We start from the raw sequence: 72,089 nt of genomic DNA, 5'->3' as shown, positions 1-72,089 counted from the left end.
TCTAAGTTGTAGATTAACAGTCTAGCTTATTGGGCTGATTACTGTAGATAATGGCTTTGTTTCCTGGGCTGGTTATGGTAATTTGAGTCAGAATTCTATTTTTATAAATGATCTGGTCATTATTTTTATGTGTAGTCTTTCACTGTCACAATCAGTGATTCTGGTGGATGTAGGGGGAAAGCTTAATGAATTCATTAAAAAATTTGTATTGAAGAATTAAGGACCATAGAAAGCTTATTTAACTTTGAAAATGGAGTAAAGAAAGATTTATGGTGAAATATATACTCAAATTCATATTAATAAAAAGTCACAATAGGACTTAAGTAAGCAAGTAAGCCTGGTTGTGCTGCAGTCCGTGGGGTCACAAAGTGTAGGACATGGCTTAGCCCCTGAATGACACTGAACAACAACAAAGCTGATAAACTGATGGCTGGACAAGCAAAGGGGTTCCAGGCTGTTGGCATGTTCCCTCTGAGAGCCTTTCATGTTGCACATCATTGTGGTTAAGCTGGTGACTCACTCACAACATCATCAAAACAGTCCTTAGATCTCTGCAGAAAGAGATGGATTTTATGAGGAGCTTTTTTCTTAAAAAAAAAAAAAAAAGAAAAGAAAAAGCTGGTGCACTGGGATGACCCTGAGGGATGGGATGGGGAGGGAGGTAGAAGGAGGGATTCAGGATGGGGAACACATGTACACCCATGGCTGACTCATGTCAATGTATGGCAAAAATCACTACACTATTGTAAAGTTATTAGCCTCCAATTAAAATAAATTAATTAATTTCAAAGGCAAAAAAAACCCTTCCTTTCTAGAAATTTAGGGAAAAAGATGTATTCACTACTGAGTTATTTAGAAATGAAATGCAGATTTTCAGCAACTGGGCCTGCTTCATTTTAACATTGTCTGCCAACATGAATGACTCATTTCATCCCTAATCCCATCACTATCTATTAATTGTTTGCACTGGACATTGTGCTGGGTGCTAAGAATATGAGTATGAATTTTTTTTTCTTTAGGAACATACAGATGTAAATATTTTTCATACACAATTAGAGCCAAAATTGTAAACAGAGAAAAAAAGAGAAATCTCAGTACCAGGTGAAGTAAAGGGACTAAGTACACTGAATAAGATGTGCAAAAACACAGGTTTGAAAGAGTTTGGTTTGTTTGGAATGTTGAGAATTAGAGGGTTAGTTAGGATGGAGTCAGAGGTGTTGTTAATGTAGGTGTAACTGTGTTATAAATGGTTGGATGTCATCCTCATGGATCTAGCCATTCCTTGGAAGAACAGCTACAACAGACCTAGAGAGCATATTAAAAGGCAGAGACGTGACTTTGCCAACAAAGGTCCATATAGTCAAAGCTATGGTTTTCCCAGTAGTCATGTATGGATGTGAGAGTTGGACAATAAAGAAGGCTGACTGCCAAAGAATTGATGCTTTTGACCTGTAGTGTTGGAGGAGACTCTTGAGAGTTCCTTGGACTGCAAGGAGATCCAACCAGTCCATCCTAAAGGAAATCAGTCCTGAATATTCGTTGAAAGGACTAATGCTGAAGCTCTAATACTTGACGACTTGATGTGAAGAACTGACTCATTTGAAAAGACCCTGATGCCAGGAAAGATTGAAGGGAGGAGGAGAAGGGGACGACAGAGGATGAGATGGTTGGATGGCATCACCAACTCGACGGATATGAGTTTGGGCAAGCTCTGGGAGTTGGTGATGGACAGGGAAGCTTAGCGTGCTGCAGTCCCTGGGGTCACAGAGTCAGATAAGACTGGGCAACTGAACAACAACCATCACCAGAAGAAAATAAAGGAAATATCTCAGGTTCTATACAGACTGTCAAGATCTATTCTGAATTTGGAACAATAACTCTGGCAATGAACATATAGGCTGAGAATTAGGGTAGAGAGCGACTGAACTGAACTGAACTGATGAGTGAGTGAGTGAGTGAGTGAAGTCACTCAGTCGTGTCCAACTCTTTGCGACCACATGAACTGTAGCCTACCAGGCTCCTCCATCCATGGGATTTTCCAGGCAAGAATACTGGAGTGGATTGCCATTTCCTTCTCCAAGAGATCTTCCTGACCCAGGGACTGAACCCAGGTCTCCTGCATTATAGGCAGACGCTTTACAGTCTGAGCCACCAGGGAGGTCCTGGTAGTGTACGGAAGGGCAGAGTGTAAGTATGGGCAAATGGCCAAATAATAAGTATATTTCTAGACAGAAAGAACAGACTCCTATCATTCCTTTGCTTATTCCACATACTCATGAACACATTCCTTTTAATACTGTGCATTCTGAAATCTATTCATCTCTCATAGCCACATTCCAAATTCTAAATATTTACCAAACCACCATATTGAATATGAACATTGAATATTTTTTCTCTATTCATCTATTATATATATTATAGGGATGGTTCTTCTGACATATATAGATGTATATATATATATTTGGTTTTGAAAAGTTCAATTAAGAATTAGGATCTTGTGTTCATTGTACCAAACCATTTTACCCTGGGGGGTGGCAAGGAGAAAATTAAAGGCCTGTGGCTCTATGGCAAATGGTTTTATTCCTCTTTGTCTAATTTCTGTCTTTTGCCTTAAAAAATAAACTGAGGGAGAAATAGGAAGAGGGAAAACACAGATCAATGGCTCAACATTGTGGAAGAATATCTTGAACCCTTGAAATCTGACAAAGTACGCTGAAGTAGAAAAACTGAGATATTGTTTTTTATGCATGTTAATTTTGTGGTATGACTAAAAGTCCTGGGAATCTTTTTTTTTAACATTCAAATTCAGCAAGTTTTTTCATTTCTCTTTTTAGAAAGAATGCATATCATTTTTACTTCTGTGTCCACCCCCACACTCAGCTCTTGCTAACTTGTTATTCAGATTTAGACTGATTTCTTGCTATACAATTTTTTAAAAACTAGTTTTGAATAATTATGGCATAAATAAGAATAAGTATATGTATACTTTATAGGCACTGTTCCAGGAACTTCTGGGTGCTGTTTATTCGACTGTTCAATATAGCAGTATTACTAAATGATAAAGATACCATATGGTAGACAGATTATGGTATAAAATACCAATCATTTACTGCCACAATTATTATGGGTTTTTATTAAAGTAAATTTATTTTAGAAGTGTTGGGAAATCCACAAGATATAAAATTATTATGAATAATCTATACCTTCCTTTCTGGCAATACCCTTTGTATAAATCATCCCTGTCATGGTTTTACATATTCATATATCTTTCATAGTAAAATTTTATTTCACTTACCAATATCATGGACATTTTCTCATTTTCTTGAAAAACCTCTTAAAATTATACTTCCATAGATACAAATTATTCTTTAATAATGGATGCTTTCATTTAAAAAACTTTATAGCATAGAGAGATTATGAAACTGAGCCTCAGGGCCAGATTGCCTGAGCTTTAATCACTGCTTTACCATTATTGACTTTTGAACTTGAGCAAATTCATTAATTTCTCACTTTCTCAGTTCCCATAAATGAAAATAAGGAGTAAAAACAATCCTACTTCATAGGCTTGTTCTTCTAATCAGATGGTTTTATATATATGTTGATTGATTTAATCAATGCCTCGAACATGATACATATTATTTAAAACACTAGATTGTATTATTGGCATTATTTTTAAAACTCCATATTGTGAGACATTTATATTGTTTCCAACTTTATGGACTTTTGAATAATGATATGCTCAATAAATAAATCTGAATATAAATCTTTCTAAGAATATCATGGCCAAATGATCCTTGATTTTGATATACAATGCAAAATTGCCTTCTAGAAAAGTTATAAAATTTATCTACCATCTGTCAGCTTGAAAGATAATGCTTGATGAGCATTAAGAGGCCCCATAATTAAGTGGAATGCATTTTATTGGTGGAAAAATTAAATCATTGTTTTACTGATTTATATATTTCACTTTTAAAATTGCCTATTTGTTTTAAAATTTTCTTTTTAAAGATGTATTTTTAGTTTCAGTATTCTATAGATGATGATGGCTTGTCTTATTATAAAATATCATTCATTATTTGGTTTATATTTGAATATCTTGAGTGGAAATGATCTTTTATGCTCTGTGCTTAAGCATACTTCTTAACATTAACTTTGTTTTTTTCTCGTTCACATGCTTTCCTGGCATATTGCGATCATCATCTCATTTAGTTTCCCAGTGTTTTCTGTTTTAAATAACTTCCTGAAAGCACCATACATTTAGACTTTGTTTCTTGTCCAATCTATCTTCTAACAGTGAAATTTAATCCATTCACATTTATTGCTTTAATTAATATATTTGCTCTTTAATTGACCATCTTTATTGTCTTAATATTGGATACCTTATTGTTCTTCCCATCCTCTTAATTTTGATAAAAATAACTAATGGCTTCCTTTCTCTTTCAGAAATTACATCTGTTAGTATAATCAGTTCAGTTCAGTTGCTCAGTCATGTCCAACTCTTTGCTACTCCATGGACTGCAGCAAGCCAGGTCTCCCTGTCCATCACCAACTCCAAGAGTTTACTCAAATCCATGACCATTGAGTCGGTGATGCCATCCAACCATCTCACCCTCTGTGGTCCCCTTCTCCTCCTGCCCTCAATCTTTCCCAGCATCAGGGTCTTTTCAAATGAGTCAGCTCTTCGCATCAGGTGGGCGAAGTATTGGAGTTTCAGCTTCAACATCAGCCCTTCCAATGTATATTCAGGACTGATTTTCTTTAGGATGGACTAGTTGGATCTCCTTTCCATCCAAGGGACTCTCAAGAGTCTTCTCCAACACCACAGTTCAAAAGCATCAATTCTTCAGTGCTCAGCTTTCTTTATAGTCCAACTCTCACATCTGTAAATGACCACTGGAAAAACCATAGCTTTGACTAGATGGACCTTTGTTGGCAAAGTCATGTCTCTGCTTTTTAATATGCTGTCTAGGCTGATCATATCTTTAATTCCGAGGAGCAAGCATCTTAATTTCATGGCTGCAGTCACCATCTGCAGTGATTTTGGAGCCCCTCCAAAATAAAGTCTCTCACTATTCCCATTGTTTCTGTATCTATTTGCCACGAAGGGATGGGACTGGATGCTATGATAGTATATATAGTTAGTAAAATGTTAGGTAGTATAATATATAGTTAGTTGGTATACATAGTTGGATAGTTAGTATAATGGTTATTATTAAATTTATTTTTATCTAATTTCAAAGCCAGTGCTGAAACTATCAGTTTTCTGGTTCTCAGTAGTGTGTGGCTAATTGGCTCAGTGGTAAAGAATCTGCCTGCAATGCAGTAGACATGGATTTGATGCCTGGGTCAGGAAGGTTCCCTGGAGGAGGAAACGGCAACCCACTCCAGTATTCTTGTCTGCACATTTCCATGGACAGAGAAGCTTGATGAGCTACAGTCCAAAGGGTTGTAAAAAGTTGGACCAGTCTGAGGGCAATCCCTAAAAAAGCCTTTACTAGAATTTCTTCAGTATGTCAATTAAAAACGTATTCAAAATTGAAAACAATCTTTGCTAGGTAAATGGAGTCTAGAATATTTGAGGAATGTCCACTACCTGTAAGTATAATCTTTCTGGCACAGATGTAACTCCAGAGAAAGACTGCTAGAGAAAAGGGAAGCTGGAAACATTATGTATCTCTTTTCATGTCTGACTGATACAAAAATTAGACCCTGAGTTACTGGAAAAGTAGACAACATCTCATTGAAAATTGAAGAAAATATGATAGACATAAGCAGAGAGAGTGGTGTTTTTCTAAAAGAGAAAGAGCAGATAAAAAGATTAAAAAAGAAGTTATCTTTTATTTAAAAAAGAGAAAGAAAAAAGGAAAGAAAACATAACTAACAGCCCAGAACACAGAATGGAGGCAGTACAGCTGTCATTTGCCCAGGACCTGGGGTTTGATTGCTAGACAGTAAAGAAGAGAATGTCAGATAGAGCACGGATTTGCAGTTTTATGTTACTCTTGACAAATTTTTACTCTGGAGGCAAAGTATAATATTAATAGTAGTCAATACTGACAATTACTAAAAGCTATCCATTCTCATGAACAAAACTAGCTTGAAAAAGCCACATTCCCAATTTATCAAGACAGAAACAGTAACATTTTTATTATAACACATTTTAAGCTGTTTGGCCTCTCAGCTAAGGGGTAAATATTTGAAAAAATATTTATTATATTCTGGATCCAAAGTGATGGAACCGAATATACTAAAAGTGAACATGTTAGCAAGGATCAGATCTCTGAACTTGAGGCAGTTATAAATTTTCATAGATACAAAAATACCTAGTTGGAGTGCTTTATTGAGCTGGCATTCCAATCAATACAATATGTACAATATCAATGTGCCATTAAGGTCAATCAGTTATGTAAGATCATCAAATGCTCCGTAGTTGATATTTGCAGGAAAAGGGGAAAGAAACGTTTCCTGAAATGTGTGAATTTCCATGACTTCATAAAGTATGCATTTCACATTGTTAATCCTTAGGGTCTTTCACTAAAGATATTAATAGTTAACCTCAAATCATTGCATATTGATTTGCTAAACATGAATCTTATAAGGAAAAATGGATGATGGTGATTATGATGAAGATGGTAATGAACCCATCATTTAATGAGACATCTAATGTGCCTAATTTCGTGACAAGTTGTGTGCATGTGTGTGTGTGAGTGTGTGCTCACTCATGTCTGACTCTTTATGACTGTAGCCCACCAGGTTCTTCTGTCCATGGGATTTTCTAGGCAAGAATATTAGAGTGAGTTGCCATTTCCTCCTCTAGGGGGATTTTTTCCTGACCCAGGGAACAAACCCAAGTCTCCTGCACTGACAGGCAGATTCTTTACCACTGAGTAGGTCTTTCACAAAAAATGTAAGATTCCTTCCGTTGTCTTTTCCTACAAAAAGTATAATTGTATTTCACTTCTTTTTCACTACATCAGTCTTTTTTAATCCCTTAAGGAAAACAGAACTATTTCTAATGATAAACTGTCAGGAAAAAAAAATCAGTTTTCTTTCAATGAAATTTCATTTATATTTAAGGGCGACAAAACAGCTCATTTACTAGAGCATAGAAATTTGTCAATGCTTTTGTATTTTCCTGGCTTCTGGTCTCCATATTATCAACTGAATCGCCCTGAATTTTTGTCCTTATAAAACATGATGATTGGAACACATGAGTTAAAATAACACTATTTAGAGAATAGATTATTTATATTTTAATAGGAGATGCTGAAAAAGTGCTCTCCAGTTCAAGACCCTAGGACGACTATTTGGGTCTTTAGAGGGACTGGAAAAAGCCAATTTGGAACAAAAGAAAAATCCTATCACAGAAGCAACCATCTACTTTTAAAAAATTAATTTATTTTTTATTGAAGGATAATTGCTTCACAGAATTTTGTTGTTTTCTGTCAAACCTCAACATGAATCAGCCATAGCTATACATATATCCCCTCTCTCCAGAACCTGCCTCCCATCTCACTCCCCATCCCACCCCTCCAGCTTGACACAGAGCCCCTGTTTGAGTTTCCTGAGCCATACAGCAAATTCCTATCAGCCATATATTTTACACATAGTAATATAAGTTTCCATGTTACTCTCTCCATACATCTCACCCTCTCCTCCCCTCTCCCCATGTCCGTAAGTCTATTCTCTACGTCTGTTTCTCCATTGCTGCCCTGTAAATAAATTCTTCAGTACCATTTTTCTAGATTTTGTATCTATGTGTTAGACTACGATATTTATCTTTCTCTTTCTGACTTACTTCACTCTGTATAATAGGCCCTAGTTTCATCCACCTCATTAGAACTGACTCAAGGGTGTTCCTTTATTATGGCTGAGTAATATTCCATTGTGTATATGTACCACAGCTTCTTTATCCATCCATCTGTCGATGGACATCTAGGTTGCTCCCATGTTCTGCTGCTGCTGCTGCTGCTGCTGCTAAGTCGCTTCAGTTGTGTCTGACTCTGCGACCCCATAGATGGCAGCCCACCAGGCTCCCTTGTCCCTGGGATTCTCCAGGCAAGAACACTGGAGTGAGTTGCCATTTCCTTCTCCAATGCATGCAAGTGAAAAGTGAAAGTGAAGTCGCTCAGTCGTGTCCAACTCTTAGCGACCCCGTGGACTGCAGCCTACTAGGCTCCTCCATCCATGGGAGTTTCCAGGCAAGAGTACTGAAATGGGGTGCCATTGCCTTCTCTGGCTTCCATGTTCTAGCTATTGTAAATAGTGTTGCAATGAACAACGGGATACATGTTCTTTTTCAATTTTGGTTCCTCAGAGTACATGCCTAGGAGTGGAATTGCTGGGTCACATGGTGGTTTTATTTCTAGTTTTTTTTTTTTTTTTTAAGGAATCTCCATACCATCTTCCATAGGGGCTGTATCAATTTACACTCCCACCAAGAGTACAAGAGTGTTCCCTCTTCTCTACATCCTCTCCAGTATTTATTGTTTGTAGACTTTTTGATGATGGCCAGTCTGATGGGTATGAGGTGATATCTCATTGTAGTTTTGATTTGCATTTCTGTAATAATGAGCAATGTTGAGCATCTTTTCATGTGTTTGCTAGCCATCTGTATGTCTTCTTTGGAAAAATGTCTGTTTAGGTCTTTTTCCCACTTTTTGATTGGGTTGTTTGTTTTTCTGCTATTGAGTTGTATGAGCTGCTTGTATATTTTGGAAATTAATCCTTTGTCAGTTTTTTCATTTGCTATTGTTTTCTCCCATTCTGGGGGTTATCTTTTCACTGTGCTCATAGTTTCTTTGCTGTGCAAAAGCTTTTCAGTCTAATCAGGTCCCACTTGTTTACTTTTGTTTTTATTTCCATTACTCAAGAATTGATGCTTTGAACTGTGGTGTTGGAGAAGATTCTTGAGAGTCCCTTGGACTGCAAGGAGATCCAACCAGTCCATCCTAAAGGAGATCAGTCCTGCGTGTTCATTGGAACCACTGATACTGAAGCTAAAACTCCAATACTTTGGCCAGCTCATGAGAAGAGTTGATTCATTGGAAAAAACCCTGATGCTGAGAGGGATTGGGGGCAGGAGGAGAAGGGGATGACAGAGGATGAGATGGCTGGATGGCATCACCGACTCGATGCACAAGAGTTTGAGTGAACTCCGGGAGTTGGTGATGGACAGGGAGGCCTGGCGTGCTGCGATTCATGGGATCGCAAAGAGTCAAGCACGAATGAGTGACTGAACTGAACTGAATTGAATTTAAAGATTAGTAGAAAGAAGCCAGGAATATATGCACAAACTTTCCTATGTCAAGCTTTGGCCACCAAAAGTAATATTATTATGGTGCCTTTTGGTCCTCCTAAGAAAATCTCTGGCAAAGACATACAGGATCTTGCCCCTCTCACCATAATCACACTAAGGAGTAGGATTTTAACTATGCTTTAGAACCTTAATTTCATCAGTATCTTTGTACTGAGTCAATTTATGCAAAGTTATAAGAGATTGCTAGGTAAACCAGAATTCCATTATGTTAACAAATACCTCAAAAGTAATATTTTACTAGCTGACCAATGCACTTTCTTTCCTCTGTAAATATTACTTAACTAGTACATAATGAAATGATTGTTTATTGCACATCATTTTAAATGAAAGTTGCAGCGAAATCAAGCATATATAAATAAATACACATAAATAAGAATGCCATAATGTTGTTCTTTTATAGAAATTATATAATAATAAACAGCATGGGATAAACAGAGTAGAAAGAAAAGGATTAAAAAGAAAATGAATAAAAGATTACTTCTAAGAAATACATTGAAATAATAGGATTGGTTCTAGGTACTTTTATTATGTCTAACTCTCCAATCCTGTATATATTATTATCCCCTTATTTAGGGGTAAACAAATTGAAGCTTAAAGTGGGGAGAAAACAATCAGTTTGGTAATCCACGAATTAAAAGTAGATGGTTTATCCAAGAGGAAGACATAACAATTTTAATATATATGCACCCAACTTAGGAGCACCTCAATAAAAAGACAGACAGTAACAGAAAAGGAGAAATTGACAGTAACAATATAGTAGGAGACTTTAACACCCCACTCACACAAATGGATAGATCATCAGAACAGAAACTTAATAAGGAAACATGTCTTAAATGATACAATAGATGAGATGTATCTCATTGACATCTTCAGAACATTCCATCCAAATGCAGAAGAATACACCTTCTTCTCAAGTACACATGGAACATTCTCCAGGATAGACCATATCTTGGGTCACAAATCAAACCTTGGTAAATTTAAGAAAATTGAAATCATATCAAAACACTGATATATCCATCTCTACCATTAGACACTGTGTTTTTTCTTAAAACTCCAATAAGAAAATTACCACAAACTAATATTTTTGTAGACTTAAAACACAAATAATTTATTTTCTAACAGGTCTGGAGAACAGAGGTCTGAAATAAAAATGCTGGCAAGGCCACACTCCCCTGGAAGCTCTATGGAGAAACCTTCCTTGTCTCTCTCAGCTTCTGATGGCTCTCAGTGTTCCACGGATTCCTCAGCTTGTGGCCACATCCCTCCCATCTTTGCCTCTGTATTCCATCACTTTTACCTACACTTTTCCTCTGCTCTCTAAGGACACTTATTACTGAACTTAGAAATGACCTACCTGAGTAATTCAGGATACTCTGATCTTAAGATTCTTAATTACATATACAAAAGCCATTTTCTCCCCCAAACTAAGTCACGTTCACAGATTTCAGGGACAAAACAAACAAACAAACAAAAAAACATTATTTTTTGAAGTCACCATACAGCCTACTACAGGTACCATCTGCTTGAGAACTGACATGTCAATAGCACTCTGCCTCTGCACTGAACAGTACTTCCAATATATAAATCATAAGCATGTATCTTTTTAACTTCCTGCTTTCTTGATTTTAAATAAAGTGTCCTCTTTCATGAACTCATTTAATGTATTTTAGAGATTGACAGAAGATACAGTATAAAAGGTGAGTGACATCAGATGAGTTTCTAGAGGTAAATAGAGGCTGATTAATGAGCATCTTGGAGGCCATAAAAAAGTGTGAATTTTATTCAAAGTATAATGTAGCATGTGTGTGTGTGTGTGCACCCATGTGCACAGACAGACACTAGCTAGCTGTGTCCGATTCTTTGGGACTCCATGGACTGCAGCCCACCAGGCTCCCCTGTCCCTGGGATTTTCCAGGCAAGAATACTGGAGTGGGCTGCCATTTCCTCCTCCAGGAGATCTTTCCAAACCAGGGATCAAACATGGGTCTCTTGTGTCTCCTGCACTGCAGGCAGATTATCACTACACACCTGGGAAGCTCTTACAACTGGTGAAAGCTATCTCCTTTTTTACCTATATTTAATTATGGGTATCTACATACATGTCTCTATTTGCATCAGTGTCCAAGTTCAAGAACATCATATTCTGTATACATGCAACACTAGAACTTTCAATACTGAACAAGTATTGAGATGGTTGGATGGTATCACTGATGCAATGGACGTGAACTTGGGCAAATTCCAGGAGATGGTGAAGGATGGAGAAGCCTGGTGTGCTGCAGTCCATGGGATCATGAAGAGGTCAGACATGACTTGGCAAGTGTTCAGTACAAGCAATTGTTTAGTATTAATAAAATATCCATCCTCCCATGGATGCCAATGAAACATGAAGAGAAGAAACATTTACATTTTGCTTCCATGTCCTACAATTCACTTTTTCCATTCATCTTGCTAAGGTGATAACTGATGGTGATTAAAGGATGAATAAATGGTCCTTGTTAAAAAAGCAGAGTGAAGGAATTTTATGAGCATTTCCAATTTTGCTACTGTTCTTTTTACTTCAGAACTTTAGACATTCTATATTCTTTGTTGTAGACTCCAAAACATACTGAAGCACCCCTCCCTGTCCCCAGTTCCCACTCTTTTGTTTTTTTCTGTCCCTTTCCTCCTTTGTTACTCTTCTCCCAAACCATACCATACCACGACCAGGTCACCACACAATCCCACTCTCCCTCACTTGAGTGGATTCTAGAATCCCACCCATTCCCCAGCTAGGCAATGATTAATTAAATCACAGAGCAATGCCCCATATCTCTACCACTCCTTTACTGCTCTGCCTAAATACCTAAATATTCATGTTTTTGAACTTCCCTTTCACTCACCACTTCACAAAATATCCTGACTTCAGTGTTCATATATAATGTTAGGAGTTTATTTTATGTTACTGTTTAATGTTTGCACAGTTGTCTGGATGGGGCTTTTCATCTTTCCACACAAATGAACAGACATTTCACATTATGTCAATGGGTTTTTTCTAATGACATGTGGGCTCAGATGGAATGTGAAAATGAGCCTGCAGAAAGTTTGATCCACATGTGCCAAGAAAAAGAATTTTTTTGTTAATACTCATAGTCACATCTAACTATTAGCAGTATGTGTTGATCAACCCACTGTAAGGTGTCAAGAATTTTATCGGAAATAGAAGACACAGCCTCTGATATTTGGGAGTTTACAGTATAAATGAATGCACATGACTGGGAATGAGAAACCATACAGAGAAAATTAGAGAAATTTGGGCATTTGTTGGAGTCGTAGTGCACGAATTATCTACTTCCAGATGGATCTGAAGAGTTTTGAGATGTCACAGATGTGTGGTAGGGTTGTCATCATGAGGCAGACAGGGGAGTTACTAAAACTTGACTCTGATACTCATAACTGTATACTCCAGAGTTTCCTATTTTTCATCTGTAACATGGGAATTCTGGTATCTTCCCTTCCCAGAAGTATCCTGAATATGAAATGAATATGTATATGAAAAATACTTGGGTATAGAGTACTTGCTTATATGTTAATTCTCTGCCATCTCCACCTCAACCAGGATGTAGACTTGGTGTCAATAACATAAACTCAGCATCACAAGATTTTTGTCTTTGAGACGGTAATGTCAATGTGGCTATAGAACCTATAATTATAAGAAAGACAAGCATCCAACAAAAATCTAGGGAGGTACCTATATATACAAAATTTACTACTTAATTTACCTATAATTATAAGAAAGACAAGCATCCAACAAATTTACCTTAATTTACCTATAATTTACCTATAATTATAAGAAAGACAAGCATCCAACAAAAATCTAGGGAGGTACCTATATATATAAAATTTACTACTTAATTTTTAATAAAAGGTTTATGACATGAACATAACCAAATGAATATATTCAAATGTAATCTTATGTATTCAGAAATAAATATTTCAGTTTTTTACTATTTTTAGGGACAGTACCATTTAAATAGAAATGGTAGAGACCTAGTTGATGCTGAAGAGATCTAGAACATGTGGAAATAATACATGGAAGATCTGTGCAAAAGAGATCTTAATGAACAGGGTTACTGTGATGGTGTGGTCAGTCGCCCAGAGCCAGACATTCTGAAGTCAAGAGGGCCTTAGGAAGCACTGCTGTTAATAAAGCTAGCGGATGTGATGGAATCCCAGTAGAACTATTCAAAACCCTAAAGGATGATGTCATTAAGGTGTTGCATTCAATATGTCACCAAATATGGAAGACCCAGCAATGGCCAAAGGACTAGAAAAGTTCAATACTCATCCCAATTCCAAGAAGGGTAGTATTAAAGAATATCCTCACCATCAGACAATTGCACTCATCTCCCATATTTATAAGGTCGTGCTTAAAATCTGGCATGCTAGGCTTCAGCATTACGGGAACCAAAACCTTTCAGATGCCCAACCGGGTTTTAGAAAAGGAATAGGAACCAGAGATCAAACTGCCAACATTCTCTGGATCATAGAAAAAAGCAAGGGATTCCAGAAAAAACATCTACCTCTGTTTCATGGACTACCCCAAAGTCTTTGTGTGGATCATAACAACCTGTGGAAAGCTCTTAAAGAGATGGGAATACCAGACGATCTTACCTGTCTCCTGAGAAACCTGTATGCAGGTCAAGAAGCAACAGTTAGAATGCTGTATAGAACAACTGATTGGTTCAAGATTGAGAAAGGAGTATGACAAGGCTGTCTGCTGTCACTGTGTTTATTTAACCTATACACTGACAACATCATGAAAAATGCCAGACTGGATGAATTACAAGCTGGAATCAAAATAGTCGTGAGAAACATCAATAACATCAGATATGCAGGGGATACCACTCTAATGGCAGAAAGTGAAGAGGAACTAAAGAGCCTCTTGATGAGGGTGAAGGAGGAGTGTGAAAGAGCTGGCTTAAAACTAAATATTATAAAAACTAAGGTCATGGCATACAGCCCATTACTTCATGGCAAATAGATGGGATAAAAGTGGAAGCAGTGATTACTATGGATGGTGACTGCAGCCATGAAATCAAAAGATGATTGCTTCTTGGCAGGAGCTATGTCAAACCTAGACAGTGTGTTGAAAAACAGCAACATTAGTCTGCTGACAAAGGTCCTTATAGTCAAGGCTATTGTCTTTCCAGTGGTCTTGTATGGTTGTGAGAGTTGGACCATAAAGTAGGCAGAGCACCAAAGAATTGGTGCCTTCGAACTATGGTGCTGGAGAAGACTCTTTATTTTTTTTTAATTTTATTTTACTTTACAACACTGTGTTGGTTTTGCTATATATCAACATGAATCCACCACGGGTGTACATGAGTTCCCAATCCTGAAACCCCCTCCCACCTCCCTCCCTATACCATCTCTCTGGGTCATCCCAGTGCACCAGCCCCAAGCATCCTGTATCCTGCATCGAACCTAGACTGGCAATTCATTTCTTACATGATATTATACATGTTTCAATGCCATTCTCCCAAATCATCCCACCCTCTCCCTCTCACTCACAGTCCAAAAGTCTGTTCTATACATCTGTGTTTCTTTTGCTGTCTCGCATGCAGGGTTATCATTACCATCTTTCTAAATTCCATATATATGTGTTAGTATACTGTATTGGTGTTTTTCTTTCTGGCTTCACTCTGTATAATTGGCTCCAGTTTCATCCGTCTCATTAGAACTGATTCAAATGTATTCTTTTTAATGGCTGAGTAATACTCCATTGTGTATATGTACCACAGCTTTCTTATCCACTCATCTGCTGATGGACATCTAGGTTGCTTCCATGTCCTGGCTATTATAAACAGTGCTGTGATGAACATTGGGGTACATGTGTCTCTTTCAATTCTGGTTTCCTCGGCGTGTATGCCCAGCAGTGGGATTGCTGGATTATAAGGCAGTTCTATTTCCAGTTTTTTAAGGAATCTCCACACTGTTCTCCATAATGGCTGTGCTAGTTTACATTCCCACCAACTTGAAATTCCCTTGGACAGCAAGGAATCAAACCAGTCCATCTTAAGGGACATAACTCTGAATACTCATTGGAAAAACAGATGTTGAAGCCCCAGTATTTTGGCCACCTGATGTGAAAAGCTGACTCATTGGAAAAGCCCCTGATGCTGGGAAAGACTGAGGGCAAAAGGATAAGAGGGCATCAGAAAATGAGATGACTGGATGGCATTACCAATGCAATGGACATGAACTTGGGCAAACTTAGGGAGATAGTGAGAGACACAGAGGCCTGGTGTGCTGCAGTTCATGGGGTTGCAAAGAGTTGGACATGACTGGGCAGATGAACACCTACTTAAATGGTCCATTTTTTTGCCAATTAAACATTTAAACTAGTGATTTTTTTTACATATAATATCCGTAAAATTAAATACAGATATCATGAAAATATATACCTAATGTATTATTGTAATACTTTTATAAGCAATGTTGATGGCCAGGCAATGTGTGATTAAATATGTATTTTTTGTGGTTATATGATATTTTATGCATTTATTTTAGATTAATTAAGCTTTCTGACTTACATCCTAATACTGAAGAAATAAGATCATTGATCCTGATCATGTATCATGAGACACATCATAACATCTTTTTCTTAAAGGATAAAATATCCCAGGGAATGAGGACAAGAGATTGTATGGAAGGAATGAGAGTTACAGAAAGACTATTCAGCTCATTTCAGTCACTTAGTCCTGTCCAATTCTTCGTGACCCCGTGGACTGCAGCACGTTAGGCTTCCCCATCTGTCACCAACTCTGGGAACATGCTCAAACTCATCAACTCAGTGATGCCATCCAACCATCTAATCTTCTGTCATCCCTTCTCCTCCTGCCTTCAGTCTTTCCCAGCTTGAGGGTCCCTTCCAATGAGTCAGTTATTCACATCAGGTGGCCAAAGTATTGGAGTTTCAGTTTCAACATCAGTCCTTCCAATGAACATTCAGAACTGATTTCCTTTACAATGGACTGGTTGGATCTCCTTGCAGTTCAAGGGAATCTCAAGAGTCTTCTCCAACACCACAGTTCAAAGACATCAGTTCTTCAGTGCTCAGCTTTCTTTATAGTCCAACTCTCACATCCATACTTGACTATTGGAAAAACCAAGACTTTGACTGGACAGACCTTTGTTAGCATAGTATTGTCTCTGATTTTTAATATGCTGTCTAGGTTGGTCATAACTTTTCTCACAAGGAGCAAGACTCTTTTAATTTCATTGCTGCAGTCACCATCTGCAGTGATTTTGGAGCCCCCCAAAATAAATCCTGCACTGTTTCCACTGGTTCCCCATCTATGTGCCATGAAGTGATGGGACCAGATGCCATGATCTTAGTTTTCTGAATACTGAGTTTTAAGCCAACTTTTTTATTCTCTTCTTTCACTTTCATCAAGAGACTTTTTAGTTCCTCTTCACTTTCTGCCATAAGGGTGGTGTCATCTGGATATCTGAGGTTATTGATATTTCTCCCAGAAATCTTGATTTCAGCTTGTGCTTCTTCCAGCCCAGTGTTTCTCATGATGTACTCTGCATATAAGTTAAATAAGCAGGGTGACAATATACAGCCTTGATGAACTCCTTTCCCAATTTGTAACCAGTTTGTTGTTCCATGTCCAGTACTAACTGTTGCTTCTAGACCTGCATACAGATTTCTCAGGAGGCAGGACAGGTGATCTGGTATTCTGATCTTTTAAGAATTTCCCACAGTTTGTTGTGATCCACCCAGTCAAAGGCTTTGACATAGTCAATCAAGCAGAAATAGATGTTTTTCTGGAACTCCCTTCCTTTTTTGATGATCCAGCATATGTTGGCAATTTGATCTCTGGTTCCTCTGCCTTTCCTAAAACCAGCTTGAGCATCTGGAATTCCACGTTTCATGTATTGTTGAAGCCTGGCTTGGAGAGTTTTGAGCATTATTTTGCTAGTGTGTGAGATAAGTGCAATTATGTGGAAGTTTGAACATTCTTTGGCAATGCCTTTCTTCATTTTTAAGAATTTGAAATACCTCAACTGGAATTCCATCACCTCCACTAGCTTTTTTCCTAGTAATGCTTCCTAAGGCCCATTTGACTTCAGATTCCAGGATATCTGGCTCTAGGTGAGTAATCACACCACCATGGTTATCTGGGTCATGAAGATCTTTCTTGAATAGTTCTTCTGTGTATTCTTGCCACCTCTTCTTAATATCTTCTGCTTCTGTTAGGTCCAGACCATTTCTGTCCTTTCTTTTGCCCATCTTTGCATGACAATTTCCCTTGGTATCTCTAATTTTCTTGAAGAGATCTCTAGTCTTTCCCATTATGTTGTTTTCCTCTATTTCTTAGCACTGATCACCGAGGAAAGCTTTATTATCTCCCCTTGCTATTCTTTGGAGCTTTTCATTCAAAGGGGTATATGCTTCCTTTTCTCCTTTGCCTTTCACTTCTCTTCTTTTCACAGCTATTTGCAAGGCCTCCTCAGACAACCATTTTGCCTTTTTGCATTTCTTTTTCTTGAGGATGGTCTTGCTCCCTGCCTTCTGTACAATGTCACGAACCTCCGTCCATAGTTCTTCAGGAACTCTATCAGATCTAATCCCTTGAATCAATTTCTTCTTTCCACTGTATAATGGTAAGGGATTTGATTTAGGTCATATCTGAATGGTCTAGTGGTTTTCCCTACTTTCTTCAATTTATGTCTGAATTTAGCATTAAGGAGTTCATGATCTGAGCAATAGTCAGCTCCTGGTCTTGTTTTTGCTGACTATATAGAATTTCTCCATCTTTGTCTGCAAAGAATATAATCAATCTGATTTTGGTATTGATGATCAGGTGATAGCCATGTGTGGAGTCTACTCTTGTGTTGTTGGAGGAGCGTGTTTGCTATGACCAGTGCATTCTCTTGGCAAAACTCTGTTAGCCTTTGTTCTGCTTCATTCTGCACTCAAAGGCCAAATTTGCCTGTTACTCCAGGTGTTTCATGACTTCCTCCTTTTGCATTCCAGTCCCCTGTAATGAAAGGGACATCTTTTTTGGGTGTTAGTTCTAGAAGGTCTTGTAGGTCTTCACAGATCTGTTCGACTTCAGCTTCTTCAGCATTATTAGTCAGAGTATAGACTTGGATTGGTGTGATATTGAATGGTTTGCCTTGGAAATGAATGGAGATCATTCTGTCATTTTTTGAGATTGCATCCAAGTACTGCATTTTGGACTCTGTTGTTGACTATGATGGCTATTGCATTTCATCTAAAGGATTCTTGCCCACAGTAGTAGATATAATGCTCATCTGAGTTAAATTTACCCATTCCAGTCCATTTTAGTTCACTGAGTGCTAAAAGTCCTAAAGAATATTATATGAATTAAAAAGAACCAAACAGATGTCTTCTTTATGAATTAACTAAAACAAATAGGGATGCATTTATATTGCCTTTAGATGAAGATTAAAGCACATTTATGATTCTGCAATGTTTCTCCTATTCACCAACTCAGTCACCCCTATTAGGATGTCAAAATTTCCTATTACAAAAAATGAAATTTCTACTCTATCATCTAAAAAGTGTTCTCAGTTAGTACTCAAGTCTGTAAACCAAACCCCGACAGAGTGAAGCGAAAGCCTTTGTGACCAGCAGGCATTTATTGCATAATGGTGAGCACAATGACTTTGAGAATTAGAAAACATGAGTTCAAATTCCAGTTCTATAATTTAATCACTGCCATCTCAAGCAATCATATAGCTATTTGAAGTATCAGATGCTACATTTCTAAAGTCTGGATGATATATGAAAATGGTGTCTCAGAGGATCAAATGCCAGGATAGTTTGGCATCAGAACCTAGCTATTCATTCATTCAAAGCAAATCATTTTTCTCCTCCCTGCATCAAATCTAATCTAAACTCCAGACAAATGAGCTCAGGCCCAAATACTTATGTGTGTAATAATTGATTCATTCTTCCATAGATCTTCTGTATGGTACTTTTAGTGGGAAATCAGCCATGGGTATACTCTGGAAATCATGTTGGAAGTTTACCACTATCATTGCCCATGCTTGAAGTGATATTGCCCTTGATCACTGCCTATTTTGAAGACAGCAAATCTCGTGTTAAACTGTGCACAGAACTTATAATTTTAAGTTTCCATAATAGAGGAATATTATATCATGCATTTTTTATTAACTTTCAGGAATTTAGTATAAAACAAGGGCTCTGTAACAAGCTAGAGGGCTGTGAAGGGGTTGAAAGTGGGATGGAGGTTCAAGAGGGAGGGGACGTATGTATACCTATGACTGATTCAGGTTGATGTATGGCAGAAACCAATGCAGTATTGTAAAGTAATTATCCTTCAACTGAAAATAAATAAATTTTAAAAAGTAAAATAGTACCAAATCTCTGAGAAGTAAAAAAAAAAAAAGTAATAATAAAAATGGTTAATCATGCTTACTTGGGTACGGTTCAGAGGAAGGGCTATTGAGGCAAAGTACTTTGCCAAATGTGAAATGTCTTACATGTCTCTCAATAATGCTATAAAATTAAACTTCTAAGGGGGCATGGCCTCAAATGCATCCCTCCCTTTAGAATAAGTATTGTGTGATTGATGATGGTATGTTATACCACTTGCTTGTGTTGGAGTAGAAAGTGGTTAAGGAATAACTGATGTTAAAAGCATAATTTTTGTTTTTTTTTAATAAAATAACTATCAATTATGTGGCTTCTTATACATGCCTCTCCATTTCTTGATTTCTAGTTTGCTGCTGCTGCTGCTAAGTCGCTTCAGTTGTGTCCGACTCTGTGCGACCCCAGAGATGGCAGCCCACTAGGCTCCCCCGTTCCTGGCATTCTCCAGGCAAGAGAGTGGGTTGCCATTTCCTTCTCCAATGAATGAAAGTGAAAAGTGAAAGGAAAGTCGCTCAGTCGTGTCCGACTCTTAGCGACCCCATGGGACTGCAGCCCACCAGGCTCCTCCATCCATGGGATTCTCCAGGCAAGAGTACTGGAGTGGGGTGCCATCGCCTTAGTAATATTTTTTACATATCAGTAATTATTTTTTTTTACACTCTACTTCAATCACCTACTCACAGAGATTCTATCCTTAGTCATCACCAGATTGGCAACAACTACAGAATCTGTTTCAACTCCTCCACTCTCTAAATATTTTTGTCTTATTTCTCCAACTCGCTCTTTGAGATGTTTCAATCCATTAACTAAGACTTGTTTTTTATAATGCCTTTTCTCCACAGGTCTTCATATCCCTACTAGGAAAATATTCCATATTTTAATATTATTTGGGTTTTTCCATAACATTTTATAGAAAAACGTGAGCGGACTTTTTTGCCCACCTAAGAGAAAAACTTAAAGGTATCTAATTTGAATAAAATGAATAAATTGAAAATTTACTTCTTTTCCTTTTCCTGTGTCAAGAAAGTGCTTGCTTGACAAACCTATTAACAATACACGCAATCATATATAGCATCAGAACATTGCTTTCAAAAAAAATATTTTGATGACTAGATTCATTTCAAATTTATAACCATAAATTTCAAATGGATACTAAACATTGCCAGACAATCTTTCAATACTTGCCTGGTTAATTCATTCCCTTATTCTCAAAGAGGACTCTTTCACAGCCTCTCAGATCTCTCTGATTCTTTTCCAATTCTCTGTCATAACTTGGAGCTGATGGCACTACAACATCTTTTATCAAGAAAATCCATATGAACAACAAGTTCCTACTGTATAGCACGGGGAACTATATTCAATATCTTATAGTAAACCATAATGGAAAATATGAAGAAGAATGTATATATATATATATATATCTGAATCATTTTGCTGTATAGCAATAATTAACATAAAATTATAAATCAACTATACTTCAATAATAAAATCCATGTAAGTATTGCCACAAATTACCCATTTTATGAAGCTGCACGGCTACAGTTTGACTTTCTTATTGCTACAGTGGACGTGTCCCTTTGCTCTCTAAACTGAATCTTCCATCTGCGCTGCTCTGTTTGCCATCTCCTTGCAATTTCTCAGGAATGGTGTTCCTGAAATTAGCTCCTACATTTCTTGCATCAACAATTTATCCTTCTCTCCTGGGCTACTCAATTTATTTCAAATCTGTCAGGCTTACGCTTGTCAGAATATCTTGTCTACACTTTCCTTCAACCATCCTCAAAACTTGTTTGCTTCCATTCACGGTAAAAAGCTCTCTATGAGTTGTCTGCGCTGGCTGTCTCTATTTCGTCTCCTCCTATTCTCTCTCAACCCGCTTTAACTGGGGTTTTATCCCCCTGCAACATAGGAAGTGCCCAGTGTTACTAGGAATAAAAGCTTGTGAAAACCAAATTTTCCCTCATTTTATTGAACTCTCAGAAAAATTTTACACTGTTGAACACTCCCCATCCCTACCTCAATAAGCATGCTGTCCTCTAGTCTTCTATGCCTCTACACAATCATATTTTCCTCCTGCCTTGAACACTCCTTCTAAGGCTTTCTTCAGGCAATTATTCCTATGTTGTTGTTGTTCAGCAGTGAAGTCATGTCTGACTCTTTTGCAACCCCCTGGACTGTAGCCTTCCAGGCTCCTCTGTCCGTGTGATTTCCCAGACAAGAATACATGAGCGGGTTTCCATTTATATCTTCAGGGGATCTTTTTGACCCAAGCATCAAACCAATGTTTCCTGCATTGGCAAGCAAATTCTTTACCACTGAGCCACAAGAGAAGCCCAATTATTCCTGTACTATTAATAGATCTCTATTTTTTGCAGAGATTCTTATCCCTCTTCTGAATCCTTTTCTCACTTTATGCCCTCTGTCTAGGAAATTTTATCCACATTTATGGTTTCAAAGGCCACTCTCTAGCTTGCTGAATCTCCAGTTTAGATCTCTAACCTTTATCTCTTCCTTACAATCTGGACATATGCCCAGATATCTTCTTGGAACTTCTGCTTAGAAGCTAAAATGCTTTCAAACAGAATATGTCAAAAACACATTCCAAATATTTTCCCATGTAATACACTGACTGTCTTCCTTGCAAAATAAATGACACCATCCATTGCATCAGACCAAAACTATACAATTCACTCCTTATTCATTCTTTATTTTTACTTCTAACAGCATATCCAGTTGCCTCTACCTCCAAAAACATCTTAAACCTTACCATCTTCCAAATGATAGGCCTCTGTTACCTACACAGTGATCTAACTGGTTTTATTATCTACATTTTTGCATCTGGTGCTCCAAAACACCAGTTTATCAACCATTTTTCCCATTATAATAGTTGAATTTGTGTAGTTTTATCTACCAATAATTTTTAGCTGCTGTCACTACTTTCAAGAGTTAATTATTAGTAAATATATTTTTAGATATATTACACTTCTTAATATTTCTAATTTATTATTGTATGATGCTCTTTGCCTTAAATTCCTTTGTTTTCGAATCTCCCTTGTCATCTAATTTTATTATTAACTATAGTTTGAGCTCTTTATGAAGTTTATATTTTTATTTTATAATTATAAAGCATAAAGTGGTTTTTCCAGTGGTCATGTATGGACGTGAGAGTTGTACTATAAACAAAGCTGAGCACCGAAGAACTGATGCTTTTGAACTGTGGTGTTGGAGAAGACTCTTGAGAGTCCCTTGGACTGCAAGGAGACCCAACCAGTCCATCCTAAAGGAGATCAGTCCTGGGTATTCATTGCAAGGACTGATGTTGAAGCTGAAACTCCAATACTTTGGCCACCTGATGCAAAGAGCTGACTCATTTGTAAAGACCCTGATGCTAGGGAAGATTGAGGGCAGGAGGAGAAGGGGATGACAGAGGATGAGATAGTTGGATGGCATCACCGACTCAATGGAAATGGGTTTGGGTGTACTCCGGGAGTTGGTGATGGACAGGGAGGCCTGGTGTGCTGCAGTTCATGGGGTCACAAAGAGTCGGACATGACTGAGCGACTGAACTGAACTGAAAGTATAAAATGATAAAAAGGTTTACATTCTATTCTTTGTGCCATAATTTTTCTAGGATGATTCTTTGTCTTTTTGTTTCCTTCTTTCTTCCATCCCTCCCGCCTTCCTTCCAATACATCAAGCTTTCATTAATAGGTAGCAGAGAAAATATAAACTGGCCTCTGGCAAGTGGAAACAGAATCATGATCAATTAACCAGTCTTTCAAAATTCCTTACAAAAGCAAGGTCTCAACAAAGCTGCAGAAGGAAAGTCTGCCGATTTTTGTGTTGTTGTCACTCCTGTGAGACCAGGGGAATGGAGGAGCAAGCAGGAAAATCCAGTTGAAGCAATACTCTGTCTTTAGAATGAATTTTTTTTTCTCTTCACTTGAAGTGACAGATATCATTTTTTCTAGGTGGAGTGGTAAGGCTATGGGTCATTTCTCCAACTCTTGTGTTTTACTGTTTGGTTTTCACTTACTCTTGTTAACAAGGTATGTTATGAGAACTGTCAGAGATTTGTCAAATCTTAAGACTTCTATAGAATCACTCCTTACTGTATACGTGTGTGTGGTGATCTTACTGGCCATCACCTTCAAGAGTACTGTAGGAGATTGCACCTATTTTCTAAATTGATTGCTGATGGTGCTTTTATTGGCCCCTTTTTTAATAGGAATCAGAGGAAGGACATGATCCAAGGAATTTTCTATCTTCTGGTTCAGTGGTGAAACCTCACTAAACAATGTTGTTTATTTCGCCAATATAAAGAAATATTTGTATTTTCTGCTAGTTTGCAGGTCAGCTGCCTCCATATGTTGAAATGCATTGTTTATTTTGCAGTGTTCTCAAACCTAACCCCTTAGCTAGCTCATCTCAGCAATTTTTGAGCACAAATTGCTGAAGGAATGTGCCCTAAAACTACCTTTTCTTGCTTTTTAGTTTCTCACTAGTTCCAGCTCAGGCCGATGTATATCAAGAGAATGTCTCAGCTGCAGGAAAGCCTAGAAACCATTTCACTTAAAAACATCCTTGAATAAAAGCCTCTACCACCACTTGGCATTGTTAAATTTGTTCTCTAGACCTGTGTGGAGATTTCTTGGACAGGAATGAAATATAAGCACATAATTTAAGATTTTCTATTTTCCACAGTTTGGTTTGTATAGAAGATTTTATAGACAGAGCTTAGTTATTACGATTAGGACACCTTTACTTCCTTTGGCTTAATGAGCTAGCTTCATTTTTCTCTTGAGAAAATCATCGGCATATATACAGACAATAAGGAGGTATGGCTTGTGTGATGAAAGGAAAGTCAAATATGGAAATGCTAATGGTTTCCTATCCCATACACATTTATTGACACACAGCGACAGCTTTAAAAGATGAGCAGATTACGCATTTCATCATGTTCTACCTACAGATTAATACTGAATCATATTTACTCTGTTGAACAGAATAAACAAATTCCTCTTAAAGGAGCACTTTGTGACATATTATGGAAAATTCCTTAAAATGAAAATACTTGGACCATTGGTTTTTAACTAGCTTGTGAAGTTGTATAGAATGAAAAAAATCTCAATAATCACTACTTATATAACTTCTAACTCATTTATTAAGCATATCCACTAGTATACAAAAACTTATAGAGTTATGTTTGATGAGACATGAAAGATTCTGCTCATAATTATAAACACTATTATGAAAATACTGCATTAATCATGACCTTGAAAAATGGAAGAGAACCTGGTAAGCAGTGCCATATTAAAAAATGTTATTCCTCTTGCAGAAATTACCCCACATTTTCTGAGGCCTTTGCCAGTCTTGCTAACCTTTTTCCTTGCCTTCATCTTTTCCCAACTTCTAAACACCATCTCCTATCATATTTTTTAGTTATAAATGTTACATAAGTTCGTGACTTTTAAAAATTAAGACAACATAAATTCAATGTTTATTTTAGCCACTCTTCTCTCATTCTCTGTTTATTAAGACTCAAAGTCAATAGACAAGATAAATTAATAGAAAACTTCACCTTTTGTACCTTTCAGCCCTTTATTTTGGTAAATTTTAAATCATTTTAGTAGCAAAGTTATTATTCAGTTGGGACTAAAGACTATAAACACTTCAAGATTTACACCTACTCCAGGTATGAAATTTACTGTTCTTTGTTGAAAAAAAAAATTAAAGAATTAAAATAAGTCAGAAAGACCAAAAACTTCATCTCATTTTCCTTATTATCTTCTCTGGTAGGGTACCAGTGCAACTGAATGGATGTGGTATACAATATAATGAATAACTACATTTTTGTGAGAAGTAATTGCAACTGTAGATTTTGAAAGCCCGTGAGATAATTTAACCGCAGGGAGATTTTCAGATTAGGTTGTTAGAAGAAACATATGTAAAAAAACAGGACAAGGATTTCCTAAGCTTGTGGGGCATTACATCTAAATTCATGTATTACTATTGTAATTGAATGGAAGTTATTTAAAAAAAACACTAAAATTTCAGAAAATATATTTACTACTACCACCATTTAGTAAAATCTAGTAGTTATGTCCGGAGAAGGCAATGGCACCCCACTCCAGTACTCTTGCCTGGGAAGTCCCATGGACGGAGGAGCCTGGTAGGCTACAGTCCATGAGATCGCTAAGAATCGGACCCGACTGAGCGACTTCACTTTCACTTTTCACTTTCATGCATTGGAGAAGGAAATGGCAACCCACTCCAGTGTTCTTGCCTGGAGAATCCCAGGGACGGGGGAGCCTGGCGGGCTGCCGTCTGTGGGGTCGCACAGAGTCGGACACGACTGAAGCGACTTAGCAGCAGCAGCAGCAGCGGCAGTAGTTATGTCATTTTGCAATTCTAATGAATCGTTCTTTCTTGAATTGGATTTATGAACCTTTCTGATGATATGTTTTGTTCTCAGGGACACAGGACAGTGAGACTATTTTACTGATTGTTACTTGGTCTGAATATTCTGGACATACTTCTCCTTCCTTCTTCTGATCTTTGGAGAAACAGTGCAAGCCTATCAGCCCTCCCTCCAATACAGGACAGCAGCTGAAAAAGGCTTCAGGCATTTGTTTTACTTTGCAAGTTCATAGCCAATTTTTTAAAAATAATAAAGAAGGCACTTTCCTGTATTGTTTATAAAAGGTCATTATTCCTATGCCTAGTTTCCTTATTTTCCTTATGTCATAAAAATAATATATACAACAAACTCTTAAATCTATATTTTACCCATTCACCATTTATTTTTGAGAAGTCCTTTTGGAGACTCACTTGCAATCAAAAATGTTCCAGACTCTGAAAGGTGCTCTGAAGCAGCTTTAATTTAATTATATGAATTATTTAAGAACATCCTTTGATTTACTGATGTTGCTCCTGGAAATTTGTGTGTGCTAAATCTGGCAGCAGAAGCACAGAAACATCTTTATAACTGCCAAGTATTGTTTTTTTTTTTTTTAAAGGAACAGAAAAGCCTACACAAAATCAAACATCCTAACATTCCTTATGCTAAAAATTAAAGCTATGCATTTCCATAAATATAGTGGTTAAAACAAGCCAACAGATATAGCTGTTTGGGGATTCAACAAGAAATAATAATGATTATAATTATTTGATATTGAAGGGACCAGGACACACAGAACCTCCTGGAGTCCGCTGAGCAAACTCGGAATTAACAGAACTAGAACCTTCTGGAGTTCACTGAGAAGTTGAAATTAAATGAAACCAGAACCTTCGGAGGCCACTGAGTAAACACTGATTAAGGCAACCGGAACTCACTGGGAGGCATGGGGCGCACAGAACCACGGTGCAACCTTCCCCGACAGGCTTGGCGGTCTGGCTAGTCACCGTCTCTGTGTGGGGCTGTCCTGGCCTGTCCTCAGGGGTCCTGGCCTGTCCTTGGGGGTCCTCTCCTGGCCTCGGGGGTCCTCGCCTGTCCTCGGGCCCATCCTGGCCTCACCGCCTGGCTGCACTGACCCTCCTGCAGAGGCCGGGAGGCCGGGGTGCCAGAGTGGCTGCTGATGCCACACTGGTTTGTGCAACTGCAGGTTGCTGGAGGCTGGATGGGAGCTGAAGCCACTGCCCTGGCTCCTCGTAGATCACGTGTAGGCCCATTGGCATCACCTGCATCTTGTTAAAAGACCGAATCCCAGGTCTGCAGCAGCCACAACAGACTGTTAGAGAATCTGCATTTGACAAGGTTTCTCAGTTCTCGAGAGTCACGTAAGAAATTATGCCAAGGAAGAGGCTAAAAACAGAAAACATTTATGATCTCATACTGTTTCTGAGAGTGAGGGAGCATCTTTGCTGGGTTACTCTGGCTCAGTCCTTCCTGAAGCTGCTGGAAGATTGGCCAAGGCTGGTGGGGAGCCGCAGGGCCCCCATGCTGCCTGGCCAGTTTAATAAGGGTGCAGCTGGAGGAGACGGCTTCTCATCATAGAGCCCTCCACCCCATTGGACAATTCCAGGGTTCTGGCGTCAGCTGGGGCCCCGCAGCAGGTGGTCCAGGAGAGCAAGGAGGAAGCCCTGGTGCCTCCGAAGTCACCTGTTATTTAACAGGTTGGCCCCACTCAGACTGGGAGGGATGGCTGGGCCATGATTGCCATGGAGCAGGCTCACTGGTGCTGATGTGAGCTGCCAATCATATGTGTTAGGGGTGGAGAAACACTAGCTTCTCTGTGAGCTCATGGCCCTGATGCACACAGACTGGGAAGGTTTCTGAGATTCGTTGGTGGTGGTGGCATGGGGCCTTCTTCACAGCCAATCCAGACACCCGATGGCTGGACACAGCGCTACTCACAGAGCCGCCGACAGTGGAGCTATTTGAATAGCACGGTGGCCAGTGAGTACCACTCTTTCCAAGGGGTCTAGGTGACTTGCTTTCCCACCTGCATCACCATTCCTCTAGATCGCATCAACACCTGGTTTTGTCCAGTTTCTAGTTTTTACCCATGTGATGGGCATAAAATGGGTCTTTTTCACGTGGATTTCTAACATTACTAGTAAGGTTTATTAGCCATTTTAGATTTCCTCTGTGTGAAATGCCCATTTCTCTACTACAGAGTTTCTGTCCTAACCATTGGCTTCCTTTATTTGGTTGTATATTAACCTTTTACAGTTACATGTATTACAAATTTTTTTAAAAATGCTAATGGATTCCCTGGTGGCTCAGAGAGTAAGGAATCTGCCTGCAATGCAGGAGACCTGGGTTTGATCCCTGGGTCAGGACATGGCAACCCACTCCAGTGTCCTTGCCTGGAGAAACCCATGGACAAAGGAGCCTGGCAGGCTACAGTCCATGAGGTCACAAAGAGTCGGACATGACCGAATGACTAACACACACACACTCACAATATTCTGGGTAAAACTACCAGATGCTGGGATGATGCAAATAGCTGACTAACTCTCCTCCCATGTGTATCCAAGCCCTGAATCATGATTACCTGGCCTCACTCAATACCCATAGTCTTGGAGCAGACTTTTCTTTATGAAAAGTTAGTATTGGAATGAAGTGCCCATTCTAACCGATAGCCAGGAACAGTCCTTTGGAGGATATTGCTTCGCTGTAATGAAGGATTTAAATTTTCTAAGTTATGAAAATTTAAGGCAAGTAGGGGCTCAGAGGTTAAAGCGTCTGCCTGCAATGCAGGAGACCTGGGTTTGATCCCTGGGTCAGGAAGATCCCCTGGAGAAGGAAATGGCAACCCACTCCAGTACTCTTGCCTGGAGAATCCCATGGACGGAGGAGCCTGGTAGGCTACAGTTCACCGGGTCGCAAAGAGTCGGACATGACTGAGAGACTTCACTTTCACTTTCACTTTCTTTCAAGTTATGAAAATGTAAGGCAAGTCGGCAATCCTTGACAGTGAAAGTTTCTGTGCAGGTATATATATAGTTGTGTAAAAGGGCTGTGTGTTTGTCTTTCCCCTTTATGTGCAATGTAGGGATCCCTTGTTGAAGTGTGCTGAGATGGTCTGTTGCGGGGAGGGGAGCAGCACACGAGGCTACATGGGGAAGACTTATTCCAATCCTTCAGGAGCTGGGGCCAGGTTCCTCTCCAATGTGCCCCACCTGGCACCACGCTAAGCTTTAGTGGGGAATGTCTGAACATGTGAGAGTGATATAAAAGAGGCGTCTTCAGAGCTTAAGGGGGAACTGCTGGGGTGATGGGAAGAAAAGAGCTGAATTAGTAGGTATAGGAGGAGGACAGGTTTCCTGCCGTCAGAATGTGCAGTGCCGCCTGTTATCTCATGTGGCTGAGACCAAAGCCGACGTGTTAGTGGACTGGCCACGTTTCCCGGTTTCCTCTTGCTTCCTGGCTTTTTGCAGCAGGAGTAACTCCCTCATGTTCCTGCCCCAGAAGGGTGGCTTGGGGAGGCCTTGGGCAATGAGGGGTCTTCAATCACTAAGGGCAGGTGGGTGCTTGAGCAATAGCCTAAAAAAAAAAATTGTTTTGTTCCTTATGATTTTCAAAATTCTTTAAAAAAAAATCTGATGTTGGATGCTGGGAACAACTCTCTGAAATAGGCATTATTAAATCGCAAATTGTTAAGTGAGGGAACTGAGACTAAGGAAGATGAAAGGCTCTAAATTCACAGAGAGGAGACTGAAATTCAGTCTCTCAGAGAGCAAAACACAATGTTTCAAGAGATTCAAAAACACTACTTCACTTTATTGACCCTTTCCTTAAATACACGTTAATACTCCAGCAATGGTTGCCACTTTCATCTGAGAACAGGATATCCTTGTTTAATCACCCAGTAAATTATCCTAGTCACTGTGGTCGTGGGGTTCTACATGTCCTCCATCATTCCTGACCCCTCGTGTGGACAACTGTATAAACTTGAGTGAGAGCAGACTCTGTGAGCCTGAGGAGGTCTCTCTTTTATGATGATTTTGTGTTATATGCCAGAAGGAAGTTTAGCCAGACCTAATCAGGTATGGCAGAGAAGGCAATGGCACCCCACGCCAGTACTCCTGCCTGGAGAATCCCATGGACAGAGGAGCCTGGTGGGCTGCAGTCCATGGGGTTGCTAAGTCGGACACAACTGAGTGACTTCACTTTCACTTTTCGCTTTCATGCACTGGAGAAGGAAATGGCAACCCACTCCAGTGTTCTTGCCTGGAGAATCCCAGGGACGGGGGAGCCTGGCGGGCTGCCGTCTATGGGGTCGCACAGGGTCGGCCACGACTGAAGCGACTTAGCATGTCAGGTGTGGGGGCTTCCCAGGTGGCACTGATGGTAAAGAATCTGCTTGTCAGTGCAGGAGACTTAAGAGATGTGAGTTTGATCCCTGGGTTGGGAACTTGCCTTGATGGAGGAACTGATACTCCACTCCAGTATTCCTCCTGGGAGAATCCCATGGACAGAGGAGCTTGGCAGGCTGCAGTCCATGGGGTCGCAAAAAAGTCAGACATGACTTAGCAACTAAACAGCAACAACAGATCAAGTATGGTTTCAGTTCAGTTCAGTCCAGTCACTCAGTCGTGTCCGACTCTTTGTGACCCCATGAACTGCAGCACACCAGGCCTCCCTGTCCATCACCAACTCCTGGAGTTTACTCAATCTCATGTCCAACGAGTCGGTGGTGCCATCCAGCCATCTCATCCTCTGTCGTCCCCTTCTCCTCCTGCCCTCAATCTTTCCCAGCATCAGGGTCTTTTCAAACGAGCCAGCTCTTCGCATGAGGTGGCCAAAGTACTGGAGTTTTAGCTTCGACATCAGTCCTTCCAATAAACATCCAGGACTGATCTCCTTTAGGATGGACTGGTTGGGTCTCCTTGTAGTCCAAGGGACTCTCAAGAGTCTTCTCCAACACCACAGTTTAAAAGCATCAACTCTTCAGCCCTCAGCTTTCTTTATAGTCCAATTCTCACATCCTTACATGACACCTGACCTAATCAAGTGAGCCCTTAAAAAGCAGAGAGCATTCTTTGGCTGGTTGTACAGGAAGAGTCAGAGAAACATACTCCTGTTGGCTTGGAGGAAGTAAACATCCATGTTGACTTCTATGAGGCACATGTGCTAAGGAACTCTGAGGGGTGTTTAGGCACTAAACACCAGGCCTCTGACTGACAACTGACAGGTAAAAGAGACCTCAGTTATTCAGCTACATGGAGATGAATTCTACCAACCAGGGAGCTTGGAAGAGGACTCTAAGCCTTACATCATTTTTGCTGGTTTATATCTTCATTACAGCCTAGTGATCCCCTGAGCAGTCCAGCTAATCCACACCTAGACTCCTGAGCCATATAAACCTTGAGCTGATCAGTCTGTGTTGTTTTAAGGTACTGAATTTGTGGTCATTTGTTAGACAGCCATAGAAAATAAATACAGTTCTCTTTCCTGATGATATTAGTATGCATATCAAATTCCCAAGTGACTATAATGTTCAATCAGTTCAGTTCAGTCACTCGGTCTTGTCTGATTCTTTGGACCCCACGGACTGCAGCGCACCAGGCCCCCCTGTCCCACCAACTCCTGGAGCCTACTTAAACTCATGTCTCTCACTTTGGTGATGCCATACAACCACCTCATCCTCTGTCATCCCCTTCTCCTCCCACCTTCAATATTTCCCCAGCATCAGAGTCTGTTCCAGTGAGTCAGTTCTTCACATCAGGTGGCCAAAGTACTGGAGTTTCAGCTTTAGCATCAGTCCTTCCAATGAATATTTAGGACTGATTTCCTTTAGGATTGACTACTTGGATCTCCTTACACCCTCTTCCAACAACAAAAGCAAAGACTCTACGTATGGATATCACCAGGTGGTCAACACCGAAATCAGATTGATTATATTCTTTGCAGACAAAGATGGAGAAGCTCTATACAGTCAGCAAAAACAAGACTGGGTGCTGACTGTGGCTCAGATCATGAACTCCTTATTGCCAAATTCAGACTTAAATTGAAGAAAGTAGAGAAAACCACTAGACCATTCATGTATGACCTAAATCAAATCCCTTATGATTATACCGTGGACGTGACAAATAGATTCATGGGATTAGATCTGATAGAGTGCCTGAAGAACTATGGTTGGAGGTTCATGACATTGCATAGGAGGCAGTGATCAAGATCATCCCCAAGAAAAAAAGAATGGGAAAAGGCAAAATGGTTGTCTGAGGAGGCCTTACAAATAGCTGAGAAAAGAAGAGAAGCTAAAGGCAAAGGAGAAAAGGAAAGATGATATTCAATAGTGAACAAAAAAGAGAAAATTTTAGACTATTGATGGAGATTTTGAGTTTTTCCTCATTTTACTGTAACTAGCCACCTTTTGAAGGATAGATTTCCTGAAAATATACAAAAATTTCTAAGTATCATGTACTAGCAATTACTTCCCCACTGATCAGGCGCATCATCGACTCTCCCTGTTATAGATTCCCTACAGTCTTATCCTCCTCTTGATTCTTTTCTCTGGATATTCCTGCCATATTTTTCTCTTTGGTAAATTCTGGTTACTTGGATAGCTTTACTTTCACTGTATGTTTGATTGAATGATATTTTCTTGGTGCAGGTGTAAAGGTTGTTTTGATTCTTTCTTATAGGGAAAGTAACCATTCAAGGTTTAATTGCACTCATCTCACATGCTGGTAAAGTAATGCTCAAAATTCTCCAAGCCAGGCTTCAGCAATATGTGAACCGTGAACTCCCTGATGTTCAAGCTGGTTTTAGAAAAGGCAGAGGAACCAGAGATCAAATTGCCAACATCCGCTAGATCATGGAAAAAGCAAGAGTTCCAGAAAAACATCTATTTCTGCTTTATTGACTATGCCAAAGCCTTTGACTGTGTGGATCACAATAAACTGTGGAAAATTCTGAAAGAGATGGGAATACCAGACCACCTGACCTGCCTCTTGAGAAATCTGTATGCAAGCCAGGAAGCAACAGTTAGAACTGGACATGGAACAACAGACTGGTTCCAAATAGGAAAAGGAGTACGTCAAGGCTGTATATTGTCACCCTGCTTATTTAACTTCTATGCAGAGTACATCATGAGAAACGCTGGACTGGAGGAAGCACAAGCTAGAATCAAGATTGCCGGGAGAAATATCAATAACCTCAGATATGCAGATGATACCACCCTTATGGCAGAAAGTGAAGAGGAGCTAAAAAGCCTCTTGATGAAAGTGAAAGAAGAGAGCGAAAAAGTTGGCTTAAAGCTCAACATTCAGAAAACGAAGATCATGGCATCTGATCCCATCACTTCATGGGAAATAGATGGGGAAACAGTGGAAACAGTGTCAGACTTTATTTTCTGGGCTCCAAAGTCACTGCAGATGGTGATTGCAGCCATGAAATTAAAAGACGCTTACTCCTTGGAAGAAAAGTTATGACCAACCTAGATAGTATATTCAAAAGCAGAGACATTACTTTGCTGACTAAGGTCCATCCAAGGCTATGGTTTTTCCAGTGGTCATGTATGGATGTGAGAGTTGGACTGTGAAGAAGGCTGAGCGCCGAAGAATTGATGCTTTTGAACTGTGGTGTTGGAGAAGACTCTTGAGAGTCCCTTGGACTTCAAGGAGATCCAACCAGTCCATTCTGAAGGAGATCAGCCCTGGAATTTCTTTGGAAGGAATGATGCTAAAGCTGAAGCTGTAGTACTTTGGACGCCTCATGCAAAGAGTTGACTCATTGGAAAAGACTTTGATGCTGGGAGGGATTGGGGGCAGGAGGAGAAGGGGATGATCCAGGATGAGATGGCTGGATGGCATCACGGACTCGATGGACATGAGTCTGAGTGAACTCCAGGAGTTGGTGATGGACAGGGAGGCCTGGCGTGCTGAGATTCATGGGGTCTCAAAGAGTCAGACACGACTGAGCAACTGAACTGAACTGAACCATTCAGGGTTTCCATAATTTGCAAACAAATGGGAATGTAACTGATATTTGCCTGTAGTACCTCTGAGGAAGGAGTCATGGGATCACTAGTTTCACAAGCAAAGGTCGTCATGCTGTAAATGAACTTCACTACTGAGGTTTTGTGGGCTGCTTAAACAATGAGAAACATATCTTGGGCCTCTAAGGATCTGAACAGGGAGCCCTGCGGTCTTTTGTGGTGCTTTTGTCTCTTAAGAACAATGCTACCTTTGGCTGTCTTCTTCAGGACTTGATAAACTGTAAGATGAAATGGCAGCTTGGTTGATTACAGTGATTGATTAGTAATATCTGCCGTGGTCATGACTTAGGAAAATGTTTATACTCACAAGAATTATATGAACGATAACCCTGAAATAACTATAACTATCTATAAAAATGAATTGAAAATATGAATCATTTATATGAAAGATTTCAAGGAATAAAAACATGTAATTGGATAAATTATCATATTTCAGTTTTATGTTCTTTATTATCTAAATTTATCTGAGTCAATGGATATTTGTTCTTTCTTTAGGCAAACATAGACACCCATACAATTTTCTTGTTATATCTCATCCTAAGATTTATTCAGACATTTAAGGGAACCATAAATTCCCAAATTGCTTCCTATCTTAAAATTGATTTTATTTTTTCCAGTTTGATAACCCTTCAAATCATGTAATGAATTAATCAGATACTGCATAAAGTATCCTGTTTATCTTTAAATTCTTTATTTATATGGTGATATCTGGAAGTCTACATCTGAAAGCTCGTGTCTGGGAAATCAAAATATAATTACCATCCATGTGCAGCTCTCTTCTCCACTTCTAATCTGGTTAGAAATTGCGTAGGAACATTGAAATAAGAGCTGTGTATTACTTTCCTACACTATGGAATGGGGCTAATTTCAAAGCTATTTATTTTCCTCCTATTCATAGAGTGAGAGTGGGAGTTTGATACGTATATAACGGATATCTGGGCTGTGAAGTTCTTCAAGCATCCTTATGTTTCCTAGAGAAAATAAAAAGTGGGAATTATGCTACCATCCACAAAAGGCAGTTGGTGAAACCTGTAAGGCAGTTCATCCCGTCAGCATGAAAGGCCCATCTCTCACTGCCTTTTAGTCCCCATTTCTCATTATCATTGGCACCAGATTAGCACTGGGAAGATATAGGTTATACTACAGGTTTTGCGTCTATCCAAGATAACTTTCTGCAAGAACAATAAACTTCACTGAGGGTCTGCATAGCAGAACATGCTAACTTTTGCTAACCCATAGACTACAGAAACTTATGTCATCTTCTTCTGGTCTTAATGACATCTTAAGAAGGCTAAAAAAAAAATGCAGCTGATTATGCTTGAACACTCCTATGAAAATTAGCCAAGCTGTCAGTGGTTAACATCTGCAATATGAAGTTCTATTGTAAGATTTTAGCCCCAATACACCATGATCCTCATAGGCAGAGAGAAGGTCATATTATGCAGAAAACAGACAGTCTTGTGTATAAACAGAGAAGAACAGCTATTTATATACCATGATTTGACAGAGCATAGAAGAGCCCCTTCTTGAGGATATAAACTTGACTGATTATCAATCCAGCATTGCAGTCATTCAGGTCATAAACACAATCTAAATTTCATTGAGGTTTTTTTTTCTTTTTCTTAATTTTCTATCAAAATAGAACCCTTACTGATCATAGTCTTAGAAATATCCCCACAATTAATCTGATGCCATTCCCTAAGCACTCAGCATCTCTGGCATGGCTTATTTTTATCAACTTCCTGATATGTTCATATTAATAACAATGGGTTGTGTTCGTCACTCAGTTGTGTCTGACTCTTTGCAGACCCCATGGACTGTAGCCGAATAGGATCCTCTGTCCCTGAGATTCTTGAGGCAAGAATCCTGGAGTGGGTTGCCATTCCCTTTTCCAGGGAATCTTCCCAACCCAGGAATCAAACCTAGGTCTCCCGCATTGTAGGCCGATTTTTTACTGTCTGAGCCACCAGGGAAGCTCATTAATAACAGTAGTTAGCATTTATTCAGTGCCTATTATTTGCCAGACTCTGTGCTAAGTCATTTACGTGCATTACATCATTGTAATCCTCAGAGCAATACCATGAGGTAGGTAATATTTTTACCCTCATTTATAAATGAAGAAATGTGAAGGTTCCACAGCCAATTAAGTAGTGGAGCTGAGATATGTACTAGTCTTTCCACTCCAGTTCATCTTCACTAAGGATCACAAACTCAGAAGTCTATGGGAGCAGGCAGGAAACAGAAATGTGTGATGAAAGTATATTCTAAACTGAGCTGTGCTGTGCCATAGTTACCGCCGGTTACATTATCCTTTGAAATACAGCATTGGCCAAACAACCCCTTAAGGGGGACCAGCCACTAGTTATCAAATTCTGATCTTTGTCCTCTGTACAATAATAGTGTAGCATTATTAAAAACCAATTTAGCCATGTACTTCTGAAATCTTCAGTAGGCTCTGTATCATATTTAAGGTTAAATATTTGGGCAATTGCCCTGTACAAATTCCCTTCACGGTGTGATCTTAAATTATGTCATTCTCCTACCTACGTGGTCAGACAGCCTATGCTCCAGCCACAATAAGCATTTGACTTTCCCTAAGTAATTCTTTCTTTTGATGTTCTGTGTCTCTCCAGTTTCTGTTCCTTCTACCTAAAATACTCTTTCTTTATTCACACCCAGATAATGCCTATTCATCCTTTGCAGTGCAAGTTGCATATAGCTAGAACCTTATAACCATTTCCAAGTCATAAGAAAACACTCTGTGCAATTAATGCTAAGCTAGCATGATGAGTCTTACTTCTAGCAGTGCAGACAATATTGTGAAGCAAATATACAACCTCTGAATCTGTCCTTAAGAGGGAGCATTGTTTGAAGCAGTTTTATCTGAGGAGTTTTATCCAGATAAGTGTTTGAAGAATAAATAATTATGTTTTCAGTCAATCTCATGTGTCATCTCACTATCTATTTGAAAGAGAAAAAAAAGAAGCTTTTGATCCTTGGAATTTCCAGAGGGCAGTAATCAATCATTAGAGCAATGAGAATCTTCATTTATTCACCCACATTGCTTTTTGTGGTTTTTGAGTACCACTATGTGTATTTTTTCTTGATTTCTATGTGCAAGTTGGATTGAAAATGAAATTTTAAATATCTACAAATGTGAAAAAACAACATGATTCTTGTTTGGTCCTTTATTTTACTATGAGTTTGTTGAACAAAATATCATTACCTGTCCCCTTTCACAGAGTTCAAGTAAATTACTGACCTTTGTACATGGTTTCGAAGAATCCTGCTGTACAAATATAGTGCTTGCTCTAACATAAATCATAGTACATAACATACATTAGAAAACCAATTGTTTCTGAAAAACTAGGAAACTTGATTGTATTAAGACATACCAGCTTAGAAAAAATCCACCTACTGATCATGTATACATGTTGAAATTGGTTTAATAATGATAGATGATGTGATCACTCACCTAGAGCCAGACATCCTGGAATGTGAAGTCAAGTGGGCCTTAGAAAGCATCACTAAGAACAAAGCTAGTGGAGGTGATGGAATTCCAGTTGAGCTATTTCAAATCCTAAAAGATGATGCTGTGAAAGTGCTGCACTCAATATGCCAGAAAATTTGGAAAACTCAGCAGTGGCCACAGGACTGGAAAAGCTCAGTTTTCATTCCAATCCCAAAGAAAGGCAATGCCAAAAAATGCTCAAACTACCACACAATTGCACTCATCTCACATGCTAGTAAAGTAATGCTCAAAATTCTCCAAGCAAGGGTTCAACAATACATGAACCGCGAACTTCCAGATGTTCAAGCTGATTTTAGAAAAGGCAGAGGAACCAGAGATCAAACTGTCAACATGCACTGGGTCATCAAAAAAGCAAGAGACTTCCAGAGACTTTAGTGTTCACTTTTCATATTCCTCTCCTCTGAAAGATCACATTCTTTGGCTCTGTGTTGTCCATTGTTGAAAATTGTCACTACATATATAATATTTTTCCAGATTTTTAGTTAGTTATAGTGGGACCACAAGCTATCTCAATGGTTTCAAATTCCAGCCAGGATGAAGTCTCTAATAATTTTAATAATTTAAAGATGTAATAATCCTAAGAGTCTAATAATCCTACTCTGATCTTCAACTTCTGACATTTATGTGCTTTTGATGAGACTGAGAAGTTAAGAGACACATAACTGGACATGAAACATCTCCTTTGTATATCCAGCATCATGGTGTTTTACCTCACTTTGGAATGTTGACCTATGTCTTAGAACCTCATATAAAACTTTTGTTTTAGCATTCTGTAACATACACACACACACGCAAACACACTGCTCACAGTTTTTCTTACAAATATGAAAATAACATATATGACTTGTTTTATATCCTTTATTTGAATGGTTTTTACAGTGATTGCATATTGTTTTATGTTAAATTTAATATAAAGTAAATATAATTTAAAAGTATAGTAATATTTAATTTATGATGAAGTAAAGGAAAGCAGGTCTTCTCTTGTGGCTCAGGTCTCAAAGAATCCACCTGCAATGCGGGAGACCTGGGCTCAATCCCTGGTTTGGGAAGATTCCCTAGAGAAGGGAAAAGCGACCCACTCCAGCGTTCTGAGCTGGAGAATTCCATGGACTGTATAGTCCATATTGCAAAGAGTCAGACGTGACTGAGTGAATTTCACTTCATTTCAAAGGAAAACAAGATTCAAACTTTGAAAAATGTTTTTTTTGAAACACCTAATGATAAGATTTACAGAGCATATAACACAGAAATGTATGTATAACTTTTAAATGTTTCAAATAATTATTAATCATGGGCTAGTGGCTTAGTTTTATTTGCCTTATATTTATTTTGCTTTGTAATTTTAAAATTATTATGTATTGTTTTTATAATCAGAAAATAGAAAAAGTACTAATGGCATGATGTAGACCTAGTTTAATCTCAGAAAACTAGGAATCTACTAGAATTATAGCTATGTATGACTGACAGCTCTGCTTTGCTTTATTGAAATTAACGTTCAACACATATAACTCTTCTAAGGGATAAATCTTACAGTCCCTTCTCCACAAGTTTGCATAGAAAAAGATTATGAAAAAGTCTCAGTCTTAGAACAATCTATATTTGGGAGTTCATGTTACTTAGTTTCTTTTTCGTTTCCCAGAGTTAGTTCTTTTAATACAAAAGTTCACATTCTTTTTATTTCGATCTCTACACATTTACTTTTTCACAAATCAAATCTACACATCCTGCTACTGAATTGGGGAAACCTTACTGTGGGCAATGTAGTTAACTGTTTTAATTACTCTGTAGTCACGACAGTGATTCAAATGAGTTAAAATTGGTAAAGAGAAAAACCATTGGCTTGTCATCATTTCATGTATACAAAATAGCCTCATTATACCCTGTAAAATAAGTGCTTCTGTTCTACCTATTCAAAGAAGATAAAAGAATATCCAGCAATTTCCTCTAAAAATGAAACATATTACTATTGATAATAAAACATTGATCCAAGTGGTAGACACAGAAAGTAAGATTTAAAAAATTTTTCCACATTATAAATTATCATCAATCCTATTACCAAAGATGGTGAAATGACCCTGGAAGTTCATTCATTTTTTTTTTTATATAACCATGTTCTGAAATCTAGAAAAGATTATTAGAGTTTTATTTAAAATCTAACTGTTGAATCTTCTAGGATTTTCAGTTTGGTGTTTTTCATATACAAATAAGTTAAATTATCTCACTTGAACTTAATCTTCTTCTCATCAGTCATTCAGTGGGCAATATAATTAACTGTTTTTTGAAGACAATTACAGTGATTGCTTTCCATAACCCAGATAAGATAATCTTGAACACATAATACAGTGGTCTCTGCATCTTAGGCAGAATTTAGAACAATCCCTTACTATCATGAAAATGCATGGTTTTAATCAATGGTTTCAAAGGCAGGAGCAAGGGTAATATTTTCTGTATTTTTCATTTCATTTTTAAGAAAGAAACTAGTAGGGATAAGAAGTGCCCTAGTCAGAAGGAGCTGGAAGCTGTGAGGCCTGGTTTTTTACTCACCACCTGGGCCAGTTCCTTTACCATCTGGGCTTCAGTTGTTTATGGTTTTTCTCTAAGACAGAGAAAATAGAAATATCCACCTGTTTCTATTAACTTTCAAATCTAAAAATGTAATGAAAAGATTTCAATAAATTATATAACACTAAATAAACCATTGAGGCCTCCGGGTGGCTCAGCGGTAAAGAATCCGCCTGCAATGCAGGAGACGTGGGTTCGAACTCTGGGTTGGGAAGATCCCCTGGAGAAGGGGTTGGCAACCCACTCCAGTATTCCTGCCTGGAAAATCCCATGAACAGAGGAGCCTGGCAGGCCACAGTATGTGGGGTCACAAAAGAGTCAGACATGACTAAACAACAACAAATAAACTATTGTCTCTAGTATTTTTTCCTTCCAGAAAAAGAGCCCTGACATTTGATGGTCAAATACAGTAGGAAAAATCACACAGGTTTTCTTCAATAACTGAAACTGTTTACTCAATATAATTTGAGGGGTCATAAAAAAGACCTTCTCACAAGCAGAATAATCTTTTTATGTTGACGTTCAGTTGCTAAGTTATATGCGACTCTTCTACCCCATGGACTGCAGCTAGCCAGGCTTCCCTGTCCTCCACTATCTCCTGGAGTCTCTTCAAATTCATGTCCATTGAGTCAGTGATGCTGTCTAATCATCTTATCCCCTTCTCCTTTTACTTTCAGTCTTTCTCATCATCATGGTCTTTTCCAATGAGTTGGCTCTTCACATCAAGTGGCCAAAGTATTGGAGCTTCAGCATCAGTCCTTCCAATGAATATTCAGGGTTGATTTCCTTTACGACTGACTGATTTGAACTCCTTGCAGTACCAGGGACTCTCAAGAATCTTCTCCAGCAAAATTCAGTTCAGTTCAGTTCAGTTCAGTCTCTCAGTCGTGTCTGACTCTTTGCAACCCCATGAATTGCAGCACACCAGGCCTCCCTGTCCATCATCAACTCTCAGAGTTTACTCAAACTCACGCCCATTGATCTGGTGATGCCATTCAACCATCTTATCCTCTGCCATCCCCATCTCCTCCTCTCCTCAATCTTTCCAGCATCAGGGTCTTTTCCAGTGAGTCAGCTCTTCACATCAGGTGGCCAAAGTATTGGAATTTCAGCATTAACATCAGTTCTTTCAATGAACACTCAGGACTGATCTCCTTTAGAATGGACTGATTGGATCTCCTTGCAGTCCAAGGGATTGTCAAGGGTCTTCTCCAACACCACAGTTCAAAAGCATCAATTCTTTGGTGCTCAGCTTTCCTTATAGTTCAACTCTCACATCCAAACATGACTACTGGAAAAACCATAGCCTTGATGAGACAGATCTTTGTTGGAAAGCATCAATTCTTCGGCACTCAGCCTTCTTTATGGTCCAGCTCTCACAACCCTAAATGACTACTAGAAAAATCATAGTTTTGACCATATGGACCTTTGTTGGCAAAATGATGTCTCTGCTTTTTAGTATGCTGTGTATGATGTCTGAAAAGAACATTGATTTGATATCGCTGAGTAAATATCTGAACTTGAGCAAGTCATTGAATATCTCTGAATTTTAAATTTCTCCTCTTTTAAGTAGGGATATGAGCATATATTTTCCTAGAAAGTTTGACTATTAATTGAAATATAGGGTCTAAAGTGCTAATTAAAAGTAAAAATATTTTCTATAACCTGGGACATAGCATATCATGTTTTGATTCCCTTTTACCCAATAAAAATTACAGATTTCTTTACTTAAAATTAACTCCTGTGGATGATTTTACTTGGAGCTCATCCAAAGTCTTTTAGTTATGTGAAAGTCACCTTATTTTGCCATGATTTTCTTTTTTTAAAATTAAAAAATTTTTTTTTATTCTTCATGGAAAGCATTTTATTTTATTTTATTTATTTATTTTAATTTAAATTTTTATTTTTACTTTATTTTACTTTACAATACTGTATTGGTTTTGGCATAGCTGAAGTTTCATAAATTAAGTTTCACATACTTTAATCTTTTATTACTATGTGTGTGATAAATTATTTGACACCACATGGATGTTATTTGCAACATGCTTGAAGATTAGAGTTGACATTTTATGGATTCTGAAAGGAATTGTATCATGTAAGTCCAAAATAATATTTATCATCTCTTACACATAAAATGATATCCTATAGGAAAAAAATTAATTTGTAGAATGAGAAAAATACAGATTCCTTGTGTCTCATGAAAGACAAAAGATTTCCCTCACTTTACTAGATATTGCTATTATAGGTCATATACACTTATCATATAAGACATGTGATTTGGACCATTAAAAAGCTGAGTGCCAAAGAATTCATGCTTTTGAACTGTGGTGCTGGAGAAGAGTTTTGAGAGTCCCTTGGACTGCAAGGAGATCCATCCAGTCCATCCTAAAAGAAATTAGTCCCGAATATTCATTGGAAGGACTGATACTGAAGCTGAAACTCCAATACTTTGGCCACCTGATGTGAAGAACTGACTCATTGGAAAAGACCCTGATGCTGGGAAAGATTGAGGGCAGGAGGAGAAGAGGACAACAGAGGATGAGATGGCTGGATGTAATCACTGACTCAATGGACATGAAATTGAGTAAGCTCTGGAAGTTGGTGATGGGCAGGGAAACCTGGCGTGCTACAGTCCATGGGGTTGCAAAGAGTTGGACACAACTGAGAGGCTGGACTGAAGTGAACTGAACTGATCCTTGTCAACTGTTGAAAAGTTCAGGTAATTATCAGTGGCTCCTAACAGGTGCCATTTATTTGTCTCCATTTTATTCTTTTCTTTTTTAACCTTTTTTAAAAATTTTACTTTATTTTACTTTACAATACTGTATTGGTCTTACCATACATCAACATGAATCTGCCACGGGTGTAAACGTGTTCCCCATCCTGAACCCCCCTCCCACCTCCCTCCCCATACCATCTCTCTGGGTCATCCCAGTGCACCAGCCCCAAGCATCCTGTATCCTGCATCGAACCTAGACTGGCAATTCGTTTCTTATATGATATTATACATGTTTCAATGCCATTATCCCAAATCATCCCACCCTTTCCTTCTCCCACAGAGTCCAAAAGACTATTCTATACATCTGTATCTCTTTTGCTGTCTCGCATACAGGGTTATCGTTACCATCTTTCTAAATTCCATATATATGTGTTAGTATGCTGTATCGGTGTTTTTCTTAAGTGGAGATCATTTCATTAATTTCTCACTGACTCTGCTAGCTCCACTGGCATATTTTTCATTGTATATTTGGAGTAAAATAATTTCTGAAGGAAAGTGGTTGAATTAAGGCTGCCCAATATTCTCATTTGATAGAACTTCAAACTTCTAGATCTTTTTATAGTTATTTGTTTATAATGCAAATTTTATTTGCCCAAAAGATATTTGATAATTCATTTTCCACAACTAAACATATCATACATACATGCTCACTGCTTGAGAGAGAATTTGTAATAATGGTAAAATTATGCAAAGTGGTGCTTCCAGCTTTAAGTTGCCAATTATGAGAATGAATCCTAGATGCCTTTCCATATTAAGCAATTGGGCAAGGATATACTATGAATATCCTGTATTTTCCCGAGTGTTAAAGAGAGATCTGAATAATTCAATTAACCTAAAATTAAAAAAAAACCCTCATTTTCAAATTTTATTTACATTGTTGTTCAGTCACTAAGTCATGTCCGACTCTGTAACTTTTTATTTATATATCTATTTGTTTATATGTCTATATCTGTACATATTATCTATATCTCTATGCACGTGCATACACAGGGAAAAAAAACAAAACTTCAATAACTTAGAACACACACAGATTTACAGCTTCTGGGTTTTAAGGCCTTTTTCCATGTAACCCCAGCTAGAAGGGAGCTTCCAGTGAGAGCACTCCATTGTTCTCCTAACAGCAATTGCATCCTGCCTGGGGCCAAATTGGGCTTCCCAAGTGGTGCAGTGTTGAAGAATCTGTCTGCCTACTGATGCAAAGAGTTGACTCATTGGAAAAGACTCTGATGCTGGGAGGGATTGGGGGCAGGAGGAGAAGGGGACAACAGAGGATGAGATGGCTGGATGGCCTCACTGACTCGACAGATGTGAGTTTGAGTGAACTCCAGGAGTTGGTGATGGACAGGGAGGCCTGGCGTGCTGTGATTCATGGGGTCGCAAAGAGTCAGACACGACTGAGCGACTGAACTGAACTGAACTGATGCAAAGAAGCAAGAGATGTGGGTTCAATCCCTGGGTTGGGAAGATCCCTTGGAGGCAGAAATGGCAACCCGGACCAGTATTTTTGGCTGGGAAACCCCATGGATAGAGGAGCCTGGTGGGCTACAGTCCATGGAATCACAAAGAGTCAGACATGACTTAGTGACTAAACAACAACAGGGCCAAATTTGCTTGCTTCTTGCTCTTCAGTTGTGAGGGATAAGTAAGATAATGCCTATGTAATGTGTTTTCAAACCAATAACATATGACATAGCTTACAAGATGATGATGATAATGTTTTTTTGCCTAAATTTTGTGATTTCCTCTACCATTCATTCATATTTAGTTTTGTCATTTGACCTAATGTTCTGTATGCCCTTCCCACTCTCATTTGTTGGTCCTCCAGTATAGCATATAGTTTAAAATCATGCATTGCATTTAATTTTCAGTTGTCTTTTGTCTGTTTTCATCTGAAATATTTGCTAAGCCGTTGATATTTTCAAATAATGCAGACCCCAATGCCCCTTCTGAATATAATGCTTAATATTTTGTTTTTCTGCTGTCTCTCACTTTAGATTCAGGTTATTCATCAGTAGTTTCCTGGGTGGGGAAGATCCTCTGGAGAAGGGATAGGGTACACACTCCAAAATTCTTGGGTTTCCCTGGTGGCTCAGCTGGTGAAGAATTGGCCTGCAATGCAGGAGAGCTGTGTTCGATCCCTGGGTTGGAAGGATTCCTTGGAGAAGGGAATGGCTACCCACTCCAGTATACTGGCCTGGAGAATTCCATGGATTGTATAAGTCCATGGGGTTGCAAAGGGTGGGACACGACTGAGTGACTTTCACTTTCACTTTTATGATCTAGGTCGACTTTGAACTTCTTCACAAAAAGCTTTTCCTCACCAACTTAGGTCACAGCAATGAATTTTTTTTCTGACATTTCATTGGAGATAGGGTGGTTTTTATTCACATCGTATGATTCCTGGTCCAAAAAAGAGTTCAGGTTCAGCAAGAAAAGAGGCCAAATGTCATTTCTCTTTGAATCTCCCACAGTGCCTGGCACAAGTCAAGTGCCTGGCATAGAGAAAGATGAATGCTTATCTACTGATAATGCTATGCAATACCTAGAGGCCCATAATAAGCTCTCGATAAACAGATTGTTTAAATAGTTTATATGTTCCACCGTTTCAATCTTTTCTTTTTTAAACTTTCAGAAAGTTTCTAATGGAAAACCAATGTACAGATATCAAAAATAAAATACACCTGCTGTTTGTATGATATACTAGACACGAATGTGATGTTAAGGTTTTCTTTTACCCTTGCTTCAGTTTCTATTTTGTTCTTGCTACAAATTCTACTCAGTATCACACAGTTCATAGCCACATGTTTTTCTGCTCCAACCCATGTTTTCTGATGCCTGGGTGTGGATTAAATTGATCAAGTACAAACTGGCTCACATGAAAAGAGTTTCTTGGTATCATTTTATTTCAAAAGTTTTCATCTTTTATGAGTAAGCACTCTTTCTGAAAAATAATCAATCTGGGTCATTTTAGTTTTGCTGTTATGTTTTTCTTTTAATGAAGAACTTACAAAACCAGAAATTGTATTTCACGTTTAAGCATCCCAGAGGCCTTCTACACTGTATTGTATCTAGTCTCCTGTCGACTTTCTGATCTGTTTCATGCTGTCACACCCTCCCACTGCTAAACCAATAAATAATACTTTTAAAATGCAAACATTGATATTTAAAATAGTGGAATATCTTTCGTGAATAGAATTGTGAAATTTATAGGCAAATAAAAATTAGGGTTTGGAAATTGCATCAATAACTCTCTGTGATCTTTTTTTAAACCAGAGTTGCAGGAATGAAGGACATGGTCCTATTGTTACATAAGCACAGTTGGTGGTTTTTCTCAATTATATGTAAAGATGAAATTTAGCCCTAGTGTGGACTGGTACAGACTATATCTAAGACTATATTGTCACGAGAGTGTAACTAGATGAAAAACAATTGAAACAATCTTTAAAATTTGCCAAGTAATTTGAGATCTTTTGTTATGGATATTTTTAAGAATACCATAAGTTTATCACAATTTTAAAAATAACAAATCCTTAATCTAATTCAAATTTCCCTAAAGCTTAAGAAGTTATTTTAATCAGTGATTCACTGTAAACTATTTTTCATGTTCTTCATCCATCTTTACAGTAGACAAAGCTATCAGAAAAGTGGAGATCAATATATCACGGTATATATACCGTGTTTTCTGGTATTTGCCTACCTTTAAGTACTTTGGCCACCTCATGCAAAGAGTTGACTCATTGGAGAAGACTCTGACGCTGGGAGGGATTGGGGGCAGGAGGAGAGGGGATGACAGGGCATGAGATGGCTGGATGGCATCACTGACTCAATGGACGTGAGTCTGAGTGAACTACGGGAGTTGGTGATGGACAGGGAGGCCTGGCGTGCTGCAATTCATGGGTCGCAAAGAGTCGGACATGACTGAGCGAGTGAACTGAACTGAACTGAAGACAAGAAATTGCTATAGGAGACCAATGGGAACAAAAACCCCAGTACTACCACAAAACTGCCAGACTAGTTTCTGTACAGAAAACAGTTTTGCTTTGCTATCAATGGATTTCTTGAGGTTAATCTTCTTTTCATAATGTTGTTACCAGAAGTAGCACCAGGATCACAAATTTTACTTGACATTATTATGATGGATGGATTATGAAGACATTATAAATGATGTCAACATCTCAATAGCATTAAGAAGCCAAACTCAAATGTTTACTGCAGAAGATGTGTGGTATGTCTCGACATAACAAAGCTATAAAGAGTTGCAGAGAAAAAAAATTTAACTCTACTCAAACTCTAATTGCAAAAATGATGCATTAAATTAGAATAAATAACTATACTTAAAACAGAATTAAAGTGGCAATGGAAATCTTGAAGCTATTTGGTCCTGATACATTTGAAATTGTTAATATAGAAGTAAAGGGTGAATAAGAATACTAAAAAGTTAGGTATTTAAATGTGTGCTCAGTTTTTAGTCCTGTCTGATTCTTTGTAACCCTTTGGACTGTAGCCCTCCAGGCTCCTCTGCCCATGGGATTTTACAGGCAAGAATACTGTAGTGAGTAGCCATTTTCTGAGAAAATAGGATTAAACTTGATATCCAAAACCTTTACCCTGGGCCAGTGTGTGCATGCTCAATTGCTTTTGTCTTGTCTGACTCTCTGCAACGTTATGTAATATAACCTGCCAGGCTCCTCTATCCATGGAATTCTCCAGGCAAGAATACTGCAGTGGGTTGCCATTCCCTTCTCCAGTGGATATTCCTGACCCAGGGATCAAACCTGTATCTCTTGTGTCTCCTACATTTTAGGCAGATTCTTTACTTGCTGAACCATCAGAGAAGTCCAGCTATTTAAATACTACCCTATCATTTGTAGTCTGTTCTAGAATACCCATTGAATAACAATAGTGATTTTATTTATATTTTTTGGTTTTGGTGAAGGAGAATTGTCCTAAATCGATTTCAGTGGGGCTTGGTTTTTAATTATCCTTTGCTTTAAGTATTAGATTCCTTTTTATAAATACTCTTAGTGGTTTGTTTTAATTGAAACCAAAGGGGTTGCCTGTGCCATCACACCAATTTAGAATAAAGTAATATCATTCACCAATTATACTATTTAAAGCAAAAATTAAATTTCCTGTTATTTAAGCTCAATTGAAATTTAAATAAATGTAATAATAAACTACCATTACAGTAAAATCCCTTAGCCATACTCTAATACTGAGAAGATATAGTCTTTGAAAAAGAAAAATGCAACTCAAAACCCCAACCAAATTTTGGCTTACTTTGAAGTCATATTTAATAGAATTAAGGATGAACCAAATCAAATAATTTAGACAGATGCTTGGAAACTGTTGAAATGGTACTGTATTCTCAGAATATCCCAGAAGTAGTAGTCTTATCTTATTTTGAAAATATAATCAACATGATAGAACTCTTAGTTCAGAGTTAAACATAAATTGCTTGGTAAATGTAGTCTTGATCAAATGCAACCTCAGACAATTACATCAGACTAATCAGTCTTCTGGGATTTGGGATATGCTCAGGTGTCGATACTATGATGGTTATGAGCCAAGCTTACTTACTTTAAAGCCTGACTTTGCCATTTGCTGGTTCTGTTTCCTTAAAGAAGCAGTTTCATCTCTTTGGATCTTCCCTACTGGCTCACATGGTGAAGAATCTGCCTGCAGTGCCAGAGACACGGGTTCAATCTCTGAGTGGAGAGGATGCCCGGGGGAAGGGAACGGCAACCTACTCCAGTATTCTTGCCTGGAGAATTCCATGGACAGTGAAGCCTGGCAGACTACAGTCCCTGGGGTTGCAAAGAGTCAGACATGACTGAGTGACTAACACTTTCTTTTTTCATCTCTTTGTGCTTCAGTTTCCTCATGTGAAAACCTGTAGTGATATTAGGGCTCTTGTGTTTAAGTAGTTAATATATGTAGAGCACTTAGAAGTGTGACTGTCATAGTGTTTTTCCACAGCTATTCATCTTACAAGTGTGAGTTTTTGCTGTAACATCTGTAACACTTTTATTCACCCCAAAGTCTTGGGGCTCAAGCCAGAGTTCCTCATCTGAACCACTGAACACAGAAAATGATTTTTTTATCCATCACCACACAGTTATATATATATTTTCTTATAATAAAAACTTTGAAGATTTACTCTAACAACTTTTAATTAAAACAACACAGTATATTTTAAAAATTTATTTATTTATTTTAATTGGAGGCTAATTACTTTACAGTATTGTGGTTTTTGACATACACTGACATGAACCAGTCATGGGTATACATGTGTCCCCATCCTGACCCTCCGTCCCACCTCCCTCCCCATCCCCTCCTTCAGGGTCCTCCTAGTGCACCAGCCCTGAGCACCATGTCTCATGCATCAAACCTGGACCAGTGATCTATTTCACATATGGTAATATACATGTTTCATTGCTGTTCTCTCAAGTCATCCCACCCTTGCCTTCTCCCATAGAGTCCAAAAGTCTGTTCTTTACATCTGTGCCTCTTTTGCTGTCTTAAGCATAACCATCACAAGGTATGTGATATCCTAGCACTTATTTTGTGGCTAGAGGTTTGTACCTTTTGATTACCTTCACCCATTATTTGAATGCCTATTTCCTTGACCCATCCAGCGAGGATACAAAACTCTTGCTCTTCTAGAGGCAAAGCAGAGTGGTTAGTTCATTACATTCAATGTACGTTGTGGTAGGCTAAAAAAATCCCCCAGACCCCAAAAGATATCTATATCCTTTTAAGGGCTTTAAATGCATACCCCCCCAAATTCACATGTCAAAGTCCTAACCTCTAGTACCGCAGAATGTGATTGTATTTGGAGAGTGTCTTTAAAGAGATAATTAAAATGAGATAATTAAGGTGGGCCTCCATCCAATATGACTGGTGTCTTTTTAAGAAGAGATGAGAACTCACACACGGGCAGAAGGAAGACCATGTGAAAATACAGGGAGATGACTGCCATCTGTAAGAGAGACCTCGGAAAAAACAACTCTGCTATCTTCCATACTGTGAGAAAGTAAATTTCTGTTGTTTAAGCCATCTGGCTCACAAAAGTTGGTTATGTCAGTCCTAGAAAACTGCTGTACAGATTTAATTTAATACATTACAAATTTTCATTCATTCTGCTTTGGAGAAATATCTAACTTCTTTCAAATGTTGCTACTATTCAGTTCAGTTCAGTCACTCAGTCGTGTCCGACTCTTTGCGACCTCATGAATAGCAGCATGCCAGGCCCCCCTGTCCATCACCAACTCCCAGAGTTCAGTCAGACTCATGTCCATCGAGTTGGCAATGCCATCCAGCCATCTCATCCTCTGTCATCCCCTTCTCCTCCTGCCCCCAATCCCTCCCAGCATCAGAGTCTTTTCCGATGAGTCAACTCTTCGCACGAGGTGGCCAAAGTACTGGAGTTTCAGCTTTAGCATCATTCCTTCCAAAGAAATCCCTGGGCTGATCTCCTTCAGAATGGACTGGTTGGATCTCCTTGCAGTCCAAGGGACCCTCAAGAGTCTTCTCCAACACTACAGTTCAAACGCATCAATTCTTCATCACTCAGCCTTCTTCACAGTCCAACTCTCACATCCATACATGACCACAGGAAAAACCATAGCCTTGACTAGACGGACCTTAGTTGGCAAAGTAATGTCTCTGCTTTTGAATATGCTGTCTAGGTTGGTCATAACTTTTCTTCCAAGGAGTAAGCATCTTTTAATTTCATGGCTGCAGTCACCATCTGCAGTGATTTTGGAGCCCCCCAAAATAAAGTCTGACACTTTCCCCATCTATTTGCCATGAAGGCAAATATCAATAACCTCAGATATGCAGATGACACCACCCTTATGGCAGAAAGTGAAGAGGAACTAAAAAGCCTCTTGATGAAAGTGAAAGAGGAGAGTGAAAAGTTGGCTTAAAACTCAACATTCAGAAAACAAAGATCATGGCATCTGGTCCCATCACTTCATGGGAAATAGATGGGGAAACAGTGGAAACAGTGTCAGACTTTATTTTTGGGGGCTCCAAAATCACTGCAGATGGTGAGTGCAGCCATGAAATTAAAAGACACTTACTCCTTGGAAGAAAAGTTATGACCAACCTAGATAGCATATTCAAAAGCAGAGACATTACTTTGCCCACTAAGGTCTGTCTAGTCAAGGCTATGGTTTTTCCAGTGGTCATGTATGGATGTGAGGGTTGGACTGTGAAGAAGGCTGAGCGCCGAAGAATTGATGCTTTTGAACTGTGGTGTTGGAGAAGACTCTTGAGGGTCCCTTGGACTGCAAGGAGATCCAACCAGTCCATTCTGAAGGAGATCAACCCTGGGATTTCTTTGGAAGGAATGATGCTAAAGCTGAAACTCCAGTACTTTGGCCACCTCGTGCGAAGAGTTGACTCATCGGAAAAGACTCTGATGCTGGGAGGGATTGGGGGCAGGAGGAGAAGGGGACGATCGAGGATGAGATGGCTGGATGGCATCACTGACTCGATGGATGTGAGTCTGAGTGAACTCCAGGAGTTGGTGATGGACAGGGAGGCCTGGCGTGCTGAAATTCATGGGGTCGCAAAGAGTTGGTCACAACTGAGCGACTGAACTGAACTGAACTGATGGGACCAGATGCCATGATCTTCGTTTTCTGAATGTTGAGCTTTAAGCCAACTTTTTCACTCTCCACTTTCACTTTCATCAAGTGGCTTTTTCGTTCCTCTTCACTTTCTGCCATAAGGGTGGTGTCATCTGCATATCTGAGGTTATTGATATTTCTCCCAGCATTCTTGATTCCAGCTTGTGTTTCTTCCAGTCCAGTGTTTCTCATGATGTACTCTGCATATAAGTTAAATAAGCAGGGTGACAATATACAGCCTTTTTTTTAAAATTTATTTTTTATTTTACTTTATAATTCTGTATTGGTTTTGCCATACATTGACATGAATCCACCACGGGTGTACATGCGTTCCCCAACATGAACCCCCCTCCCACCCCACTCCCCACAACATCTCTATGGGTCATCCCCGCGTACCAGCCCCAAGCGTGCCATATCTTGCATCGGACATAGACTGGCAATTCGATTAGATGGAGAAATATACCATGCTCATGGATCGGAAGAATCAATATAGTGAAAATGAGTATACTACCCAAAGCAATTTACAAATTCAAGGCAATCCCTATCAAGCTTCCAGCGATATTTTTCACAGAACTAGAACAAATAATTTCAAGATTTGTATGGAAATACAAAAAACCACGAATAGCCAAAGCAATCTTGAGAAAGAAGAATGGAACTGGAGGAATCAACTTGCTTGACTTCAGGCTCTACTACAAAGCCACAGTCATCAAGACAGTATGGTATTGGCACAAAGACAGAAATATAGATCAATGGAACAAAATAGAAAGCCCAGAGATAAATCCACACACATATGGATACCTTATCTTTGACAAAGGAGGCAAGAATATACCATGGAGTAAAGACAATCTCTTTAACAAGTGGTGTTGGGAAAACTGGTCAACCACTTGTAAAAAAATGAAACTAGACCACTTTCTAACACCGCACATAAAGATAAACTCAAAATGGATTAAAGATTTAAATGTAAGACCAGAAACTATAAAACTCCTAGAGGAGACATAGGCAAAACACTCTCCGACATAAACCACAGCAGGATCCTCTATGATCCACCTCCCAGAATTCTGGAAATAAAAGCAAAAAGAAACCAATGGGACCTAATTAAAATTAAAAGCTTCTGCACAACAAAGGAAAATATAAGCAAAGTGAAAAGACAGCCTTCCGAATGGGAGAAAATAATAGCAAATGAAGCAACTGACAAACAACTAATCTCAAAAATATACAAGCAACTCCTGCAGCTCAATTCCAGAAAAATAATATACATCCTTGACATACTCCTTTTCCTATTTGGAACCAGTCTGTTGTTCCATGTCCAGATCTAACTGTTGCTTCCTGACCTGCATACAGATTTCTCAAGAGGCAGGTCAGGTGGTCTGGTATTCCCATCTCTTTCAGAATTTTCCACAGTTCGTTGTGATCCACACAGTCAAAGGCTTTGGCATAGTCAATAAAGCAGAAATAGATGTTGCTACTATTAGCCTTTTTTAAATCACCTTACAAACATAAACATACTTTTTTGTGGTGTATCTACCCAAACAGATATATGGGGGCATGTAATAGGTGTATGTTCAGTTTAAACAAGTACTATGACATATTTGCAAAGTATCAATTTCTATTACTACTTGCAGTACTTGCGAGTCCTAGTTTTTACAAACTTAACATTTCTGAAGGGTTGGTAGTAATAACCTATTTTGAATTTAACTTGAAATATCAGTAACCCCATTTTCCATTACTACAGATGAGCTAGTCTTGATTAAAGTTGATATAAAATAAAATTATGTAATATATAATCTTTTATTTATCTTCTTTCATTTAGCAAATTTCTGATATCTATCCTTCTTTTTGGATGTATCAGCAGTTCATTTATTTTCATTCCTTAGTAGTAAGGAATTCATTGTAAGAATATACTACAATGTGCTTATTTCCTCAGATGTTGATGAACATTTGAGTTGTTTACAGTTTGGGACTATTGTGAATAAAGTTTCTATGAACATTCTTTTACAAGTTTTTGTGTTACTTATTTGTACTTTTCTAGGGTGGAATATTTGAGTCATATGGAAATATTTATGCAACCTTCTAACACAATGCCAAGCTCTTTTCCAAAGTAGTTGCACCATTTCACATTACCAAAGGAAAAAAAAAAGTATTAGAATTATCATTGTTTCATACATTGTCAACACTTGGTGTGATATTTTAAATTTATCTATCAAATAGATTTGGTATCTAATTTTTATTTAATTGGTTTAATGCTTTATATCCTCATCATATTCACTGGTGACTAATAATTATTGAGCATCTCATTATATACTTATTGACATTTGTGTATTTTATTTTATGAAGTGGCTTTTCAGTTGTTTTACTGATTTTTTTTTATTGGATTTGTTTCTAAATATAAGTTGTAAGAGTTCTTTATACTTTCTAGACATATGTCCTAGGTCAGATAAGTAAACTGAAAACACTTTTTTCCAGTCTATGCCTTGGCTTTCCACTACCCTACCAGTATTTTTCAAAGCAACTTTAAATTTTTGGTGAATTTTATAATTTTTCTCTGATTAAATATGTATTTTGTGTTTCTTTAAGAAATCGCCACCTATATCCAAATTGTGAGGATGTTTCTTCCATATTTTTTCTAGAAATTTTAGTTTTAGCACTTAGTTTTAAATCCATGATGATTTTATTTTCTGTTGTACAGGACTTCCCTGGTGGCTCAGATGGTAAAACGTCTGCCTACAATGCAGAAGACCTGGGTTCAATCCCTGGGTCGGGAAGATCCTCTGGAGAAGGAAATGGCAACCCACTCCAGTACTCTTGCCTGGAAAATCCCATGGACAGAGGAGCGTGGTAGACTGCTACAGTCCATGGGGCCGCAAAGAGTCGGACACGACTGAGCGACTTCACTCACTCACTCATGATGTAAGGTAGAATTTGGGTTTTTGCTTTTTTATATAGATACTCAGTTCTTTCAGCACCACTTTGGAAATGTCATTTCTTTTCCTAATTAGCTGCTTGGGTACCTTGATAAAAAATCAGATGAACATGTGGTTGTTTGAGAATCTATTTCTGGGCTCCTTTTTCCTTTGTACTGATATATACATCTTTATATTCCCTCCATATTGCATTAGTTAACTGCAACAATCAGATATTAGAAGTCTAGCAACTTTGGTTTAAATTTTGCAGTAAAGTCCCTTGCAATACTATATAAAATTAAGACTCAGCTTAATAGTAAACAAAACAAAAGCAACAAACAGCTGTGGTTATTTGAATTGACATTATGTGGAATAAATTAAAGAATTTGGGGAAAATTGGCATCTTAAAAAACTGAGTTTTTCTACTTTATAAACTTTATAATATAGATTCATTATGTTATTCCATTTATTCTTTCAAAATTTATTTTTAAACCTGTGCTTTTGTGGTACAGACCTTGTCTAAATGTTAAATTTTGCCCTATTTTATATTTCCAATACTATCATAAATGTAATTTTTACACATTTTAAATTCATGAAACTTGATGGCATATAGAAATAAATTTTCTATTTGTATACTGAATTTATATTCCATGACCACACTATATTAAATACTTAATTCTAGTAAGTTTCATCTAGATATATTAGAAGGTTCCACTTGACCATTTTATTTACAAACATAGTTGTTTATATGTCTTCCTTGCCAACCCATTTTTCTTTAACTTCTTTTCCTTGCTTCATTGAACCAGAATAATATTGGATAGAATAGTGAGAGTGGACAGTCTTGTCATATTCCCAATATTGTGTAGTAAATATTATTTTTTTTAGCTATTAAGTTAGCTGTAGGGTCTTCTATATATTTCTTTATCCATTCATATACTTTATTATAAATGGCTATTGAATTTTGTAAAATGCTCTCTCTGTATTTTTTAGAATACTCATAATTTTTTTCCTCTTTTGATTTGGTGAACTACATTGCCTTCTTGTGATAAACCTCACTTGGCTCTCATGTATTACCTTTTTACAAATTAAAGCATTTGCTTTGTCATTTTATTTAAGAATACTGCTGCCTGTATGTACATGAGGAAATTTAGTTAGGGCTCTTCTTTTTTTTAATATAAATTTATTTATTTTAATGGAGGTTAATTACTTTACAATATTGTATTGGTTTTGCCATACATCAACATGTACCCGCCACAGGTATACACATGTTCCCCATCCTGAGCCCCCTCCCTCCTCCATCTCTAATGTGCCTAATCAGCTTACTCTCACACGTCTCTCCCGACTATTTTATGAAAGCACTTCTGGTGGTTGATTTTTATTTTTTTCCATGCATGTTCAATAGAATGCTCCAAAAGAGTGATCTGGGCCTGGTGTTTTCTTGGTGGTAAGTTTTTATTTAATAGATGTAGTATTTTTCAGATTTTTCATTTCTTCTTGACTCAGTTTTGGTATATTGTATCTGCCATGAATTTTTCTATTTGTCTTAGTTGTTGAATTTATTTTAAAATCATTTCTGTTTCCCTTTTATCTTTTTAGTTTCTGTTGAATGTTTAATGATGTTCCTCTTTCATGCCTGACATTGTTAATTAATTAGTATCTTTTTTCCCTTTCTCTCTCTCTGATTGGCATAGATAGAAATTCATCAATTTATCATCTATTCAAAAAATCCTCTTTGGTTTCATTAACTCATTCCATTTTTAAATCTGTTTTCTGTTTCATTGGTTTCAAGTTTTCCCTTCCTAGCTATTTTAGATGGAAAATTAGGTTTGATGTGAAATTTTTTTTCTTTTGTAATATGATCATTTGCAGCTATCAATTTATCTCTAAGCACTGCCTTAGCTGAGCCCCATAAATAATAGTTGGTTTTGGCTCAGACGGAAAGCATCTGTCTACAATGTGGGAGACCTGGGTTCGATCCTTGGGTTGGGAAGTTCCCTGGAGAAAGAAACGGCAACCCACTCCAGTACTCTTGCCTAGAAAATCCCATGGATGAAGGAGCCTGGTGTCCATGGAGTCGAAAAGAGTTGGACACGACTAAGCGACTTCACTTTTTAATTTTAATTGTGTCAAAATTCTTCTCATATACCTTATAATGTGACCTTTAGAAATGTGTTATTTAATTTCCCTGTGAAAGTTAAAGTGAAGTCACTCAGTCATGTCTGACTCTTTGTGACCCCAGGCTCTTCTGTCCATGGGATTTTCCAGGCAAGAATACTGGAGTGGCTTGCCATTTCCTTCTCCAGGGGATCTTTCCGACCCAGGGATCAAACTCAGGTTTCCCGCATAGCAGTTACTGATTTAATATGATTCCACTGTGCTTCACAATAATTACATCAAAGGACATAATGTGTATTCTGTATATTTTTGATACTTTGTTGATAGTTATTTTCTCTGAACTAGCATGTGGACTTTATTGATAAATTGGCTATGTGTTTTAAGTGTTGAGAAATATAATTCTGAGTTTGGAGTTGAATATTTTTAAGATACCAATTAAGTCAACTTTGACAGTTTTTGCAGGTCTTGTATATCTCAGTGATTTTTTTAAAAAATTTCTGCTCTGTCAGTTATTGAGGTTGTTTGAAATTTCTGACTATAACTGAGAATTTGTCCATTTCTCCTTCCAGTTTTGTCAGTATTTGATTCATGCAATTAAAAGCTCTTTTAATAAGCAAAATGCAAAATTACAAATACTATATGATTCCACTTACATGAGATGCCTGGAGTAGTCAAATGCACAGGCAGAAAATATAAGAGTTGCTGTCATATGCTGAGAGGATAGTGGAATTGGAAATTATAGTTTATGGGCACAGAGTTGCAGTTTGGAAAGATGACAAATCCTGGAGCTAGATTATGGTAATGACTATACAACAAGGTAAATGTGCTAATGGTACTAAAACAGACATTTAAGGAAACTTTCTTTTTGTTAATTTAAATTTATTTATTTTAATTGGAGGCTAATTACTTTACAATATGAATCCACCACATTTAAAACCATCATTCAGTTGCTAAGTCATGTCTGACTCTTTGTGACCCCATGACTGCAGCACGCCAAGCTTCCCTGTCCTTCATTGTCTCCTAGAGTTTGCTCAAACTCATGTCCATAGATTCGGTAATGCCATCTAACCATGTCATTCTCTGTCACCACCTTCTCCTCCTGCCCTCATTCTTTCCCAGCATCAGGGTCTTTTCCATTGAGCTGGCTTTTCATATCAGGTGGCCAAAGTATTGGAGCTATGCTAAATTGTATATCATATATAGCTTATTGCAATTTTTAAAGGCTTTACACTTGATTTTTTATGGCTGTGATTTCTTACTATTTCTATTGACTCCTTTGCCCTCTGGTGATTGGTCAAAATGTCCTGCTTCTTCACTTTTTAAAATAAATTTTGGTAAAATGCTAGACCCTATGAATGTTACATTGTTGCTTGAAGTGTGTCACTAACTCTCTTCACTTTTAATTTTGTTTTAATGGCAGGCAGTTCAGTTTCTCAGAGATGAGCTTGATCTCTTTGAGGCATGGCTTAAAGTTTTATTTTTTCAGGCTTAGGGTAAACTTTAAGACAGTGGTTCTCAACCAGGGGTGATTTTTGTCCTATAAGATGCCTTGTACAGTATCTGGAGACGTTGCTGACTGTCATAACTGAGGAGTGTTACTAGTGTCTAGTGGTAGAGGATAGGGTTGTGCTGAACACTGGACAACACACTGGATGGGCCCCAATAACAAGACATTAGCTGGGCCACTATTGCAATAGAGGCAAGCCCGAGAAATGCTCCAGGGCTAGGTTTGCCCTTTTACTAAGCTGTCACATTTCTGGGATCTGAATGAAATGCCTTGATTTTCAAGGGGGGGTCTTTCCCATTTGGCTAGTTGGTATTTCTCCCAAGCTTAGGTCTTGGAAGTGGTCAGCCTTCTGTTCAGTATCAAGCAGTGTTAGCCTAAACATGGACAATTTAGTATTCAGCTCCCGAGTAAAGGGAACATTCTGAGCACTTCTGGAGCTCTTTCACAGCATATTTTCTTCCTTTCTGATACTCTGCTCACAAACCTAAGATACCTATTCTCTCTTAGGTTTCCTTACATTGTATCTTGTTTAGGGATCCCCTGGCCTATGCTGTAGTCTGGAAATTGCCTTCCAACCGAAAGCTGAGGAGACTTTAGTGTTCACTTTTCATATTCCCCTCCTCCGAAAGATCACATTCTTTGGCTACGTGTTGTCAATTGTTGAAAATGTCACTACGTATATAATATTTTTCCAGATTTCTAGTTAGTTTTAGTGGGACCATAGGCTATCTCAATGACTTCATCCTGGCAGGAATTTGAAGTACTTTATTTTGGTTTGACTTTCCATTTTCAAAATGATTAATTATGTTGAAAACCTCTATTTTTAATGTGTCCATTGGAGATTTATATATCCTATTTATGAATTCCCTGTTAAAATTTCCCCCATTTATCTATTGGTTAGTCTTCCTTTTAAATATTGTTGCTTAGCATTTATTTTTATAGTCTAAATGCAAGTTCTCTCTTAACTATACAAAAAGATTGTACAAAAAGATTCTCCCAATATGAGACTTATTTTCTAATTTTTTAATGTTTCTGTTTGATGGAAAGAAAAATGTGCTTAGTTTTTTTACGCTTCCATTGATCATTTACTTTCTTTTTTCTGTTAACATTTCATGTTCTTTGCAAATACTCTTTGACAACCTGAGGTCATAAAAATATTTTCTTATGTTTTAGTCTAAAAGCTTCATTGTTTTACCTTGCACATTTATGTTTTTAATCCTCCTAAAGTAGACTTTTATGTAAGATGTAAAGTAAGGGTAGAAATTCAATTTTCCCAGCACCTTTTTATAAAAAGGACTATTCATTCTCCATAGCACATCAGTTTATCATCTCTGTGTAGAACAGTGTCTATAGTGTCTGCTCCATTACATTATTCATTTTGTGTGTCTCTGCTGCTTTAGTTGACATCATTTAAAATAAAGATTAGGGTTCCCCTGGTGGCTCAGTGGCAAAGAACCTGCCTGCCAATGCAGGAGACTTGGATTCGATCCCTGGGTCAGGAAGTTCACTTGGAGTAGGAAACGGCAACCCATTCCAATATTCTTGCCTTGGAAATCCCATGGATGGAGGAGCCTAGAGGGCTACAGTCCATGGGGTCACAAAAGAGTCAGACATGGTTTAGTGACTAAATAACAACAGCAACAAAATAAAGATTGTGTCTTGTATGTAAGTCTTCAAGCTTTATTCTTCTTCAAGATTGTTTTGGGTATCTGGACCTTGCAGATTTCCATATAAATTTTACAATTGGCTCATTTTCATTAAAAAGGCAGTAAATTTTTAATGAGAGTGAATTAACTCTAGTTCAGAGAACAGATTTGACTTCTTCATAACACTTAGTGTTTCGTTACCTAAACTTAGGGTTTCTCTGGTGGCTCAAACAGTAAAGACTCTGCCTGTAATGCAGGAGACCCACGTTTGATCCAGGGTCAGGAAGATACCATGAAGAAGGAAATGGCAACCCATTCTAGTATTCTTGCCTGGAAAAATCCCTTGGACAGAGGAGCCTGGAGGGCTACAGTCCATGGGGTCGCAAAGAGTTGGACACAACTGAGTGACTAACACTTTCCAAACTTTACCTGAACATGCTATATTTCTCCCAATACTTAGATATTTTAATGTTTTAATAGTGATATGGATTATTCAGAGTAGAGGTTTTACAATCTTATATTAGATTCACTAGCAAAAATTTGAGATTTATGGGTGATATTATTTGCTCCTTAAAATTTCTTTTCTGTTTGTGAGTGCTAAGTAGAAATAAGATTGAATTATCTGTTTTACAATGTAGCTTTAAATCTTCCTAGATAATTTACTAAATGCCATAGTTTCTTTAGATTTTCTATGTATACATTATATTAAATAGAAATTGTGACAGATTTATTTCCACTTTTCCATTACTTAAGCTTTTCCTTTCTCTTACTAATTATATTAATAATAAGTCACAATTAAGTCAGATGCTTATTAAAATTTGTGTAGTCTTTATTAGACTAAGGAGTTTCTTTTCCAATTATAGTATAAATATATTTTTATATAAATAATTTATATTTATATATAAATATATAATTTATAATTTATATTTATATATAAATTTAAAAAATATTTCATAGATGTTAAATTTTGTGAAATGTCTTTATTGCATTTAAGATTTCCACCTTTTTCTACAAATGTGATAAAATACATTGGTTTATTTGGTTTTGTAAATTAAGACATAATTTGTATACTGTAGATTCTATTCCTAGTCATGAAAACTTTTGCAAATTTTGACAAATACAATAGTTATACAAACAGCACCACAGTCAAGATATAGTACACTTACATAATATCAAAAAAATTCTTCATGTCTCATTGGAATCAACTGTCTCCATATTGTCTGGCAAACAATGATCTCTTCACTGAGTCATTTTGCCTTTACAGATGCCAAGTACAGGGTCATAGAGTACACAAACTTTGGCATCTAAACTCTTCCACTTTGCATGATGCATGTGAGACCCATCAGTGACAATGCATGTGCTAGTAACTACAGTCTGGGAGTAATTCATAGTGTGGCTGTATGTCAGGTTGCTTATTCCAGTATTAAGGAATATGTGTGTTGTCACCCATTTCTGTTAATAATGATTAAATTCTCTATGAACATTTCCATCATGGTTTTGTGTAGACATACATCTCATTTCACTGGAGTAGAAAGCGAAATGGCTGTCTGAGGAAGCCTTACAAAATAGCTGTGAAAAGCAGAGAAGCAAAAAGCAAAGGATAAAAAGAAAGATATACCCATTTGAATGCAGAGTTCCTAACGCATATATATGGAATAATGATGGTAACAATAACCCTGTATGCAAGACAGCAAAAGAGACACAGATGTATAGAACAGTCTTTTCGACTCTGTGGGAGAGGGAGAGGTTGGGATGATTTGGGAGAATGGCACTGAAACACGTATAATATAATGTATGAAATGAATCACCACTGCAGGTTTGATATATGATACTGGATGCTTGGGGCTGGTGCACTGGGACGACCCAGAGGGATGGTACAGGGAGGGAAGAGGGAGGGGGGTTCAGGATAGGGAACATGTGTATACCTGTGGTGGACTCATGTTGATGTATGGCAAAAACAATAAAATATTGTAAAGTAATTAACCTCCAATGAAAATAAATAAATTTATATTTATATCAAAGAATAGCAAAGAGAGATAAGAAACCCTGCCTCAGTGATCAATGCAAAGAAATAGAGGAAAAGAACAGAATGGGAAAGACTACAGATCTCTTCAAGAAAATTAGAGATACCAAGGGAACATTTCATGCAAACATGGGCTCAATAAAGGACAGAAATGGTATTAGACCTAACAGAAGCAGAAGATATTAAGAAGAGGTGGCAAGAATACACAGAAGAACTGTACAAAAAAGATCTTCAAGACCAAGATAATCACCATGGGGTGATCACTCACCTAGAGCCAGATATCCTAAATGTGAAGTCAGGTGGGCCTTAGAAAGTATGACTACAAACAAAGCTGTTGGAGGTGATAGAATTCAAGTTGAGCTATTTCAAATCCTGAAAGATGATGCTGTGAAAGTGCTGCACTCAATATGCCAGCAAATTTGGAAAACTCAGCAGTGGTAACAGGACTGGAAAAGCTCAGTTTTCATTCCAATCCCAAAGAAAGGCAATGCCAAAGAATGGTCAAACTACCGCACAATTGAACTCATCTCACGTGCTAGTAAAGTAATGCTCAAAATTCTCCAAGCAGGCTTCAGCAATATGTGAACTGTGAACTTCCAGATGCTCAAGCTGGTTTTAGCAAAAGCAGAGGAACCAGAGATCAAATTGCCAACATCCACTGGATCATCAAAAAAGCAAAAGAGCCCCAGAAAAATGTCTATTTCTTCTTTCTTGACTATGCCAAAGCCTTTGACTGTGTGGATCACAATAAACTGTGGAAAATTCTGAAAGAGATGGGCATACCAGACCACCTGACCTGCCTCTTGAGAAACCTATATGCAGATCAGGAAGCAAGAGTTAGAACTGGACATGGAACAACAGACTCGTTCCAAATAGGAAAAGGAGTACGTCAAGGCTGTATATTGTCACCCTGCTTATTTAACTTCTATGCAGAGTACATCATGAGAAACGCTGGACTGGAAGAAGCACAAGCTAGAATCAAGATTGCCTGGAGAAATATCAATAACCTCAGATATGCAGATGACACCACCCTTATGGCAGAAAGTGAAGAGGAACTTAAAAGCCTCCTGATGAAAGTGAAAGAGGAGAGTGAAAAAGTTGGCTTAAAGCTCAACATTCAGAAAACTAGGATCATGGCATCTGGTCCCATTCAGTTCAGTTCATTCACTCAGTTGTGGCCAACACTTTGTGACCCCATGAATTGCAACATGCCAGGCCTCCCTGTCCATCACCAACTCCCAGAGTTCACTCAAACTCATGTCCATCGAGTCGGTGATGCCATCCAGCCATCTCATCCTCTGTCGTCCCCTTCTCCTCCTGCCCCTAATCCCTCCCAGCATCAAAGTCTTTTCCAATGAGTCAACTCTTTGCATGAGATGGACAAAGTATTGGAGTTTCAGCTTTAGCATCAGTACTTCCAAAGAACTCCCAGGACTGATCTCCTTTAGGATGGACTGGTTGGATGTCCTTGCAGTTCAAGGGACTCTCAAGAGACATCTCTAACATCACAGTTCAAAAGCATCAGTTCTTTGGCGCTCAGCCTTCTTCTCAGTCCAACTCTCACATCCATACATGACCACTGGAAAAACCATAGCCTTGACTAGATGGACCTTTGTTGGCAAAGTAATGTCTCTGCTTTTTAATATGCTATCTAGATTGGTCGTATCTTTCCTTCCAAGGAGTAAGTGTCTTTTAATTTCATGGCTGCAATCACCATCTGCAGTGATTTTGGAGCCCCCCCAAAATAAAGTCTGACACTGTTTCCACTGTTTCCCCATCTATTTCCCATGAAGTGATGGGATCAGATGCCATGATCTTCATTTTCTGAATGTTGAGCTTTAAGCCAACTTTTTCACTTTCCTCTTTCACTTTCATCAAGAGGCTTTTTAGTTCCTCTTCACTTTCTGCCATAGGGGTGGTGTCTTCTGCATATCTGAGGTTATTGATATTTCTCCCAGCAATATTGATTCCAGCTTGTGTTTCTTCTAGCCAAGTGTTTCTCATGATGTACTCTGCATATAAGTTAAAGAAACAGGGTGACAATATACAGCCTTGATGTACTCTTTTTCCTATTTGGAACGAGTCTGTTATTCCATGTCCAATTCTAACTCTTGCTTCCTGACCTGCATATAGGTTTCTCAAGAGGCAGGTCAGATGGTCTGGTATGCCCATCTCTTTCAGAATTTTCCACAGCTTATTGTGATCCACACAGTCAAAGGCTTTGGCATAGTCAAGAAAGCAGAAATAGATGTTTTTCTGGAACTCTCTTGCTTTTTTGATGATCCAGTGGATGTTGGCAATTTGATCTCTGGTTCCTCTGCCTTTTCTAAAACCAGCTTGAGAATGTGAAGTTCATGGTTCATGTATAGCTGAAGCCTGGCTTGGAGAATTTTGAGCATTACTTTACTAGTATGTGAGATGAGTGCAATTGTGCGGTAGTTTGAGCATTCTTTGGCATTGCCTTTCTTTGGGATTGGAATGAAAACTGACCTTTTCCAGTTCTGTGGCCACTGCTGAGTTTTCCAATTTGCTGGCATGATAAGTGCAGCACTTTCACAGCATCATCTTTCAGGATTTGAAATACCTCAACTGGAATTCCATCACCTCTACTAGCTTTGTTTGTAGTGATGCTTTCTAAGGCCCACTTGACTTCACATTCCAGGATATCTGGCTCTAGGTGAGTTTTCACACCATGGTGATTATCTTGGTCATGAAGATCTTTTTTGTACAGTTCTTCTGTGTATTCTTGCAACCTCCTCTTAATATCTTCTGCTTCTGTTAGGTCCATACCATTTCTGTCCTTTATTGAGCCCATGTTTGCATGAAATGTTCCCTTGGTATCTCTAATTTTCTTGAAGAGATCTCTAGTCTTTCCCATTCTGTTTTCCTACATTTCTTTGCATTGATCACTGAGTAAGGCTTTCTTATATCTCCTTGCTATTCTTTGGAACTCTGCATTCAGATGTTTATATCTTTCCTTTTCTCCTTTGCTTTTTGCTTCTCTTCTTTTCACAGCTATTTGTAAGGCCTCCCCAGACAGCCATTTTGCTTTTTTGCATTTCTTTTCTGTGGAGATGGCCTTGATCCCTGTCTCTTGTACAATGTCATGAACCTCCATCCATCGTTCATCAGGCACTCTATCAGATCTGGTCCCTTAAACCTATTTCTCACTTCCACTGTATAATCATAAGGGATTTGATTTAGGTCATACCTGAATGGTCTAATAGTTTTCCCTGTGAAGTTGCTCAATCGTGTCTGACTATTTGTGACCCCATGGATACCAGGCTCCTCCATCCGTGGGATTTTCTAGGCAAGAGTACTGGAGTGGGTTGCCATTTCCTTCTCCAGGGATTCTTCCCGACCCAGGGATCGAACCCAGGTCTCCTGCATTGTAGACGCACGCTTTACCATTTTCAATACTTTCTTCAATTTGTCTGAATTTGGCAATAAGGAGTTCATGATCTGAGCCACAGTCAGCTCCCAGTCTTGTTTTTGCTGACTGTATAGAGCTTCTCTGTCTTTGGCTGCAAAGAATACAATCAATCTGATTCCGGTGTTGACCATCTGATGATGTCCATGTGTAGAGTCTTCTCTTGTGTTGTTGGAAGAGGGTGTTTGCTGATCCCATTACTTCATGGCAAATAGATGGGGAAACAGTGGAAACAATGGCTAACATTATTTTTCTCGGCTCCGAAATCACTGTGGATGGTGATTGCAGCCATGAAATTAAGACACTTCCTCCCTGGAAGGAAAGTTATCACCAACCTAGACAGCATATTAAAGAGCAGAGACATTACTTTGTCAACAAATGTCCTAGTTCAGGCTATGGTTTTTCTAATTGTCATGTATGGATTTGAGAGTTGGACTATAAAGAAAGCTGAATTGTGAAGAATTGATGCTTTTGAACTGTGCTATGGAGAAAACTCTTGAGAATCCCTTGGACTGCAAGGAGATCCAACCAGTCCATCCTATAGATCAGTCCTGGGTGTTCCTTGGAAGGAATGATGTTGAAGCTGAAACTCCAATACTTTGGCCACCTGATGTGAAGAGCTGACTCATTTGAAAAGATCCTGATGCTGGGAAAGATTGAGTGCAGGAGGAGAAGGGGACAGCAGAGGATGAGATGGTTGGATGGCATCACCAACTCAATGGACATGGGTTTGGGTGGACTCCGGGTGTTGGCGTGCTGCGGTTCCTGGGGTCACACTGTCAGACATGACTGAGTGACTGAACTGAACTGAATATCTTAATAATGAGTCTTAAGTCTCTCAGTCCAGCAAGAAGATGTATCTCTCCAATTTACTTAAATCTTTTTTCATTATTTTCATAAACATAAATCATGCACGCACATTGTTAGATTTCATTTAAGTATTTCATAGTGGTTTTAGAAATATTGCAAATGATATTTTTAAAAATTCAATATCCAATAGTTCATTGCTAATCATGGATATACTATTGATTTTTAAATAATTTATATCCTTTGACCATGAACAATCACTTACTAGTTCTAGCATCATTTTGTGCAAATTCTTTACAAAAATTTATATAGGCATGGCATCATGAGAATGCAGAAACTTTTGTCATTTTCCTAATCTGTCTGCATTTTATTTCTCTTTCATGGCTTAATGCATTGCATTGTATAAGACTCCCATTATAATGTTTCACAGGAGTGTTAAAAAGAGCCATCATCAACTTGGTACTCTTACAAATTACATTAGTTTTAAGTTTTTATAGGTTTTCCTGATCAGATTAAGTTTGCTGAAAATTTTGATCAATGATAGATACTGAAAAATGCCAAATGCTTTTATGCATCTTTTGAGCTTATCATTGTTTATCCTTTTTACTCTGTTGATTTGCTGAATTACAGTGATTAATTTTAAGATATTGAAACATACTTCCATTCTAGAATTTCCCTTTGATTATTTAGAAGATTATAATAATTTGGTTAAATTGTCCATATTTCAACTTTGTCTTCATTTTTTCATATTTTTAAGCATCTTTATCATAATCATAGTGTCCTTTGTGATTAAATGCTGTATATAGAACATTTGTGGATTGCCCTTTGTTGTCTCATTTCTTTTTATTTTTTGGATTTTAGACATATTGTCTTCGTTATGACATGTGGAGTAATTTTTGATTATATTTGAAATTATATGTAAAACATACCTGGTGAGGCTACCAGAGAAGTGTTTGCTTCAAATTTGCCATACTTAAAGACTGGAGACTGCTTATTTTAACAAAACACTGTTTTGAGTAGTAGCAAACTTGTTCTCTTGGTAAGCCTCAATCTTTAGGTTTTCAATAAAGAATTTATTTTCTTTAAGCCTCTAACCTTGGGTAAGTATGGGACACTAACCTTTGTCTCACTTCAATTCTTCTTTTTATAGCCCTTTAAAAATTTTAAATCTATTCCTTTCAATCTATTCTGCTCTGAAATATGGCCAATGTATCAATAAGGCAACTAGTTATGTTCTTGAGTCCACCTTCAAAGTCTGTCCAAAGTTTTGCTATTTTATTCTGAACACCAGCAGAAATACTCAGTGGATAAATTTTCAGCTTTCTACCCCTATTCCAGAAATTACTGTAAAGGCAAAAGTGACTATATATAATCAGATCACTTTTTTGAAGTTCTTCCTTTTTTGGAATTTTGGCCCATCCAGTTCTCATTGTATCTAACTTTCTGCTGTCCCCCAGCATATGCTTTTGTATTCTATGAAGGAGTTTGTTTTATTTTGTTTTACTATATCTTTATTGTGATCACTCTCAGTAGCAAGATTGGTCTGTCACTGGGCACTGTGTATCATCCACAAGACGTTTTCCCTCAATTTCAGTACAATTTTTTCACCATGAGATCAGAAATTTTATCTGTTGCTTTAGCACTTTATCTAATTCCTAGATCATAAACAGTGCCTCAAACATTTTAGACTCTCATTGACTATCTCTAAGTGAGATAATAACCAACGTATTTCCAGCAAAGGATACAAGTCCATCAGGATATGTCATCTTAATTTAAATGCATCTATTTAACTCCAGATAACTGTATTTTATGTCACTAATGTGCCATAACATTTTTTTTATGTAATTATAGGTTTAGTTTCTTTACCATTTTGAGTTTTCTTTTAGTTACGATAGTAAAGAGATATTCTTTCACTATCCTATCTTACATTATTGTTGATATTAAAAGTTATTTAGCAAGAGAGAATACAAAAGAATAATAAAGCTTCCTGTCAACATAGGTTCCCTTATTGGATATTTTCTGAAGTTTATGCAGAATGATTGGTGATATCTCTTACAAATATTTCAGTAAATATAGGTAAGAAGTTAAAATCACAATGCCAGTGAATATTATCCCTCAGATAATATATGATAATATACAAAGAGTTAGGTGTTTCTGATTTCTATTAAAATATATTGATAGATTTTCTCTACATAAACTACTGCAGCAGGAAACAAGAGAAATTTACCTCCTAAAATGCTTTTATTTGAAGCAGTATCAGTTAAATTGAGTTCCCTGGAGGTGACAAATCAAGGGTAGAGCGTGACTAGGAATATTATTCACTAAAAGAATAAAAAGATCTTCATATACAATGTTTAATAGTGGTCTCTGACACAAATCCAAAGAATTTGAACTTCATTTTAAGTCCCTGGGGTAAGCAAGCGCTTTAGAATTGGTTATATTACCTTGTATTTGACTGAGATTACAGCTAAAGAATTAATAATTATCATGAAACAATGAATTTCTGCTATCAGAGAATACCTTAGTGGGCACAGGAGTCATATCACAATGAGTCTTAAACTTATCCTTTAGGATTAGGATTTGATCATTTCACGTATGCTGAGCTTGGAGACATTTATTCGCATGCACATGTGTGATATCTATTTTTTTACATAATTTTTAATATACTTCCAGGGAGACATCTTCAGTCATTGCTTTTATTTTCCTTTCATGTGTTTATTCTCACCTTACTGTCGTCATTGACATCATTGCTTTATTACTAAATTTAGAATAAAGTAAGGTACCTTTTTCCAGGTTTAACAAGTCCCCAAAATTCATCAGAAATGGGCTTTCAAAACTATACTAGAATTTTTGTATTACATTTCCCAGCATAAGAGTTTTAATATCTCAATCTGAAATACCCAAATTACCCTGGGCTGTTGATTTTAAATTAAAGCCCTAATGGTATTATCGTCTGTTCCAGCACAATTTTATTCTTCACTTTTGCGAGGCACCTGCCTTAAAGGAGCCACCACTATTATTTAAGAGCATTTCAGAAGGAAAGCTGACACTACCAAATAAACACATTTAATGAAGTGAGATTACTAGTCACTAAGGTGCTAATGAAGTGTAAGATTAGCTGCAGCAAACAAAATTTCTCCCATGTCCCCTCCTGCCAATAGTCAGGACTCCAGCTGTAGAGATAAGATGTAGGGTTCATCTGGTGTTCAATACTCGACAGTGTTCTTTCTCTATAACTCTACACTGTTAAAAGAGCAGCTGAATTCTGGGTCAAAATGAGATGAGGAGAGAGATATGGAAACTTGATTTTTTTTTGGTTTCGTTTTCATAAAGGAGAATTATTCTTTATAGTCTTTGAAATATATATAGTTATATATTAGTTAAATTTCTATTTTGCCAAATGGTTTTACTATCAATATTCTCTTAAACATATAACACTGATCGATCATGAGATAAATATTGCAAATTGTCTATGACTGTATTTGGCAAAGTATCATAAATTTTTAAAAATCAAGGACTAACTTGGGGATAATGTCGAAGAAACCGCACAGACTACATCTTAAAACTATACCACCACCTCAATCTTCCAACCCCTAACACCCCACCTCCCACAACACAAACACTGCTCCTCTCAAGACTAGCTCAAGGAATACTCGTCTCTCTTTTCGTGCACTTGAAGCGAATAATTTGTTTTGTTTAAGTGCTGTTTGCCAACTGCTCCTTCCAGATCATGTCACTGAGGTAACAAATACAATGCTTAGATGCATTAAATGTGAATATCACATATGCACAGGTGAATGTGGGGAATGAAGAAAGAGGGAAAAACTTGGGAGACTTGCACAAGAAGGGAGGGAGGGTGACAAGTCATACCAACTCCCAAACTCCTCCCATATACTTTCTTCCCAAACATGCCAGCGCCCAAGGCACATCCTGCTTATACTGGGCACCAAGAAAGTCGCTCGGAAGCAGCTGGTACAACATTGTCACTTAAAATATATGTTTGATCGTTCAGATGACCCAGCTGAGAAATATATAGTTGGTCTTCCTCAGTGATTCCTGGCTTGCGGCACCTAGAGCCCTCGGAGTGCCCTGAGTGGTGGGAGCCATGGGAACAACTTTTGTTGTTATATTTTGTGGAGAAGCAAATGGCAACCCATTCCAGTACTCTTGCCTGGAAAATCTCATGGATGGAGGAGGCTGGTAGGCTACAGTCCATGGGGTCGCAAAGAGTCAGACACGACTGAGTGACTTCACTTTCACTCTGTCTCTTGTTCTCAGTTCTTGAAGATGTTTCAGGGCCATGGGGGTGAAGTGGGTGTCTTGCTATTCATAACAAGCCACTGGTTTTCTGTTATAAAGTAAATTTTGGAAAGCATCTAAGGATGGGGACTGGTTGCCAGGGGAACCAACCTTGAATAGATGGGTGGAACATTCAGTCTCAACCCACAATTTCCAGGGAGGGCAGAGGGGATAGAGGTTGAATCAATTACTAATGGCCAGGTAATTTATGAATCATGCCTATGTAATGAAACCTCCATAAAAACCCAGAAACAGAGGCTTTGGTGAGCTTCCAAGGTGACAGATCAAACACTTCCACTGGCCACCATTTGTTGTTGTTCTGTCATTAAGTTGTGTCTGACTCTGCAACCCCGTGGCCTGCAGCTCACCAGGCTCCTCTCTCCAGGGATTTCCCAGACAAGAATACTGGAGAGATTTCCCATTTTCCTCTCCAGGGAATCTTCCTGACCCAGGGATCAAATCAGTCTCCTGCATTGGAAAGCAGATTCTTTACCACTCAGCCACCAAAGAAGCCCATTAGCCACCAAGCTAGGTCCCAAACTCCGTGTGGACAGAAGCTCCTTCCTTTGAAACCTCATCCTTTGTATTTCTCTCTTCATCTGGTTGTTGATTTTTATCCTTCAGTAACATTTACAATAAATTGGTAATCTGTGGAAAATTCTTAAAGAAATGGGAATACCAGACAACTGTAACTGTCTCCTAAGAAACCTGTGTGCTAGTCAAGAAGCAACAGTTAGAACCAGAAATGGAATAATAGACTGGTTCAAAATTGGGAAAGGAGTATTCAAGGCTGTATATTGTCACTGTGTTTATTTAACTTGTATGCAGATTACATCATGCAAAATATAAGGCTGGATGATTTATAAGCTGAACTCAAGATTGCTGCAAAAAATATCAACAACCTCAAATATGCAGATGGTACCAGTCTAATGGCAGAAAGGGAGCAAGAACTAAAGAGCCTCCTGATAAAGGTGAAAGATAAGACTGATGAAGCTGGTTTCAAACTCAGCATTCAGAAAACGAAGATCACGGCATCTGGCCCCATCCCATGGCAAATAGGTGAGGAAAAACGGAAACAGTGACAGATTTTATTTTTGTGGGCTCCAAAATCACTGCAGATGGTGACTGCAGCCAAGAAATTAATAAGCCCTTGATCCTTGGAAGAAAAGCTATGACCATCCTAGACAATATTAAAAAGCAGAGACATCACCTCGCTGACAAAGGTCCATAGAGTCAAAGCTGTGGTTTTTCCAGGAGTTATATATGGATGTGATACTTGGGCCATAAAGAAGGCTGAGCACTGATGAACTGATGCCTTCAAAGTGTGGGGCTGGAGAAGACTCTTGAGAGTCCCTTGGACTACAAGGAGATCAAACCAGTCAGTCTTAAAGGAAGTCAACCTTGATATTCTTTGGAAGGACTGATGCTGAAGCTGAAGCTCCAATACTTTGCTTACCTGATGCAAAGAGCCAACTCATTGGAAAAGACCATGATACTGGGAAAGACTGAAAGCAGGAGAAGAAGGGGTTGACAGAGGATAAGATGGTTGGATGGCATTACCAACTCAATGGACATGAGTTTGAGAAAACTCTGGGAGATAGTGAAGGACAGGGAGCAAGGTGTGCTGCAGTCCATGGACTCTCAAAGAGCCAGACAAAACGTAGAGACTG

This window comes from Oryx dammah, unplaced genomic scaffold (assembly GCF_014754425.2).
Source record: "Oryx dammah isolate SB20612 unplaced genomic scaffold, SCBI_Odam_1.1 HiC_scaffold_26, whole genome shotgun sequence".
In the NCBI taxonomy this organism is placed as follows: Eukaryota; Metazoa; Chordata; class Mammalia; order Artiodactyla; family Bovidae; genus Oryx; species Oryx dammah.
The sequence above is the reverse complement of the archived record's forward strand: the minus strand, read 5'-3'. Positions refer to the sequence as shown.